General features: G+C 42.2%; 1 protein-coding gene and 1 long non-coding RNA gene across 2 annotated transcripts; one reads left to right on the top strand and one right to left on the bottom strand.

Annotated features, from left to right (window-relative positions):
• The first annotated feature begins 19,418 nt into the window (after positions 1-19,418).
• Positions 19,419-50,809, top strand: INO80C (INO80 complex subunit C). The gene is given in 6 exon segments (XM_030011943.2): positions 19,419-19,664; positions 40,409-40,519; positions 43,480-43,527; positions 43,529-43,592; positions 45,308-45,375; positions 50,073-50,809. Coding segments are annotated over 6 exon segments (558 nt in total). The 5' UTR covers positions 19,419-19,529; the 3' UTR covers positions 50,205-50,809.
• Positions 21,987-68,609, bottom strand: LOC115340386. The gene is made up of 2 exons (XR_003923036.2): positions 67,970-68,609; positions 21,987-25,577 (listed from the first exon to the last, which is right to left on the bottom strand). It is a non-coding gene; the product is annotated as an uncharacterized LOC115340386 (long non-coding RNA).
• Between the last annotated feature and the right edge of the window lie 3,480 nt (positions 68,610-72,089).

Below are 72,089 nucleotides of genomic sequence, written 5' to 3'. Positions count from 1 at the left end.
TGCTGCAATATTGTATCGCAGAAGGGCCAGGAGTTGCAGGAGACCATGAATCGTTAAGGAAAGCGACTGATAAAAGAGAATGTTGTCGGCAACTCTTGCACTGTCTTTTTTCTTCAATATTCCTAAAATTCATCTTGACTGACGCTACACTTTTCCTATTGGGCCTACTGGAGCAAACCACCGGAGGCTAACATTTTCAGAGTGTTAGTTCCTTGTCGGGAGCTACTTTCTCAAATTCCAGTCCTTATATTTTACTTCTCTTAACTCTGCTATTGAAAACAAGCTTTAGGACAATATCAGAGCATATCGGTATATTTGTCAGTTTGGTTGTCAGAGGTCCAAGATGACTTTAAGCCAAGTTTGCCAAAGAAGGAGGTTGCTTCTAGATACAAACATATCAAAGAATGTAAACACCCGTTTTCAAAATGTTGTTAAAAGGTTTTGGCAGGTATGAAAGTACTTCCATTTCCATCTACATTAAACCTGGAGCATATTCATCATTCTTACACAGCCTGTTGTTATTCCATATGTCTTAATTTGTTTTGATACTTATTTCTAAGTTCTCTTACAGGAAAAAAGAAGTGTGCTGTGTTTCCGGGATATTTCTGTCACAGCAATGACGTGTTTCAATATATTACAAAACACTTAATCCAGCGAGAATGTCCACAGCTACAAAATGTGGATGTTTAAACCACAAAATAAAAAAAAACAAACCCAACAACTATTACGCTTCTTTCAAATATACATGTGACCGAAAGGACCGAGGATTTATCACGAACAGCTCTAGCCTTTACAAAGTGAAAGTGACTGGTCCTATTCTGGAAGAAATATGAATGAGCTTTCTCCCAAGAAAAATAGAAGCAGCCTGAGGGCAACATAAAGGTGTAGTAAACCTGTAAAAGATGAAGTCTCTATTTTATTTTTACCAGAGTAGCTTTATGTTATGGATAAACAAAGACAAGATATAATTTTATGTAGCCATTTGAAAGTTCATAAGCCTGGTTAGGGCAACTTTTCTCAAGCAGTCTTAAAAACAACAGTAAAACTAGCAACTAATATGTTTGCCTGATATACTGTCTAACACCATTTGTTCTCCCTGCAGATGGGATCCCAGCGTTCCTATTTCAGCAGGATGTTTTTGTCACTGACTTAAAAACAATAAGTGATTAACGCGAGAACAGATACTAAATGTTTTCACATAAAAGCCTGTCACAGATTTCTCACCCAAATGCTTCCATCTATCCTTCACTATTTACCATCCCTGTTAACACAGTGGGTCAGCGATCTAACTTTTTTTGCCAAATGTGAAACCAGGCAATTTTGTAGGGGATGCTGGAGGCCATGTGGAAAGCAATTGCTTGAAGGAGGACGTACTTTCTGAAAAGGGACCGTAAAAGTGGCACCCGAGGGCTTCAACTTTGTACCTCGATAGCTTCTCCGATAAATAGGCTCTGTTTATCATAGACAGAAGAGCAAAGGAGTGGAAGCGGGCTTCCCACAGACAGGTCTGCAAAACGAAGGTACCGTCTGCTCCACACATCATAGATTAACCAGAATAAAAAGGCCAAATTCATCAGCGTAGAGATACGCTGCATCATTAAATTATGCCTTCAGTGACAACTGAATAGTCCATTTGCCTTCAGCAGGTTTCTAGTGGAGGCAACGAGTGGAACTTAATAAACAGTTGTGTTAGAAAAGCGCTATTTGTTATATATATGGCTTGTGAAGCACAAGCAGCAGAAGAAAGCGGGAACATTTCTTTTTAGTTACAAGTGTCAGAAGAAATTACTGGCAGGTAAAGGAAGTGGACTGATGTGATAAAAATACACTACTTAGCCCTCACTTTTCAGGTAGAACAAGTCCTTAATAAGTATTTGGTAGGTTTTCCCATTAGTCTGGTGTTTCTACCCTAAAGTGTGTGTTGATTAGCATTCCAACACATTATTTCCAGTCAAAGGACTCCACCCATAATCTAGATTACAGTTTTATTGCCCAATTAAGGTTTTTAAATGGCCAACACCCACTGCAATTCAATTTTTGAATTACATTTACATTTACCTAAATGACATTGCAAATGAGCTACGCCCGCAGGAATAGACGGTTTGGGTCAGAGCAAAGGTCTGTCTCTGTCTAGCTTTATATCCACTGACAGCCCACAAAGTGCGTACCCAGGAAAAGATTACGAGGGTGGCACCTCCCCAGCTTCCAGCTGAACTTGGGTTTAGTTTCTCTTTTCAATACAAAGGTGATTCGCAGTTCACTCATTTTCTACAACTTGCTGAAGTCTGCAGAGGCAATAATCCTGAAGATCATCCTCAGCTAGGTCTCCCCTGAAGTAAGTGCTTAATTGAAATGTACTGACAATACTTAATTGCCGCAGGTGAGCTTTGTAGACCTGTGAGCTGCTGGCAAAAGCAAAAGGCGGTATCACCTCTGTGTCTTAATTCAGTTTCTTCCTTATGATCTGGCCCACACCCTAGGAATTCACACACTTTCCCTAGGGTTTTGATTTCTGGAATCAGTGGACGACATGTGTGTGGGGTCAGATAATTTATCCAAAGTATAAAGAGGCTTTTCTGTAAAACCAGTGAATAATCCATCACTCAGACTTCTTTGTTAACAATTTTCAAGTATTAGGAAATCGTCTAACATTCTTACAGCTCTGTTCTTATTCTTAAATCCTTCTACCCCACAATCTCAAAATATATGCAAGTATAAAATGTTTTATTCAGGATACATTTGAGTAATAAGGGCATTCTAACAGGTTTTCTTTTGTCTTGCTGTGTGGCAATGATCTTTGATGCTAGGACATTCACTGCCTTCCTTCCAGGGTTGCACTGATTTTAGACAAGGTGGATAAAAATCACTCCGTATGGAGCTGTTTTAATGCTTACTGCCTGATTCCTAAATCCTGCACCAGAACCGAGCACACCGTGGCTGAGCAGGAGCCCAGCATGGAGGGATTAGGGAAAAAAAAACAATCCAGCACCTCAAGGTAGTACTTGGCAGCTGCTGTTTCAGCCCTAGAGCTACAGCAGCTGCCAGAGCCAAAGCAGCACTGCTTGGAATGGACAAAATAAGGCAGACCTGCCTGAACTGTTGATCTACTTCTCCCTCCCACCTTGGGGCTTGCCTGCATTTTTTAACTCCTCCTTTACGCAGTGCAAATAATTCTACCTGGAGAGTAATCTTGTGGATGCAGGAGAAAGACGATGTTTTCATCCCTATTACGCAATACAGCCACAGAAACCTCCCCTCCCTTTCCCCCAGCCCCACCCAAATATTATGTTTTTAAATGAAAAATAAGCCACATCATTATTTTTTGGATATATGCTCAGAAATCCTAGCACAGGTGGATAGTACGGAAAGACTACTTCATCAAACATAACAAGCACAGAGACTGTGCAAGCAGTGAGCTATACACTTAGGAGGAGATGAGAAAAAGATGGTGCATATAGTCTAGAACAAGCACAGCAGCATTAAATTAATGTATTTAATTTTATATGAATCTATTTTCATAGCTTTCACTTCCTCCAGTCTTTTCTAAAAAAAGGTTTAACTCTCCAGAGTGCCATTTCTGAGATGGTTTCCCATAATGCAAAAAGGAAAAGTCTACGAGCTTTCCAGTGTAAGTGAGCAGCAGATGTGTGTGAGTAGAGCTCAGTAAGTAGGTATTTCCAGAGAGCTTAGATAAAGTGCTTAATACAATGCCCAAATACCACAAGTCCCCGTGGGATCTTGAAGCTTGCTATGGAAAAGAGACAATGGAAGAAAGTCAAAGACAGTGCAGGAATGTGACGTTTCCTTTTCGAACCCTTCCAAAGTCTGAGAACCTTTCTGTGAACCTGTCGGTCTGATGAAGGCAACAGCAAGATGCAGCGCGTGGCAGTGGGCATGGAAGGTAACGTAGTACCTGCTCGGGGTTGTAAACGGCATTCCAGTTGCCCTGTACTAATTCTGGGGCTAATCGCTTCCATCAGCGTCAAGAGTAAGCACAATATCATCATTTCCAAAATACTGTTTTCAAGTTGCACCTTTGCATCTAAACAAAGCCTTGCTTTTTGTCTACTCATCTGAACGTACGCCAGATCTGAGTGTTATTAAATATTGGGAACACCGGCACTTCGGTTAGCGCAAGTCTTAGGCGAGTGAACGTGTTGTACATCCACCGCGTTTTTAACCCGAGGTTCTCACAGCTTTTGCTGATGCAACTGCCCGTCCCATTCTTGTCAGACAAAGAGCTACACTTACACCGAGGCCAGGAGACAGCGCGCTGAATCCTAACTAAACTTCACGTGACCCCGTAATGCAAGTCAGGTTACCGCTGCTTTTTGGGAGGCGAAGTGGGCTCTTGCCTCGGGTTGCAAAGCAAGTCGGTGACATAGTGCCAAAAGGATTCAAGGTCCCACCTCCCCTCCCATTCCTGTGCTCCGTTATTAAGTCATGCCCCTATTTGCTTACACGCATCTCACTTTTCACTACAGCATATCACGGTTTAGCGCAGTTTTAACAGTAAAATGGGCTTTATGATTTGAACTATCCTTCTTTGGATAAAGAGAAGGCTTCGGATAAGGAGAAAAGCGATTTCTTCGAAGATACACTCCTGTCTTGCAAAGTACGTGTTAAATCTCTCTAGCTGAAAGACTATTTATGGTCTGCATAGTTATTCTTTCAGGGTATGACATCATCCTTAGCACATGCATAGCCCAGAACACAGTAAATTATTCTCCCAGAAAATTCCTTTCATTACTCTCAGATTGTTAAACATCACATAATGACAAATTGGTAACTGATAGCTGTTGTCTGAAATTGATTTGCATGCTTATTTCTTTTGTTACACACTGGGGTCCCTTACCTTTTGTGTCTACAACAGAACTAAAGATGTAAATATTTTAGGATCCATGGAATAAATTATGCTAGACTATTTGCTTTTTTCTAAACCTGTATTTATTTACTTTTTAAAACCGGCTTTTTGTATTGCAAACAATACTCATTCACACAGTTACACATCCTCTGGTATTACCTCAGCTGCAAAATACAATTTTCTACCCAACCTTTGATGTGGGACTTCAGCCTTGTGTGCAGCCAACTTCTGCCCATAGCCACGCTCTCTGACTTTGCAAAGGAGTGACTTTTTGAAGCTAACACTGTTTTATTCGTTCAGTATCACTTCTCCAACTAGTTGAACAGTACTAGTACGATTTGAGGGCTCTGAAAGCAAAAGGTTTAATCAGAGCCCCTCATTTGGTCCTTGTGAGTATTCTTCAGAAAGACAATGCAGGCTTAAAATTGATTTCTTGCACGATCTCCGAGCGGCTGCTGTAAAGAATAAGGAGAGACAGCACTGATACGAGTCCCACAAGGAGAACCACTTTAACCTGAAGAATGCTGGAAGTCCCAAAAGCTGAATGGCAATGAAAGCAATTACCCGAAAACTGTTTTTGCTGTTGCCTTGTCTTCACGACTTTTGGAGTTGTTTTTCTCTTATTTCCAGCAGTAAAGCCAGCATCTGCAGTTTGCTGCTGTCTACTCAGCTAAGCAAGTGGCAAGTCTTGCACTTTTGTTATGGTGGCTCAGGCCCTTAATATGAACACTACTGTCTGTAATGAATCAAATAACCTCCAGGGCATCTCTCTTGTATACGGCACAGTCATTTACTTCCATAAAACTCATGGGTTTTAGGCACAAAGTGCTGTGCTGCTGCTAACGCCCAAACAGCGATGAACTCTTGGTCACATATTCAAACAGAGGAGGAAACGTCTCCCTTTCTAAATTTCTTCTAGCTATGCTGTCAATCAACCACAGTTTATATTTCTATTAAATAGGCAGATTTTCCTTCCCTCATGTGTCCAATGTATTTTTTTTTGTTTGGGCTCTCTTAGTTGCTCACCTTGCTACATCCCAAACAACTAACCCTGATGTTCTGAATGGCGCCTTTATTAGGATTGTTGTTCCCGAGGCACTTCCCTGGAAATTTGATTGAATTTTTAGATGAATACAGATACAGAGGTAAAGAAAAGAAATGTACTAACCTGATTATTTTTCTATTTGAAAACTAGTTTTCCTGCTGTTCTAGACAGATGGAGAGGAAAAAGATGGTACTTAATGAGGTGGGACACATTGTACTTCTTGACAGCACTGCTGAGCGAGAATACCATTTTTTAACATGAAAACCAATGCAGTAGATAATGTGCCTTTCAAACAGTTTTAAAAAGAAAACCAATACACAAGTCGACTCATCTCACCTAATTTTCTCATAGCAATGACAGACTAGTTCGGTTTTATTGCCTACATTTGTATTTATTACTGCTCCCTCTTCCTCCCACTTCCTACCCCTCTTTTCTCAAGAGAGAAAATAAACAGATGCTAGCAGAGTAACCCTCAAGATAAAAATACCTAAGAAACCATGGACAATTTCCCATGAATGCTTTCAAAGCATGCTGCTAAAGGAATACAGTCATGCAGTGTAAGCCTCATACTGAGCTCTGGTCAGTGTGGGACATTGTTTTACACCACCAGAACAGAAATGATGTTCTAACTAAATCAAAAAGCTTGCAAAGTTTATAAACTTGCAAAGTTTAGAAATTCTCTGCTGGCAAGGTTAAATTATCCTCTGCTCTGAAACTGAAGATTGAAACCATCTGGGATGGGGAAAAAAAAAAAAAAAAAAGATGTGTCAATTATCTAAAATGAGCTTGTGTTTTTCGTATAGCTTATTAATAAATATATAGTCAGACCACATCAATTCTACTGAGCAAATCCAGCCTGCAGGAAGCTTATTTTAGGCATGTGATTTGGGAAGCATGCAGAAGAGAAGGCTCATCCAGAGCCGGTGCAGACAGTTGGAAGAATGCTGTTAACTGGAATGGATTTCAGAGGACCCCAATGGGTAACAGTCGGATACCTTTGGCTGTCAGCATCGGAATTAACAAAAGCTGTGGTTTTCTACACTTACTCCCAGCTCCATAGAAGCCAGAGTTACCTTGACTATCGGCGTTCATCAGCAGGTTGGAGTGTTTACCAACCGAGGTCTACAATCCTTCCCCTCTCGAAAATCCCAATGGCTGTAAGACTCTTTTTCCAATTAAGGCCAAATCAGACGACCCCTGCAGCAGCACTCAAAAATGTAGCTTTTGAAATTTCACAAAGGCAACTCAGATTCTTCAAATGTAATTTTGGAATAATTCTAATTTAATTGTTGTCTTTCGCCTCAGAGTTTTTGTGCCTATGTGTTTGAATTAGCATTTTCAAGCCAAAACCTAAAAGCATTTTGCTGTAAGTAACAGTAGCTGTTAATGTAAAAGCTAATGGAGATTGTGCTTACCACTGAATAAGGCACAAAGGAAAATAAAAGCCCCAAAGAATTTACCATCTAAGGGCTCATTAAATTCAGTGGGACTACTGCCAAAATTAAATGAACACTTCTGGGCTAAGTATTTGTGAGATCAGTTTCATTTTGCAGACATAAGATACAAAATTGCCCCCCGAGACTGGGAGAATAATTCTGCATAACAGGAGGCATGTACTCGCTCTTACTATACTCAATGGCAAAACTTTAATGATAGTAGGAGAGCCCTCTGAAGTGCTTTTTACATGCACTCACTCACACACACACTTCTATATATGTATATAGAAGTTTTATCTTTATATATATATGTATGCCTGTCTGCCTGACTTCCAGTTACATAAATAAATATTAAAATCTCTCTGTATTTTTATATATATTAAAACCCAATCTATCACTGCTGTATAGCATATACTGTAATATGAGAATACGTAAGCTAACAAAGCAATGGGGCGGTTAGAAGACAGAAAGTCTTTCATACAGATTGCAACTTCATTCTCATGAGACATTAGATGGCCCAATTCCAATTTGAGAGTCACATAATCTTCTTGAGTATATGAAGTAACTCCTCTTTCTGGAGGAATCCTAGCTCCTGCTATGGTCAATGGAGAGTTTGACTCTGCTTCCAAGAGGAATCAGCCCAGGCCTTGCTTCATCCAAACAGAAATCAATCAGAAAAGACTATGGAGTCCCTGCCGATGCAGGAGTTGCGTCTTGTAGTTACGTATTTTAAAGCACCGTATAATTCATAATCACCAAAGGAAAAAAAAACAAACAAAGCAAAACAAAAAAACCAGCCACACCCAACCAAACCTATTTCTTATATGGATTGTTTCAGGTGTAGCAAAATTCCCTCTTTCCAACCTATGGTACAATTTTAAACAATCAGAGTTTTATGAAAGTGGGAAACCGGATATTGACCACTGCTTTGGGATTATCTGGCAAGATATAAGGAATTAAACCTAAAAATTACAAGGGATTATGATCTGCAGGAAAAACCCTACATCTCACCATGCCGTTCAAACTAGTTTCTGATACTGAGTTCCTACCAGGTTGGGCTTTTCGTTTGTTTTAACACTAAATTGGGATTTATGCAAACATTCCTGAAATAGGATGAACTTATTATATCTTTTTAAGTAGGAGACTGAAAACTGCCTACATGCCTACGGATCATCATTGCTCCATCAGTTACAATTACATCCCATATTGCTCTCATTTAATCAAAAGCCAATCTTAAGTTATTAAAAAGAACTGGCTTCTTGACATTAGCTAATACCAACATTAAACAAACAAACAAAAGAATAGCTCATCCAAAAATTAAGGCAAGTGTGAAAAGGAAAAAAATATTTTAATATAATTGGAGTAGACTCCTTTCTCCAAGAAATAAAAAGAAAATATTGGCAATTTTCAACAAGCATTGGCAGAATGCACATTAAGAAAATCACTTACAATTTCATCATGGTAAAAGTAAGATAGCATCAATATTTTAGATTTTGTAACATCTGTTTACAGTCAAGATTTTTTTTCTGAAGTACTATAAATTGGCAATTGTTTATCTACAGTAATGGACTCAATTACTGCTTCCCCAGATTATGCAATGAGCATATTCAGTAACTGAGATAATTAAGCAATAAACATATACTTTGAGATACAGCAAAGCCTTGCCAGCATTAATTCTGCCAAATCAGAAGAGATGCACACATTGCAATGTCATTTATTTGCACTTCATTTTTCAGTACTTTGTCCTTCACCGTTTACTTCTGTAATGCTAATGTACTACTGCTTTGAAAATAATTAAAATTATGGTCTGACCACATGCAGTTCGAAGAAATTAGTGCGTGACCTTCAACACTACACAGAAACACATACATGCCAGATAACAAGGTTATGCAGCATTAGAGAAACCACTACGTCCAGACTTACACACCTTATAAATGTCAATATGCTAACCAAAATTTTGAAAACCAGATTTTGATTGCACAAAGATGCATACAGTAGAGGCTTACATTACAGAAATATAATTTTTAAAAAAGTCTCCCTCAAAATCTCAATTTAACCACCATCATTTGTCCCCAGCCTTTAAATCTGTCTGGAATATTCTTTATTTCCATTAATTTTTCACGCTTTTTTTTTTGTAGGCCCAACCCTTAAGTTGCTGATGATTGTATTTGAAGGTTTAAACCTCCTTAACTTTACTAAATCCATGGGAGAACGAAAATGCTTCACACCATCAAACTTGCAGTACCTAACATCTCTTAGAACTCGCTAATTGGGAGAGACAGAATGTCACTGCAGATTAACGCACCTTCTTTCTCTTTGAGCACCTGAGTTGAATCTAATCTGCACAAAAGTGACTAAAAATCAATCTAATCTGACAGTGGTGAAATTATTAGGTATAATTATATGCATTCTCAGATCTTTAGCTGGAGAAGACAGATTCCTTGGAACCTTTCAAGAGAGGAATTTGAATGATAGTTGCAGGGTTTTTTTAAATTCAAAATCACGCAGAAAACATTTGCTTTCAATCATAAAAGATGAAAGGTGATCAAGACAATATCTTCTATTCATATCAGCCCTTAATATTTGCTACAGGAAACAACACACCCCCACGCCAGAAGCGTGTTGGAGGAAGGAAGGAATTGGGGGAAGGGAAAAACCTTGAAAAGTATTCAGATGCACCATTTTTAATTACTCGAAAACGTGCATTACATTTTTAATGATGGGCTCCTCTCCATTAAAGGAGCAGAGATCTTAGCTTGCTCATACAATGAAATAATTAGCAAAAATTCCTCATTTGCAAAGGGCTGTATATATCTGTCTAATGCAAGCAAGTAAACTCAGCCCTTTCGCCAAACTCCGAGCAACGGATGTGACCAGGAGAGCATAACCCTGACTTGAAGCTACTTTTTCTTTTTCCTCTCACTCAAGTTTGCTGAGCCATATTCAACTACAAACTAGGAAATAAAAAAGACACTACGACAGGCTGACACACCTATTTTTTGTCAATAATCCCAGCAATAACAGAACATTAAAAAGTGCTGAAAAAAAATCTAGTTTGTTTATATACTAATCATGCCTATTGAAAAGATTCAAATGGATTTGCAAATTTTTTACTGTATAACATGACAGACTCAACAGCACACAGTTAACAATGTTCTTCATCAAAATCTTTCTTCAAGCGGTAAAATGCATCCATTTATAATTTCAGTATTCCAAAAATGAAGACACAGATGATGAAATCATTGTATTCTGAGCATTAAAAAGCACAGCAAGTCTATGCATCAGAACTAGGAATGTAATAGCGTGACTTAACTAACAAATTTGTATTTGGTGAAAAGAATAGTTTCTCATGTAAAAGAGAATCACATTGTTTGCTACTACTGTTGTATTTTTATGCCCACAAGCACATGGACAGTGGAAATTCAGTTGATACAATCTCTCTGGATTTCCAGAAGGCTTAAGGAACCCAAGCACCTACCAAAAAAAAAAAAAAAAAAAAGGAAGGTTCTTGCACAGACAGAGAACTTGTCAAAAAATAGAATATAATCGCCTAAAAGAGTTAAGGAAGTAAATAGTCCTCACAGAGATCTGTCCTGGGACTTGTGTTACTCATTGTATTTATAAGCAAGCTAGAAAAGGGGTGTAGCAAGGTGGCAAAAGTTGCTGATGCTACTTCATTATTTAGGGTAGTGAAGGTGAGGGCTCATAATGAAGAGCTACATACAGACCTTATGTGACTTAGTAATTAGGCAATAAACCAGCACAGGAAATTCAATATAGATAAACATAAAAAGATACACAGGAGAATAAAGCTGTCCAAATTTCAAATATACAATGAGTCGACCAGTATTACTCCGGAAGAAAGACCTTGAGGTCAGGACAGACAGCTTATGGAAACATAAGCTTAGGGTGCAACAACAGTCAAAAAAAGAAAATCACTTATTCGAAAAGGAATTGAGAATAAAACAGGGAACACCTCTTTGCTACCTGTAGAGAACCTGCATCTTAAATACTGCATGCAGTTTTTTCCCTCCATCTGAAAGGATGTAGAGGTGAAGATGTTCCAAACAAGGCAACAAGGAGAATCCAAGCATCATCTTCCATATAAAAAATAGCTAAGCAAGCTAGAACTCTTGAGTCTAGAAACAGAAATGTTTAAGACTGAATAAGGTCAAGGTCTATAAAGTCTTTAGTGGCAATGGAGAGGGTGGGTGTTTAATGTTTCTCCAAAAAACAAGAGCCAAAAAGCACCAAACGAAGCTAGAAGAGGGTCAGGTTAAAAACCAAGAGAAAGAGGTGGGTCTTCACACACGTGATTCAGCGGCAAGTACTTCTGGTTGTGGGATACCATGAACACTAGCAGCTCAGGCTTGTTCAAGCTGCACCGGACAAATTCATAGAACTGGAATTTACCAAGAGCTACTAAATACACAGAAACCATCTACAGGACAAGTATCGTCCTGTGCGGTTGCCCCGTTTGTACAGTCTTCCCCGCACATTTGCTTTCAGCTCCCCCTGAGGATGGTGTACCGGGTTAAACAGTCTGACCCCGTATGGCCAGCCTCACATTCTCACTTCTCTGTGTGAAAGCACATGCCTTTTTGTGAATAACGATGGAATTGACAGAATCAGAGAACACAGAACTGGAAAAATTCTTGAGAGGTCATCTAATCTACTCTCCTGTCTCTTGGTAGAATCAGTTGTGCATGACTTTTTGTGGCAGATGTCTAACCTGTTTTTCAAAAACCTTCAAAAGCAAGCTATTCTAGTGCAAAGCTGGCCTTCTCTGAAAAAAAGCTCTTTGTAATATAACCTGAATCTTCCTTGCTGCAAAGTTAATCCCTTTATTTCTTCATTGTTACAGACACAGAGATGGTCCCTCCCGCCTCGCAGTGGCCTTTCATGTCCTTGGACTCATCTACCAAAACCTAGAAAGAAAACCCAAGCCCTCTCAAATTGTAGTCAACTAATCATTGAAAGAAAAAAGACAAACATCAACCCCTAAATACCAAAGTTCCTCTACATATTACCCACTTGAGCGCATCACAGAAAGTAACAAAACAGATTCTTCTAGTAGGATCATTACTAGCACACACACACACAAAAAAAATGTGTGTGGAGTATGGTTAGTGTATAAAGAATGGCCTATATTGCTTGGTAAATTGAGTCTGTCTACAATGGGCACAGAGAACAGTTCTTCCTTTTCTGCAGAAATCTCCTCCAGCCCCCTTCTCCTCCTTATGCCACACATGTAACCCAAATTCTCAATCGCTCTTCACAGATGACGCTTCCTAGACCTCAGAGCATCCTCTTCTCTTCAAGAAAGACAAGAAAGATTTGGAGAGAGTCCAGAAGTGTAATGCCCAAAGCTAGACATAGCATTCAAATTGAGCTTAACCAAACCTTTGACAAGTGAAAGGATTACAGCGTGTGCCTTGCAGGCTTCCTGCTTGCGTGTACGTTTCAAGGCACACGCTGCAATACTGCTGATTCACACCCAGCTCGTAATTCACCCAGGCTCTGCGATGCCTTCTACTGCAACTGTTATCTACGCATTTTTACCCCAGCCCGTGACTTATGTAGTTCCAATTGTTTTCAGTTTTTTTCTCTCTTGTAGAACACTTTTTATTCAACAAGAGATGATCTTTTTTAGAAATGTCACAAAAATTACACTGATGCTGAGCAGTATCGATTTGCTTCTCTTGGTCACCTCACATGGACTCTAGGGATTTCCCAGGATCAGCAGACAAGACTCTTAAAAATCACTGGCTGTAGAAATAAAGTATGAATTTGTGCTTGTCTGTGTATTTATACAAAATTTTTTTAAAAAAACACAAACAAACCAACCTTTTCTCTATATTCTAATCTTATGCTCCAACTCCAGTCTCCTCTTGGCTTGGTATCATCTGCAAATTTAGTCAGGGTTTTTTTTTTTTTGTCTATCCCATCATCTGGTTTGCACAGTAGCAACTCAGCAGAGCAGAGACCTTGGCTAAGACACTGGGTGGAGTCTGACTAGCTCAGCACCCACAGGAGTAGTTTATCTAGCACTTGAATTCCTAGTTTGCATTTGAAAAAAAAAAAAGTGTGACTGACAAATAACCACCAAAGTCAAGATGTTATCAAGCAGATGACAGGTATTGGTTGCACTCTGTATCTTCATCTTTTGGGGTTTTTTGCATCAAGAAAATAATAGTGAGCAAAGCAGATAACACTCACAGATGGCCCACTAACACTTAGAGATACTGTTGGCAGTATTAACTTACTCAAATTTATATCCTAATTGCAATAAAAATATCACAGCCTTAATCTACAGGCAAATGCGAAATTACTATAGAACTAAAAGTGCTATAGCACTAGAAGACTTGTTCTAACAAGCAGAGATGCATGAGCTAATAATCCCTGTGAGCAATTTATTCAGTGACTTCAACCCCTGTTCTGTTAATGAATTCAATGGGACATTTTTATTTCTGTGAATTTATTCTTTATTTAGAATTATTAATAAATTAATTATATGACCATGCTCAGTCTCCAGATTGCTTGCAAACTATTTCCCAGCCCACCAAGATCTTATCTTCATAAATCAGATTACTTACTCAGCTAATCCACATTTTTTTCAGTCTACAAATCTACAGCATTTTCAAGGTGGTTACTGCATTAAAGATTATGCAAATGAGTACCATGACATTTTTATCTTTCTCAGCTGAGCATTTCAGAAATCAAGAACTTGTTCACATGAATAACTGCAGAAAACATTCATCAGAATCTGAATGCAAACTAAATAAGGAAATTCTTAACCCATTTTCATTTTCAAAAAGATAAGATTAAATCTAATATGATAAATTAATTCATACATCTTTTGAGACAGTGGGTAAATATGTTAAGTATTGCATAATAAATAATTATCCAGGATATAGAGAATACAGGGTTCCATTAACTGCACAGTGGCCAGTTTCTTTCACAGTGTACGCAGACAGAATAATGTTTAAAATCGAAGTCAAATACTACATGTCAATTTTTTTTCCAGTGTAGAACTCTATTTTACCGTAGCGAAATCTGCATTTAACATAACCTTTTGGGTTAGATTTCTCTTGCCTACACAGTATTTTGGTTAAACCTTCCAGACACAGCATACATACAATTTTTGGTCAGAAGTCCACACTTCAGGTAACAACACTGATAAATGGCAAGTGTGCTGTCAACATAACTTTACTGAGTTAGTAGCAAAAAATTCAAGTAAAGTACAACTAAACTGCAAACAGAACAGCACTTTGACTCTTCTCCTACTGCTCATTTCTGATGTGTCAAATTCATCACATTTTAAAATAAACTTCGAGAAGGAGAGGCTACTAGGAAAATGGCACAAAAGGCATTTCTAAAGACCCTGCTTCTCTTTTTGTGTTACTAAGAACATAGAAATGGCTTTTTTCAAAACTTCTAACAGGAAGATTGCATTGCAAGTTAGATATTTGATGTGTGGAGTAAAAAGGCCTTTAATATTACAAAAGTAGTCTCCTTAATCCAAAGTTCAAATACCTATTTTAAAGGCATTCGGCATTATATTTAAACAAAGCTAGTGCAGTGCCTGCAGCTGCAAATTGCAGGGAACAAATGCAAATCACAAGAGTTCACACTGCAGGCTCTGAAAAGTCATCAAAGCCTCCAAGTACTTTTAAAGAATAATGTACAAAATGCCACCAGACCTCACAAGCTACCCTGCAGGAAACCACTGCTTTTTACCTGATAGAGCGGTGAAGCTAAGAACTTCAATCCTTTCTTTTTCCAGAGCCTCTATAAAAATGCAAATGACACCCAGTAGACACATACACAACTAAAAAGAAAAAAAAAAAAAAGCTGCTTTTTTTTTTTTTTTTAAGTAAAACTTAAGTCTTTTTAAAGAGTTACAAACTTACAAATTATAGCACAAATTGCATCTGTGCAATGCTGCTAAAGATGGATAAATTAACAGGAAAGTTGTCTGTATTGCCAGGAAATTGTAATGGTACAAATTACTATGTAACCATTGCTAGGAGATACTTCTCAACTGCCACAACTTCCTACATTGAGTTCAACCTACCATCTAGTAAAAAGTTATCCCCGCTTTGTACATACGAAAAAATGCAGAAAGAAGTTATGTAAGAATTTTAAAACCTTCATTTTAATTCCGTGGTATACAGAGGGATTATGCATATTCTCGCGCACCATTTTAGACACCTAATAATCCTATAAAGTGCAATATGGCCAATGACTGTAGCCACAGAAAATTTCATTTTTAACCCACCCATTTTTCTGGTAGTACAGAAGTAAGAATAGTAGGAATATTAAAAGCTAAACAGCCAGGTGGGATGTAAATTAGATACTGAGAGAGATTTAAGGACAAAGCTTGGAACAGAATAAATTCACAGTCGCAGAGACTGGCCTTTTCCTTCTGATGGAGCAGAAGAGTACCAGTGCATTTGGTCTGAAAGTATCCAAGGCGTTTGCTCCCACACAGCCTGGACGTGGCAGTCGGAGGCTGTCCCACCACAGCCAGCCACTCCGCTCGACCAGTTCACCAGTACCGGTAGGAAGGGAGCTGGCACAACTCTCTACTCGCCAGGAAGCCACTCCTGGGGCTGGGGCAGGGAGCAGATCTGACAAAGCGTATGCTGCCCCAACTGTTTCTGCCTATGGATCTTCTCCATCAGCTGTCCCTGCACCTCCACATACACGTTACTGACGTTCATGACGGTAGGCCACCCTCCTCCATTTCAGGTCGGTCCTTGCTGTCCCGGCGGCTGATGTCACACCTCGCAGCCCACAGCAGAGCCACCTGCATGGCAGAGCCCTCCTATGACCCCCGCAGCTCACGGACGCAGCCTGTGCAGGGGCAGAGCGTGGCTGCCGGGGGCCTCGCTCTCTCTACTCTGCTTTATCCTAACTCATGTTAAAGATCCTTCTGGTGGTTTTCCAAACATTTTCTTCTCTCATCGCTTTCTGCCTTCATTAAGGAGAAAAAAAAAAAAAAATCTTAAATTATCCTAATCATGAGGCACCCACCACCCTTCATATCCCTCAACAGCTTCACACTGGAGTAATCCCCTCTGCATGATGAGAAAACTATCGTTAGTGTTCAATTTTCATCCAGTCAAAGGGTGGGGAAAAACCCCAAACAACAAAACCAAAATCCCACCTCATAAGCCTGGGATAGGAGCCTGAGATCTTCCTCCCTAATTCAGGAGGGAGAAAAGTACTAGGAGCCTTTACAGTTCACTAACAGGCAGGTGGGTGACTGCTCACACCAAAGAGCATGCAGGGTTCTTGCTGAGCTGTATTTAATTTTCTTATTAGCAAGGCAGCATATAAAAAATAGACCTTGCAGTACTAGCGAGGGAAACTGTGTTCACCTCGAGCCAGGTTCAAAATGAACAGCAGGAAGAGCCATGTCACACCAAGCCAGACTAGCAACTGCAATTTGCACTTCAGGCGAGCCCTTGTCCGTATCACAAAGCAACCGCCCGTTTAAGTGTGTAACAGGAACCTAGCAAGACAGATATTGCACTTATTCACCAGAACACCACCTCTTAATTTGCAGCAGGGCTGGGTGTGGACAGCCACTCAAGGAGTGGGGAGAAGGCAGCCTTGCAACTCCACAGCCCTTCCCACATCCTTAATTCTATTAGTCATCCCCTGCAGACACTCTTGCCGTTTACATTGCCATTGTTGCTATTTTCCAAGGAGTTGTAGGCCTTCTGGGATTGGAAAGCATTTGGTACCGTGTAAAATTGCACTGTACTTAATATTGCTGCAATACACATGGGCCTTGTGATTTTGTTTTTAGTAAACTGATTGATAAAAATGGGTACCGATAAGAAAATGCCTGGCTAAGTGCTATTTAAAAACTTTCATTGATGCAGCACGTTAATGCTCTGCATGATTCACATGCAACATCTACTCTGCAGCAGCATTAAAGATGCTCCTCTCAGTAAAAGTGTTCCTGTGATAAGGTATGCTTTCTCTTTAATTGGGCATGCCTGGGAGCTGAGCACACAGCATGGGCGTGGGAAAGAGATGGGACCCAGCCCTGGGAATGAAAAAAGGCTGACTAAGACAAGATCAACGCTTCGAGCATACAGCAAAGCAGATTTGGCTTTGTCAGGGGGCACGACTCCCCTGCAATTCCCAGTGCCCCTGCTAATTTCAAACTCAGGTCACCATCTTGAGCGTGCAACGGGACGCTGTCATCTGCAGTGAGAAGAAACACATACTGCACAGCACACATCAGCCTAAAACAATCACTAAGGGCAAACGCGATCCTGTTTACCAGCCTGCTCTGCAGTGCTGCTGGCAGCCTGCATGCTCAGACAGAACAACAGCAACTACAGTTGGGAAGGAGAAGATGGGGCTTGGATGTTTGTGCAAGGCCTCGCTTATGCCCCTGGAAAGCAAATCTCGTCCTGCTTTTCTGCTACATACACAGGTGCCTGGAACGAAGCCTGGAAGTCCAGGCTTTTGTCTTCAACTCTCTTTCAGGCCACCTTCAAAGCTTTTGTTTTACATAGCACTGCCTGGCACCCCTACTGTGACCAAGCTCAGTCCTCATTACAGCACCGTCTATAAACGTGACCCAATTTTTATGCCTGAATATCAACTTCTTGGACCTCTGACTCTCCCCAAGGCATGCACTGGGTCAGGATCTCATACAGCTGCACCTAGAAACCTAGTAGTCAGGCATTGCATAGAGTCAGCTCAAACAAATATGGTAGTAAGTTGACCAGTATGTTGAATGCAGCTGCATATGCAAGCATAAAGAAGCTAAAAAAAGTTTTATCAGCCATCAAGCAGCTTGAGAACTGTCTGCAACCCCATATTATCACCAGCCAGTTCTCTGGGACAGGGTATGAAACAGCACAGACAGCAAGAGGACTGTGAAAAGACTTTGGAGCACAGTCCGAATCACTGGAAATCTATTCTGGTACGTTGCTCCGGTGCAAAATTACTCCAGATTCCAACAAGAGGAAAAAATTGCTGGACTGGCTCACTAACCACGTCAAAACAGGGTGGAAGCAACCAAATCTGTAACTGTATGAACTACCCAGAAAGACATTCACTATCAGCTATCTGTAGTCATATTTTGAAATATTTAATGACAACCGTAATTACTTGCAACTTACATATAAAAAGATTATACAGTTTAAGTGTGGACAATAACACAGAACACTTATTGGTAGGCTTCTCGGAGCTCATGATCTTAGAGCTGAAGGGAACAATTAAAACCCGCTGCATGTTTTATCAAGGCAACTGGAAAAAGCTGATGCATTTAGAGACTCACAGCCCCTTCTCCGGTCTGAAAGGATTTTGCATAAACTTTACCTCACTTTGGGCAGGTTTAAGACAGCAATTGCCTGCATACCCAGCACTGTACTCCAGTGCTCACGCCGTGCAACGGGCTAGGCCCCCCATCTCCCAAACTACAGCTTGTATTCAGCTGAGTCTTACACAGCTTTTTATGTTACACTTTGCAAATGACTGCACGCTGCAGGCCTCTGTGATATACGGGACTGTGCGGCAGCGAGCACCCTTTCCACCCTTGCACACTTACAACCTCCTACGGTTAGCAAACCCCAAACTTGCCACATTTTGTCACCTCCCACGCACATCAGGCGCCACGCCGAGCCCGGGCCCGCGCAGCCAGGCGAAATGAGGTGAGCTCCCCCGGGGGGGGGGGGGGGGGGCGGCGGCGGCGGCTCTACCGCCACAGCCAGGCTTCCGCGAAGGGGCCCGGGCTACCGCAGGCCCGGGAGGTGGAGGTGGGGAAGCCATAAGGAAGCAGGCTGCTTCCTACAAGGTTCACCCCAGCTGCTAAAGCACCGGGGGCTGGCACGCCAGCTGTGGAAACCCTCACAAGCGGAGATCAAACCGCCATGACCTCCCCCTCACAGAGCCCGGCGAGGGGGGGGGGGGAACGAGACGACGGGGAAGGCGGGAAGCCGCGCCGCTGCTACTGCGCATGCCCCGCCGCGCCACAACGACGCCGGCCGGCCGGCCCGCGCCGCCACTGCGCGTGCGCGGCGCTGCCTCGCGCCCGGGTGCGCGCGCGGCGGGGGGAGGGGGGGAGTAGCGCTCTCTCCCGGTTCCGCCCCACCGACGTGCTCAGCCCGGGCACGAAGGGGAGGGGGGGGGGTGTGCGTGTGTGTGTGAAGAAATGGCGAGTCTGATCCCCGCGGCGGCCTCTTCTCCCGCCGGCGCTCCATCCCGTAGCAAGAAGCGCCCGGCGAGCCCCGGTACCGGCAGCGGCCCCGCCAAGAAAAAGAAAACGACGGCGCCGGGCGGCTCGCAGGTAATGGAGGGGGCCGGGGGGGCGGGCAGCGCGCATGCGCGGTGGCGGTTCTTCCCCTCCTCCCCTCCCTTCCGCGCATGCTCACGGTGAGGCGGGCGGGGCGTGGCCCCCGTTACCTCAGGCGGGCTCGGCGGGAGTCTCGTCTCCCCCGGCGGGGACCGTCGTCTCTCTCTGTGTTCCCCGGGGCCGGCTCCTGCCTCCCCTCGCCTGGTTTTCCTCAGCCCCCCTTCCTCTTCGCCACTCCCGCCCGTGGAAGCCGCCGAGCCCCGGGGAAGGACTGGCCGCCGGGTGCCTGCTGCCGCTGGGCCGGGGAGGTTCGGTGCCCCCCCCCCCCCCCCCCCCGGGCTGGCGGTTTCTTTCCAGGCGTTGGAACCCCGAGTTTCAGGCCTTTAGTTATCACTTTGCTGTCGGCGTTGTGTGTGGTGACGCTTTCTGATCAAACCGTCTTGCAGGCGTTCGTTTCTTTCCGTGCTTGCCTTCGGTAGCTTTGTACCTGACGTTATGCCATACCTGAGCTCTCTAGGTACACCTACATAAACAAACCTCTGATCGCACATGATGATGATGATTTTAATTTGAGGTAGTTGGTCTGTCACGGAGGAGGGACTAGCGCTCGAACGAGCTCAGTTTAACACCTGCTAGTTCTGGTGGGTGCAGCTCAAATACAATATGGCCTTCTCGGTTGAGCTAAGTGGACCTAAGAGTTAAATGTGAGATGAAGGTGTAACCTCAGAGCCTGAGTTTTGGGGAACAGGGTCAGGGGAGGGAGAAGGGCTGCTGATGCGAGTTCCTCCTAACCTCCTACCCCCAGTCACAGCGGGGAGGGCGGCCTCTATTTCTGCGTCATGCAGCTCCACAGAACCATCCCCAGCTGATGACATCTGCCCCCTCACCATGAGGTAGCGTCTCGTGCTCCAAAACTAACTCCCAGAAGAGGTTCAGAGTCAGTCTGTATATGACATCTGTATAGAGACCGCAGATGCGGTATGTCTTGGATTACTTCTTTTAGAAAGATCTCAGTAGCTAAGGTGGTCAAAAAAGGCTTGGAAAAAATGGTTGTCTTCCCTCCCCTCCCCAAAATGATTCTTCTCCCTAGTATTTAATGAACTGTAACAGTAGCATAGCTACAAAGTATGCCCTACTGCCAGTTAGGTTGCTTATTTTCACATGAGCCATCAGATCAAGGGAACGTTTCTGCATTTTTCAGCAGATCTTCTCTCCAGACAATTAAAAGCCATCGTGCACACCAGAGCACAGACACAAACCCTTCCTCATTCTGAGCGGTGCTCTTGTAATGCTTGTTTTCACCTTATGGCAGTTACATAGTTTCTTTTCCTTTTCTGATGGGATTATCCCTAGGAGAGGGAGTAGGAACCATAGTGCTTAATGTAGCTAACAAACTGCACTGCAACTGTGAAAAATTACTGCCTGGCATGATAATGTTTGACAACTTTTTCAAGGTCTGCTAGAGATAACAGTCTGGATTTTCCAGCATGGAGAGGACTGCTCTGTGCATGTGTGCACATGCGTGTGTATGCAGATATAAAACATTATATACTTACATATAATTTAAATTCGTATAAAATCTTTTCTATTAAAAAACTTCCCCCAACCCTTCAGCCTCTAAAACTGTTTTCTGAAGTTCACACCAAACTTAAGCCTGTGGACATCTTCCACTATTATGAGACAATCCATGATTTCTTACTCAAACTGTGTTTCGATAGTGTGTGATAAACAGTTTTTGCAATTCTTCTCACAAGTGATTTCAGTGGAGAAAGGAGTAATTTCTCAACATTATGTCCAAGTCGGCGTATGCGTTCACTGACTTCAGCAGTGCAGATCAATCCCATAAGGAAAAGAAAAAAATGAGTCTCAGAAAATGTGTAACCTCAGGAATGGGACAAGAAACAGCTCGTTGATCTTCTAGCAATCACATTAAATGTTGCTGACTAGCTCTGGAGCAAGCCAGTTCAAACAGAAATGAAATGGGGGCTTTGCATTTTTTGACTTAGAAACGTTGATCATTGGACACTTTCTTCTGCAGTACCTTATTTAATCTTAATCTCCAGAAGTCCTTATAAAGTCCTTAGTTAATTGTTGAGTAATGTATGTTTTCTGGATAAGGAAACCTGTGACACAATGAAACAATAATTCTAGTCTGCTGAGCTATTCAGAATACAGCCAGTCAACAAGCACTGAACGCTCTATTTTACAACTTATCCAATCTTTAAGTGGCTCAGCCAATCAGGGACTAGGTCATACATGAATTTTAAATACTTTTTCTGAATATATTCTATACCAAGTACCCAATCATTGTGGGATTTTTATTTTAATTTTTTAACTCCAAACAAGTAACATTCATCTGGCAGTCTTGATAGGTACACACCTTTAATAAACATCACTTTGAGCACGGGTTTGGAGGAAGCGCTTGTTACTCCTCTGACTGTTCACTTTCCTAATTAACCCCTTTGATATTTTCTAACAGCCTTTTCAGCCTTTCAGAAGCCAAATACATCGTGCCATAGCTCAGCACGAAACGGTTTCTATTTTAAGTAAACTGACATTGTGAAACAGATAGAGAAACAGTGAATTATTTCCTTGGTTAACTAGCAAACTATAGGTAAGAGGATCCCAACTGAGAGGTTTGTAACTACTTGCAGGGGTCAACTTAGGATCTGGGGACTCCCCATGATATTAACTGGTAACTTCTGCTGAGAACCTCGTGCCTGGCGTACATGAAAATTCACTTCACACTGTGCCAACTGTGAACTTTCCCACATCTGTGATTCCATCACTGTGAAATTAAACAAAAAATGGGTTTCTGCAAGTTCCCCAAATCACATAGTTTGTTTTTCTTTCGTGTGCTTTATGTCACAAGTAGCTATCACAGTGCTCGCGCTGAAAGACACGCTGGTCTGGTAAAACCGTAGATTTCAAAAATGTGTTTATTTTTTTATATAACAAAATTCCTTAAGTACAGCAATGTAATCAACTAGTTTGAGTAACTGTGTGTATCCTACAAGAAGGGATAATTATCACACAGCATACAGATTTTTATAAACCCAATTTTCATTATGTTTTTCCAACATATGAATTGCTAGTTTTGCTAAGATAGACTTTAGGAACATTACCAAAAAACATTCTTCATCGTTTGTATGAGTTACCGACCCAAAGGTATTGAGTCATGTTTGTTTTGGAAGCACATTGCACGTAGGGCTTGTCAGTCATGTCTACAGAAGGAGACGCATGCTTTTTGGATATAGTGCCTGTATTTACCAAATGTGAAATTAAAAGCGAGTTTACAGGAAAGCATGACTGCAAATTGATTACATCACTTTCATTAGCATTACACAATTATTCCTCCTATGCAGTTGTGCCACTGAAAAGTACCTCGGTCTTCACTGCAGCAGGAGATTTTAAATGTTGAGGATTATTATGCATATTAAATGGTAACATGCATGTGTCAAAACCAATGCTGTTTAGTGGTTTACATAGCACCGTTCGGTTAGATGTCCTTGCCCAATGATTCCCAATAGCTGCTGTGCTGGTTCAGCTCCATCGCTGGCTTTTGTGCAGACTTGTGTCCAGGTCTCCCGTCTTTTTAATTACTATCACTTAACCTGGGATAGAATCTTTGACACTGATCTTAAAATGCCATCAGCTCCTCTATCTTAATGTTCACACCATTATTTTTATAGATTATACAGCAACAGGAAGCTTTTAAAAGAGTATATTTTACATCAAGATGTTATTGATGAAACAAAACTCGTGCCCATGACAGCTAGCAAGCTTTAAAGATAAAATTTGCAGTGAGATAGGAGAATGATTTGGAAGAAAAAAGTCTCTGATTTTGTCAGAGGACAATTAAAGAGAGAAAATATGGTAAATATTATGGTAAATGTATATTTGTGACGTTATTTGTGAAACAACTTCAGACTTATGTGATGAAGTATAGTAAATGCCTTACTTCGAGAATGACATGTTTCATCTTACATTTTGAATTGATGTAAACTGCCCTGTAAACTACAGAAATACACAAAGAATGCTTTTTGCTTCCTTCCTCTCCATTGCTGTAGCAACAGTAGGTCTTGGTACCATTTAGAAAATAAAGACTGAACTTCCTTTTCTGCAATGGTATTTAAGAGTTAAATTATTAAATATATTGATTTTATCTCTAACTGTGAATATTGCAGCAGTACTACTGGCAACCTTCCTTTTATGTAACTAGCTCTCATATGTATACTTAACACTTCCTGTATTTCTTGTTCTATGCTTAAAACCAGAAGCTATACAACAATATTAGAAAACAAAGTCAAAACAGTTTAAAGTTATCATCCTCTTAAATAAGCTCCTCTCATGCACAACATGAAAATAAAAGGAGCAACTCTAACATACGCTTAGGACTCCATTTTTATTTTAAATGTGACTGAACAATGATGTTTTATATTGTAAACTGAAGATCATCAGATTAGAGTTCTGGTAGACAGCTCTAAGTTCAACAAGGAGACTTACATATTAACATGGTTACTGTTACGTACTCAGAAGCTGTCCACTAGACAGAGAGCTTACCCTAGTACATAAATAGCATGGAACTGGACTCTAAACCATCAGTAAATTTAGTCAGTTCTCCTGTTATGCTATTTTACCAAGGCTATCACTGTAAGTAGGGAACCATCAAATCCATTTTAAAATAACTTTGTTTTAAAGAGCCCGTTTGATCTGGCTGTAATTTCCTGAAAAATGAGGTTCAGGAAAATGAGTTTAACCACAGAATTGGTGAGTACCACTGCAACTAGTGAGCTGAACTGCTGCTCTCACCATGTTCTGGGACAAGTACCTCCTCTAGCGTGTCACAGTATCATAACTTCTGATCTGAAGTTAAAAATTACCTACTTAAGAATTCAGACCTTGTTTACTCCAATCAGTAAAACACTAAACTTATTCTAATTATTATAACAGTATTCCATATAAGACTTTCTGTAACAGAAAAGGATGGCTTTCCTTTGTAGATGAAAATTTAATAAACAAGTTCCATTTCTCACCAATCCACCTGCCCTGAAAGAGACAGCAGGACCCTGATACAGCATGATAGTAGGGCGATGTTAGTACGTATGTATTTGCCAGTTTATTAAAAAGCTATCACGTCATTATGCTCTAGACTACACTTTTTTTTTAACCATCTCTCAGCCCTTAAGGTTATGACAGTAACTGAAAATACATGAATTTAACCAATGAAGCAGTGCCAGTCTAAAGCTACTGCTTGCCTGGAACGATATCTTTAAAAGATGTAATGTGCTCCCAGGAGACGTTAACTCAAACCTAATTAAATTGACTTAAATGACACTTTCATTGGATAAAGTATAGATATCACGATAACGGTGCAGTCGATTGTTAGTTACTGATAGGAACTGCTGAGGTGAGCTCTTCAAGTTCAGCCACTTGCACACTTATTCACAACCCTACCCAAGAGTCTTGGCTCTTACAAAACTAGCAGCCAGTTTAAAACAAATTGCCATGTCTTAACAAGAGTTTTAGCAGGTAGTTTTTAAATTGGGATAGCTATCCCACAGAGAGGTAACATACTCTGGCATCACACTGCATGTCACCAGACCACAGAGCACTGAAAATCCCCCAAATTTGCAGTTCTCTGTCTGAAGCACTCGGGGGGTCACTGCTTACACCTCCTGATCCTTTCAAACATGTGACCATAAAGATACTTTCTGCAACAAAGCAGACAGTGAACAGCTGAAATATTACGCATCTCTTCTCCCATGGGGTTTTTGTACTCTTCCCCAAAACCAGCTGATTTTCAGGCAGTCCACTAATGAGAGGCAGGATTATCCTGAGGTACCAGTTTTTGTCACTTGCACATTTGAAGTCAAATCTGTCAAAGAATCAGAATCCCTCCAGTCCCTGATGGGGAAAAATGATAATTAAAAGACAATTAGCAGATTTTCTAGGGAAATCTGGCAAAAGTTATGTGTGTTTTAAGTTTAGCTTTATTAAAAAACAGGGAATTGCTTTTATAGAGGAATCTAGATTAAAAGGGAAACTGTCAAAACTGAGAGCTAAGAATTGACTTTGCTTGACATTTATCACATATTGAAGGCTTTAGATGATCTGTAATCATAAAAGTATGTGAATTTCCAGACCAGACTGTGCCAGTCTCAGAGAATTACCAACCCCCCAACCAAATGTGATTAGATTTTAGATTTAGAGTAAACACAGATGTGTTATGTTGTAGAAAAGCAAAAGCATATGCGTATTGACTTTTACTATGGGCGTCAGTATGCTGGTGTCATGGGTTTTTTTACCCTTCTCCCCTTATCCTAGTAGAGAATTTTCATTTTTCCTTTAGCTAACAGAAAATGGAGAGTCTTACTATGATCACACTTAACTTCAGGATTCATAATAAACATGCAAGAAACTGAGGAGAGATAATAAAGATGGTTCACTGCTTCTATCATAAGGAGATGAAATAGGATGGGTTATTTTTTGAAGGAGAAAGAGCAATCTAAAACACTGCATGCATGCACTTCAGCGTGACATTTTGTCTGAGAGGTAGTGCTCCTAAAAAGCGATCTCAGAATCCAGATAGTGCATTAAAAGGTTCAGATTAACAAAAGGAAACTTGGAATAACTTAACTGCCTAGATATGGCAGATCTGAAGAGGTGTCAGACTGTTTTTCACATTTTTGTAAAGTGCAATGCTTTTGTTAGGTAATAACTTCGGTTCTTGCTTTAGCAAGGCGTTAGTAGTTGTATTTAGAAAGGCTAATAGAAATATTAATTTGGTAGCCTGGGAGGGTTTTGAACACATTTTTTAAGCATTCCAAGAAAACAGAATGGAGACATTGGCTATTTATTTAGACCTGCAGAAAGCCATAAAAAGTTGTGACGCTCCATGTTGTGAAATATACCTGGCCCTCACAGCAGAGTTCATATCCATGAACAGCATGTCTTACTGCAAAGCACACCTGCAATTCAAGAGGCTCCTTTAGGCTATCTCTTAGCTTCTCGTGATCAAAAAGGAAGGAGTCCCAGTCTCCTCCTATCTTCTTCACTCTTACCTACCTCCACACGTCCCAGCTGCATGCTCCTGCCGCCTGCATCACGCCACCTTTGGTACCCACCAGACCTGCTCGCCCACGGACAGAGGTCAGCAGTCAGAAGACAAACCGACCGAACCTTCCCCCTCTCCCAGGAAGCTGCGTTGTCTCCTGCTGCATTGGTGAACGGGACTGATTCACAGGGAGGTTTGATTCGGGAGTAGATCCGGTGTCCCTGCCTGGGGGAAGACCTGGAGGGTAACAGCTTCATCTGTCATACTGCTTGTCTGTCAGGCTCTGAAGTTCCTTAACTGATTCTACAAACTCTAGCAAGCTCTGTGAGATGCCACCAAAATAAGCTAGTAGGAAATACTGTGGACTAGCCCTAATTCTACTTCTCCCTGAAGATTTAGGCAACTCTTTCTACTTGGGATTCAGAACCATGAACAACTGCCTTTGTGAAAGCAGATATTAAATCCTTTCTTTCAAAAGTAGAACAGAAGTCACACTTACAGCACCGATACTTGCTTTTTATATCATGTGTCCTTACAAGTGCTTGCTGTGTCCTCCACTTGTAGTTAGTCCTGTTCCTGCAACTGCTGGAGGGGACTCAAACCCTCCTTTTCCCCACGCACCCCCTAACCACCAGGCTGGAAAGCCAGTCTGGTGTGGTGGGAGGGGAGCATGGAAATGTTTTCTCCCCTACAGCCGAGGATAGAGGTTCTGTCTGTTCCAAAGAGAACGACTCCGTAGTCTGGTATTGAACACAGTTGTCAGAATAGGTCTGCTTATGCATCTCAGGTGTTTGTTTCTGTTACGTGTTTTGTCTAATGATAATTTTAATGCAAAATACACAGTTGTGCAAACAGGGATCAGAAATCTTTTCCTTCCAAAACTCTAGCCAAAAAGCTACACAGTCATGCCGTCTAATAACAGGCGTTTATGTTGTAATAAAAATGCATCACTGTTAATTCAAGAAACAAATTTGAAATGGGTAGAAGGAAACTATTTTGTGAGTAATATGTAATTAAACCGTAGCAGAGTCCATCATTCTGGGAGGGGTGAATATCGGTAGTTACATGGTTTGTAATCATCCTGCCCCAGGATGTAAGTGCTGGCTGACTCAGGAAGAAAAATTGTCCTTGCTGATTATAAGACCCTGCTGTGGATAAGGAATGTTTTGGGGAATTAAAAGAAAAATCCTCTGTAAAGCATTGCAGGCCATTGCTAGGATTTACCACATGAAGAGAGACTTCCGGTATCGTATCTGTCCTTTTATCATTTATTAAACAGAGAAAAATGATTTGTTGTATATCATATGTCCTTAATTTTCATAAACGGACAAAATATCGCACTTCCATGTGCTTCTGTGCACAACCTGCCTAATATGTGAATTACATAAAATCTGACATAGTTTAAAAAGATAGATACCTCATTTTGCAAACTTCCACAGGCCTAGAGGTGAAACCTTCTACGTAGTTTTAAGCAAGTTAACTTTTTTACTTTTCTGCCCTTACAGTGTTGGCATGCTTGTAGCACTACTTACCCCTGTGTTCATAAGGATGCAATGTGCTTATCACGACAGCCTTATTTACTGCTTCCTCAGATTTATGCTTTTCTGAGTTAGCGAAAGAATGAGAAGAAGGGCAGAAAAGGCTGAGACACCTATGATAGTTTCTGCATAAATTAGACAAGGTATGGATAGTGTCACTTAAGTGGTACAGCTGGAAAAAGCAAATAAGCTTTCAAGCATACAAGTCTTTTTTCAAATCTGAAAATGGAACAGCAACTTCCCAAGCTAAATACAGAACAACTGCTTAGAGTTTGTTTAGGTATGTATCAAGCAGGCCATCTTTGAAGAAAAGGTTAGTGGCATCCCAGGAGTACAGGGGATGTTAATCAGGGAAGGGAGAGAGTATTTATGAAAATAAAATACTCATCATCCAGGAGAGAGGAGGAGGGAGTTAAAACCCTGTAGGAAACAGCGTGAAAGTTATGTGCCATAAAAACAGTCTTTCTATTGAGTCAGTGGTGTATTGGTATGCAGTCCATCCAGAAGCTTGTCTTAATTTTCCAGATAAACAGGTACATTTAATAAAAGATGACCACTCTGCCTAGAAACTTTGTTACATTTATGCCCTGAAACCATCAGGACTACAGCAAAATACTGCTGAAATGGAACATGTAGAAATTAGGGCAGTAATTAACGTGAGTTATGTGACTGCTCGTGACCAAAAGAGCTTTTTGTTAATAAAACCAGTATTTTCTATTTTATAGGATATTGATTTCTTACTAGGGAGATGGAGAGTTGCCCAGAGAGCTGTGGAATCTCTGTCCTTGGAGGTGTTCAAGACCTGCTGGGACAGAGCCCAAAGCAGCCTGGTCCAAGGTCAGTTTTGACCCTGCCTTGAGCAGGAGGTGGGCCAGTGGCCTCCCGAGACCCCTTCCAGCCTCAGGGATTCGGTGTTACCATGTCTCATTTCAGATGTCTGATTTATGCGATTAAGATGGGTGCGTCCTGACGAGCAGTCATACACTCCTTCCATAGGCAGGACGGGGTACCTCAGCTGGGTACTTTTCCCCATAGTGTATTAATGAAGCCCAAAACTCAGTGACTACATTTAGACAGTATTAATTATCCCCACACTGTAACAACGGTTATGTTATAGTAGAACTGCTTTTCCCTGGGAGGAACAGCACAGTGTTCTTACAGCAAAATTAACTCTTAAAATCAACAAACTGGAACAGAAGGCCATTTTTCCTTGACATATGCACAGTGTGTTCAGGCTTCTCAAACCAAAGTAGTTAGCTGGAAAGTCCTTATTCCTTAAGTTGATTATCTCTTTTTACATCGTCTAGAACCAGCAATGCTAGTTGGCTCACATTAACAACCTTAAATTTTCTCAAGTAAAAAATTCCATTTTCTCCTTAATTTTTGTTAAACCTATTTGTTGCAGCCAGAATTGCCTTTTGTTGCAGCCACAGAATTGCCCTTTTTATCCTCCTCCTTTCCGTCTGTCCAAAAGGTATTTTTTTATTTGCTAAATCATTCATTGTGGGAAACTTCTTAAAATATCCTGTTAAACCCATCACAAAATATTAAACACTATGTTTCCCTCTCACATACGATCGTGGATGTGATACCAAAACTTCACTAATTCTAATGCAGTGGAAAAGTCAAGTCTTTTAATAGTTCTGTTCTGTTTCAAGTCCAGCAGAAAAGGCAGTCGGGATACAAGTTTATACGCAAAACACTGAACTGTCTGGCACTTTTCAGATGTGCTGCAGTTCCTCAATTTCAATATATAGTATCAGGGTGAAGTGTATGGCCACAGAACTTACATAGTTGAGTAAACAACCGCCTACGTGTACAAATGTTTCTGCAGAAATATTTCAGAAATTTGCCTTGAAAATAGCATCACTATACAACTCTCTCCTCCCTTTTCCTCCTGAGCAGCCTAAAAATAGTCGACAATAGATACTTCTATTACCTTATTTTCATCTAAATTAGAATTTGCCGTATGTTTATTTTGGTTCAGTCATCAGGTTCTTTTCATTATCCAGTTAAATGTAGGTATCCATAGGATAATGCACCTACAATTTTGCTGAGTACAGAAGACCTGGTGTGCTATTCAAAGCAGGAATGATTGGTGTTGAGTTTGCTAGATGAAGGAAAGTGGATGTAGTATTCAGGGCATGTACAGCCAGGTATTTTTTTGTCCCGTAGTATGAGACAGACAATAAAGATGACATTTGTAGTCTGAAGATTTTTAAAAACTAAGGTATAGTTTCTTTTCTTGTCATCTTTTAAAGACCTTTGGAGCATCTGATACAGTTACTGCTCTCTGATACGTTATGCCTTTGATAACTTTTTTGAAGGTTTGAAGAAAGATATTTTTATTCTCAGTTGCTGTAGAAGTGGAATGTTCCATACGTAGGTGTACCTAACGTTTGTCTTTCTGACATTGTGTTTGGGTATGGCAGTCTTAAGTACCTGTACACAAATGGAAAAACCTTCTTCTGTGTAACTTTAGACTGCAGTGCTAAGCCTTTGCAGTACAACTGCTAGTATTTACTAATGCATCATGGCAGCAGTAGGTGTAGTTAGCAGAAACGTAATAGAAATAGAATTTTTATCTACTTAAAGTGACAATTAAGACAGACAGAAGGAAATGCTAAAATGTGCAAAAAATAGGGAAGATGCAAAAGTAAAGTTTTGTTTTCTGTATCGGTTTACCAGTTAGTCCATAACATCTGAATGTAAAATTTGGCTATTCTAATTCAGGTCTATTTTTCCTAAGAAAAAGAGGTAGAATAGGAGCTCTGGAGGAAAAATACACCCTGTCTTTACCCAAAACTAATTAATTGCCTTTCCTTGAAGAAATGTTGTCTTGTTTTTGTTTGTTACTCAAACATTGTTTCCTGTCAAAATGGGTAATGTTTTACAGAATAAACTAGAATCAGGAAAGTGAGTATTTTTTGCAGAATGGAATTGCTTTCCCATCAGCCATAGGAGCTGCTATCTTTTCGCTTTCCTTGCTCCTGGTTCAGTCACATGCAGATGAATGGACTTGGATCCTTCTACCTTGGCTGAAGCCTGTTATTTGACAGAGGGATTTTGATATGCTCCCTGAGCAGCCTTACAGTGTTAACAGCACATGAGCATATTGTAATCCTCCAGTCTTTTCTCCAGAAATACTTTGACCTTAACTGTTCTATATCAAATGATGTATTTTAAAATTTAAGAAGCCGTTTAGCCACAGTCCTTGAGTGAACTGAATTTTTCTGACAGAGAAAGGAACGTACTGGCAGTTTTTATAAAAATTCAATTGTGATTTACTCTAGTCTTTTTTGCTAGTATGCTTCCATCCATTTTCAGTCTTAAGGCCCATCAGTTTAGAAGACTTTTTGTCTCCTGGGGAATCAAAATATTCTGTTAGCTGGGCTCACTTTCACCCTTGGTGGAAGTAGGAACTAACACGTGCTTTTTCATTCCATATATACTGAAATTTTTAGCTCTAGAGCTGCTTCAGCATGCCATTCAGCTCATGAATTTGTCCAAGTTAAAATTTTCTTAATAAAGAAAACTGTCAAAATTTATAAACAAGGAATAGTCCCAATCCACCAAACGAAATCTAAAAGTGAGAGATCCTTTGCAATTATTTAAGCCGAAGGGAGCTTTGTGGCAAATGCAAATTAAACCAAGCTTTTCTGGGATAGTGTGAAGCTATTCACAGTTGCGTCCCAATTACATTTTATTTGAGGCTTTTCCCCATAGAAAATAGTAATTTTTTTTCCTTGAAATATCTGTAAGTTATAAAACTTTGTCTATCATAGTGCTTGAAAGTTTTTAAATGGAAAAACATGTTTGGCATCTGAAATCTCTTGAGAAGAAATCAAAGCTTTTTATTGAAGCTTGTTAGTCTCTTTCTGTGTTTGAAAGTTTAGTAATTTTGAAGAGAACAAAGTAAACTTGAATTTTTCTGGATTTTTTTTTTTTCCTTAAGTGAGCAGTACCAGTAAGAATGGAGTTCTTGTGTCATAAAATTGCTAGGTCTTTTTCCCCTACGTTTTCAAGAAATGTTTTGAGAGGTGGGGAATGTAATTAAAATCTTATTCTCCCTTTGGCTGCATTTTTAATTTGGAATTCAAACCCTCACACAGCGTAATAGAGCTTTGCTTTAGGGTGTTTTATACCTCTATCAAAGTGACTAAAGTAATTAGTATTTTATACATTTTGGTAAGTATTTTGTCACTGGAAGCACCAGTGCAGGTGAATGATAATGGTTTGAAGCTCAGGCAGTGACGGGATCCTAAATGAGAATGTCGCCCTTTAATCAAGAGCACTTGGAGTCTATGGTATTGAAATGCCCTACAGAGAACATAGAAAAGCCATCCATCACTTTGTGACAGTCCAATCTTTTAGCGCATGAGTAAAATTTTATTCAGGCCTTCTAAGGCAGTTGGAATGTAAGATGTTTTAACTCACCTCAGAACAGCAGTGTAAAAGTTTGAAAGCATCATGTACAGATTGCTTTCTGGACAGCATATGCGTCTTTATGTATTGTCTTTATTTATTTAGATTGCAATTGAAACATTTTCCATGTCCTGCTTCAAACACCTTCCCCTCACCCCCATACACCCAACAGGCGAGCTTATTTCTAAATTTCAGTCATATGTTTGGAGTTAATTTGCATAGTTGATTAACTCTGCATGCTCAGCAGAAATACTCAGCAAGTTAAAGAGCTGCTGCTTTAGGAAGGGCAGATTTTGTAAGTCTCACACAGAAAAGTAGTTTGACACGTGACCCAGAAGTCCTCTGGGGGATGCTTAGAAGGAGCTGAAGTACATTTAGTGACACGTACTTCGAATTATAAACTATTATTATAATAATTCAACAATCTAATTTCAAGCTTTGTGTTATGTTTTTTTTTAACAACCCTCCCTCAGCTTTCTCTGTAAGTGAAAGCAGCAGCAGCATCTGAGGACAATGTTGTAATTTAAACAAAAATATTTTTGTTGTCGGGCATTTGAGAGATTTACTTTTGGTGTCAATGGAAGCAGAAACCTGTACCAGGAACCTTGTCTTTTAAGACGAGTTGGCAATGATGAAACCCATCGACTTAAATGGATTTACTCCCAATTTACACTGTATGCACGACTGTCTTGCCCAACCTACTTGCTGCTTGAAAATCAAGGACATTGATCAGCACTGTACTTAATACCTGTTTTCAGCTGGCTACTACTCGGGTTTTTTGTTTACTAAATTGAATTTTTCAGTACCCTGTGGAACAAAATTTGCTGTGAATATGCAAGATTAGGTTTTTTTCCTTCCTGGCATTTGAACATTTTCAAGCTGAAATATTTTTTGTCCTACCCCAAAATAAGGTAGGACCTTCTGTAAAGGGAGAACGTTCCTAAAATGCTACCATGTACCAGAGTGCTGAGAGACAAAAGGCTGGGGAAATTGTAGTGGGCTTCATTTTAGTGAGTGGAAAGGAAGAGGGAAAGTTTTTCCTGCTGAATCCAAGAAGCAGTAAAATGCAACCAGATGGGGAAGACATGTTTATACACGTTACTGAATAAGTCTTCCCTTGCTGTTCCCTGACAGCAAACTTTTCTGTCACAGACATGGAGGGAGTTAATCTTGTTCAAGAGAGTGCTATTTCTTCGATCTTACATTCTTATTGAATCTTCAGTGAGTTTGCTTTCAGAAATACACTATGCTAATAAAGTTGGTGATGAGAAATTTTTTAGCCATCATTTTAACTTGAGCTTAAGCATGTCTAATTCTGACACCTTTCTCTGTGAATTGTTCCCAGCAATGTAGAGCTGTATTTTTGTCTGCCAGAGTGTACGTGTTCAAGTTTTAATGGCTCCTGTCATGTCATCGTGCAAAGTTAAATGAATTAAATATTCAGAATGTGCAAGAGCCTGTGCCAGGCTTGTTATACAGTAAGAGCTAATATATTAATCAAACAGCTTAAGATATGTTCCAGTATGAGCAGTACTACCAGGGACTCTGTTAAATAGCTGACATTCAAAGTCTACTCCCAATTTTGAAAAGTCTGCTTCTATCATTGCTGCTGTCATCTAGTGACATTCGTGCTCTGTTTCCACCTGGCATTCTCACTCACTGTAATTGGCTGCTAGTGAAAATACAGGTATTATCCATCTATTTTATAAATTACCGTTTTCTTCCCTGGCTGCATGCCACAGCTTCGTCAGGATGTCACAGAACTTAGACGCAGCTAAAAGCTGAGTAAGTTGCTACAAGTTGGATATTGCTGCTTTAGAAGTAACCTGCTACAGAAATAATTAGACACATACCATTGTAGAGGTTGAGTTAAAACAACCGTGTCAATGGAATTAAGAATGTCATTGTAGTATTATCGTGATTATGAAAATCAACTGCCAAAAGTAAGTAAAAATAATTTAGACTATTTATTGAACTTCACATACAAAGGTTGGAGACAAGTGGGTTCCTCATCATGCCAAACTGGGTGCTTGGGGCAAAATTATCACCAAGTGTGAGGGCTTGATTTAGAACCAGACCCCTCTTATTCCTTATTTTTCAGTAGTGACATACAATCCCCTAGTCATCACTGTAAGACAAAGCCAGAGTATCAGAAATACTGAACGCAGAAGCAAAACCAACCCAAAAACCTACATATGCAATCACCTTCATCTACAATTGCTGTACTCAATATAGTGTTAAGACTAACAAATGAATGATTTGCAGAAAACAAAACTGAGAAAAATCAGTGTTTACAGTATTGTTTTTGCTCCCTTAAACTAGAAACTCCCTCTCCTGTTCTTACGGAATTTATTTATGCATTTAGTTTCGCTTTACCAACACACCGTTCAGTTTACCTTCTATTTTTAAATTCTGTTTTACCATGTAAAATTGGAACATCTAGCAAAAATGGCCACTGACGACTGTAGTGTACCTTCAGTGATGTGCCAGTCCATTTTTTTTCTAAGCCATGACACGCATGGTATGCAGTGCTAGGATGCCAGAAATGCACAAATTTATGTCTTTGACTTTTATGCTTCATAATTTTTAATATTTTTTATACTTTGTAAAATCATGTTAGTCTAAAATAATGAAAAAATATTATAGAATATAATCCAAGAATAAATAGGTAAGAAATGATACTTCAGCATTTATCAGTTATTCTGTTATGCAGTTTTAATTCTTGCTGGGGAAAAAAAAAAAAAAAAAAAGAAAAGGAATGATGATTCAGACAAGCACTTTCATAATAAGCTAATTCCACCTGGTATTTAGTCCCATCACAGACACCCATCCCAAACCCCACAATGCTGATTCCACCTGGAAATAGCCAAAATAAAGAATTCAGCTTCCACAGTCTACAAGTTTTGCTTGTCTTCTCCCTAAATAAAACCAGACAGATGGAGCAATCTTTGGAAATCATGTGAAAACCAATACATCTGCGGTAGGGAATTTGGAACAGAATATATTGAAAAAATTAATAGATCTACCAAAACCTAAGATTGAGGGTAGTATGTGAATAGGCAGCCTCCCAGCGTGTGTTTTCTCCCAGTACAGACAGCACATACAGTAGGGTCCAAACTAGGCTCATTCCTGGGGTTTGGCTTTATTCAAAAGAAACCAGTGTTAAGGTAGCAAAGCTTAGCTCAGGTCTCTTCCCCAGACTTGGCTGCTCTTACAAACAAACCTCTTAGGACTCCCAAGTGTTTGCTGCAGGTCTTCGCTCGCTCTCGAATTTGTGCCGTCTCCTGACCAAGTGTAGTCCTCAGCCAGCCTCCTCCCTTGGCGACTGTCCCCCAGTCCTAGTCCGTAACAGGGAGGACAGCGTCCCACCCAGCTGGGATGCACTGAATGCTCGATAGATGGTCTCGTGGAAAGAAATGCAAAAAAGCAGCAGCACCCCTCGCTCTTGCTCCCGGCTATCCCGGGGGGATAGAGGTTGCCAACCTGTCACGCTGTGGTTGTAGTTAAAGTTCAGCTAAAGCACATAAGCACGACTTTATAGAGGGAATGAAATTGCACAAGTGGTCCTATATGAAGCCTTTGACCCCCGTCTACAACTTTTAAAACATGCAGTTCCAGTCGAGGTTGCTGTACTGTGGCTGGATACTGGGAGGAGGAGGAGGAGAAGAGAGGGAGGTAACAAGAGAAGCGGTGGCAGCATGGACTTCTGTGGAGGTTAAGTGCCAGAGGAAGAGCTGATGGGAAAGGATGAACAGAGTTACTGATGGCTTAGCTGCAGTCTTTACTGTAGTGTTTTTATTGTTATTTGCGATAAAACTAGCGTAAGCGAGTTCAGCTGTACTGAAATCACACCTTCATTTGCCAGTGCAGATGTACCCTGTAAACGTAAAGCCACCCCAAAGTCTTTGTGGTTATAATCTTCAACAGCCTATGGAGAAAAACATACGCTGCGTCGTGACTATTGTAGCACAAATTCCCTGTCGCCCGAGTTACGTAAACCACCATTTAAAAGGCACAATTTAGTTATAAAGTGCACATTAAAAGCTGCTTCGCTGTCGCTCTCCTTGAAGCGTATACTGAGCTCCCCATAAAGGATGTTTACATTACAAGATCGGTTAGAAAGAAGCTTTAAAGAAGCTGATCGAGAGTTTCAGCCCATGGTTACGCTTTCTTTCTAGCCCTACAGCAAAGCATCTGGGATTATCCGAGGATGCTGGGGGCGAGGGAGTTATCTAAGAGACTGGCTGGGCAAAAAAACGTGCTGGGCACTGGTGGTGACTTGGGCAGGAAGGTGAAGTTTCCCCACGCGTCACGGGGGGTCACAGCACACGCGGAGCAGTACCCCTTCCCTGGGGACAGGCACTGCCTCGCTCTGCTCCCGAGACCGCCATCGCTTCGCGGGGCTACAAAGGGGATTTGAAGTCATTCCTGTGCGTTTGAGCCAACGCGTGACAGTGAGGAATGAACTGTCTTCCAAAGTAAGCGACCAAGCAAACAAGCGCGTTTGGGGGAGATTAGTTTAACTAATGTTAAAAGTAAAAGATTACCTTTCCTGTACATGAATTGTTCACCGAGGAATCTTTCGGGCTGTAAATATTATTTTGCATTACCACCGTATTATTCACTTTCAGGAAACACAGGTTTTGCAGTACAAAGGTAGGTCTGTATTGGTTAAAATTCATCTGGCATCTCCCCCCCGCCTTTAAGAAACCTCTCAAAAAACAAACGTGAAACATTAAATGATGTTTCTTACGCTTTAAATCCTGGCATTTTAAAACATAGGCTGGATAGATTTGTAGATTGTTGAGACACTTTCAGTTTGTGGCTATAAAACTGCAGAGGATATCAGCTGAGACTTCTGCAGGCTGCACGGAAAGAGCATTTCAAAGCGCTGTACTTGCTGGAGTTCACTCCTCTGTGCAGTAGCACATTATCCTGGAAGCAGTGCTTCTACTCAAGTCTTTAATGTTTTTCCAGGAAGAAAAGCACATTAGCTGAGTATCTCTCTTCCATAGTGCTACTGCTACTGCTAAAAAAATCAGTTTTCATACAAGCAACGCTGAGTGAGGGAACTGGCATGCCTCTATAGTATGTCTTTATCTCAGTTCCCGGCATTTAACTGGGATCATAGTACTCAGTCTTATTTGCTTCCCAGTCTTATCACAGGTCTCTGAAATCATGCTATCAATTGCATACCACTCTGGTACGCACGCTGCTTTACAGTCCTGCACGCCAGCCTGCACCCCTTGCCTCGGAGAGGAAACCACTGCTCTCAAATTGTCCCTGACAGACCCAGAAGCTGCTGCTGGCGCTGTGTCTCCGCGGGACTTGGAGGATGACTTGGGTGTCCACGTGGCCCAGAAAAGCAGCAGCTGCTGCTCCTCCGGATCCTGCTGCCTCTGCCACCGTGCAAGGGATACCGGCACAACCAAAATTAACATCTGGCCTGTAACACGAGTTATCCTGACTCTCAGCAGCGGTTATACCTGAAATCCCTTAAGGCTTGGTCCGGAAAAGAAAGGATGTGTAGAATTTACACTCAGGAATTGTCCCGCCAGGAACAGTTCCTTACTTTCCTTCCCAATGTGCCAGCAAGATGAGCACTGAATCCACACAGAAAAACCCACGGAAGAGAGTGAGTGTAATATGTAAGTGTACCCAGCTGCAGAAATTAAGGAGTATATGTATAAGGAAGCTTCTTCCCCTTTACTGTTTAACCATTTTTATTTGCTCCGCCTCAAAATACTAGATACTGTTTTGAGATATTGTTGAAATGCTACTCAAAACCTGTTTCATAAACAACAGAATACTTAGGAGAAGATCACTGAAGGGGCAAAAGTGATAAAGTAATTAATAAAAAACTGTAGGACTAGATTTAAAACCGACCAAATGGTACCAAATAAAAGGCAAGAACGCTTTGAAGAATAACCGTGAATGCTGATCCCTCCACTTAGAGAATTTACACTCATAATGGGCAGTATCAGAGATAATTTATTCATCAAAAATAATCTTGTATGTCAAGCCTTGTCTTTCTCAAGATGGACTTTAATGTTTGCTGCTGAAATTCGAACTGCTGGAAGCGTGCATGTGCAAGAATATAGTCTGAAACCTAGCAAATCATTGTATAAAGCCACTTTACTCGGGATTGCTGAAGATGTTTTCTCTGCTCGCTGTCACATAATGCACATGTTTCTAAACATCCATCTGCATTTCTTCTGTTTCTCTGACAGTCACTGCCTTTTAATGCTGTCCTCAGCAAGGGGAGAATTAAGTTTAAGCTACAGAATTCAATGTTGCTTTCACTGATGTTACTATGGCAGTATCCCCTCTACTAGGAGCTTGCAGAGGACAGACTGTTGTTTCGAAAATAGATCATCTATATTCATATATTTTATTTTAATAAGACACTAGAAACATGCCTATTTTACTTGAATGCTCCTTTATACCATACTTTGAATATTTAAGACCTCTCTTTGCTATGTTAAGAACAGGCACTGTTGAATAACTGATGTATTTCCCCAAAGAAGAGTTCAACTTGCCTAGTTCCTAATCCTGTAATTACTTATGCATGTAGTTAAGAATACAAACACTTCCCTTGTAATCACATGGAGAAGGATATGCTGAATCATGGCCTTTGCCATATAGTCTCAGGTTCTAGAGGTACTCTCATAATTCACTAATAATAATGATCCTTTTTTCTCCTACTTAAAAGAGTATTGTATCAACACAGAAGGTTTTGCCATGCAGGTTTTCACAGGAAACTATTTTTTTGTTCTAAGTATTATCTGTCTGAAGGTAAAGAAACATTTTAACCACCCATTCAGTAAATATTGATTTAGCTTTTAACCAAGCTTTTTGTTCTTCAGGAAAAAAAGCATCAAGGTATGAAATCCTATTGACTGACCTGCCAAACTCAATGGCAAAATTCTCATTGGCTTCAGTATAGATCAGGATCTCACGAGGAACATTTATGTATGTAGCATAGGCTAGTTCTGGTAGTGTGGAGACTTACAGGGTGCTCACAAAATAAAAAACAACATAAACTCAGCCATGCAGAACTATCAGAAATTGGTTGGACTGCCACACAACTTTTTTAGCTTTCCAATCACACACACCTTCTCCAACTGCTCTTCCTGCTAAATAAATAAACCATAAAGAAAAGCCTAGAAAACACCAACTGGTACCCATGTAGATTTTGTGAGGCTTGCATATAAAGATAGTATAGATAATAAAATACTTTTTTCTCTCAGTCCTCACTCAGGCATGGATGAAGCCAAGGGTGGAGAATAAACTGATTAATCAATTTTTCTTTAGAACCTCGAAAAACACCCCTTTTTATAAATTTTATATATTCCTGTTAATGCTCTAATATGGAACATTCTGAAATAGATCCAATGTACATTTCTGCTGTTTTGGGTTTCACATGCTGTCTTGCACTTTATAGAGATGGCTTTCATTAATACTGAAATAAACCTGATGCTGTGTTTACTCGGTAGGCTTTGGCCACTCTATTCCCCTCCTCCCCTTTATGTGTCAGTTGTAAATTGCTTGACAAATATTCTGTTTCATGCTTCCCCACTGCTGGCATGCAACATCATTAAAGATTCAAAAGAGATAGGAAGGCTAAAAAGGCAACAGGTAGGTAATACGGCAGACGGCTCTGTCTCTGGTTAAACTTGCTCAGAGTAACAAGCAGTAAAATTGTATTTTTTCTTCAGGGTGCAGGTGGAGAGGCCATGAATGAAAACAAATTTCTGAACACAGACTCCAGCACAGGATCAGCGGAAACAACCGTCAAGCCGTTACCGTTTAAAGATCCAAACTTCATCGTAAGTGTATTATTTTAACAATCTGAAATTCTAAACTCTTCAAATAAAACATTAACTAGGATTCTTTTTAACCATACTGCTAAGGTAAATATTAAGAAAGTCAGCTTAACAGCCAAATAAAAGGTCGACAATTTTTAAGAAATTCACCTCAGGTCCATGCCACACTATGGTCCAAAGTGCACACTATATTATAGCATGAAAATGGCACTGGTCCAGAGGCAGAACTATTATATTAAATTCTGGAACAGAGTCAGAAAACCTGCTTGATCAAGGTAAGTGCAGAAGTTTTATGGTGTGCTATCTCACAAACTACTACAGCTAGAGAGGAACAATTAATACCACTGTGAATGTAGGAACCCCATCTCCCACTTCCTAGCCAAGGCAGGCTGCAAAGCAATTGAAATAGAAATCAGCCAGAGAGTCATTAGCAAGTGGCATTTTGCTCCTCTCCCGGTCCCTGAAACTCTTCACAGACCTGTGGTGTCTGTTCTTCCAGTAATTGCTAGATGTAGAAGCAAACACGCCGTGCTCCCCAGAAGGCTGGCCTGCCAGCTTTCAGAAGTCGCGTAAACTCTGACAGCTGACGAAATACAGGCTGCTAAAATACTCTGAGGTTTATACGGGGCGAGAAGGTGAAGGAAGACTACAGCTAGTAATGTTGTCACGGCTGGGTTTGGTTTTAATATCTTTTTATCTTGCTGTGCCAGGGCCAACTCATTGGCACACTGTACAAATGCTTTCTAGACAAGCAAACTTCTCAGACTGCTGGTGCTAAGCCAGTACTTAGAAAGAAGGATTTCATCCCAGATTTCATTCTGTATGAATAAGATACAATATCCCACAGCATAAAACCTGAGTAATCGGGCATCGCACAGCTCTCTAAGTGTAGGTTTAGGTTTGGCAGGGGGCGTAAAATTAATCTCTGACTTGCGAGTTGCTCTATGTCTGCTTTGCAGGCGACTTCTGTCACGAGAGGGGCATTCAAACGACGGTATATGTTGCTCACGCTAATCCTCCAGTGACCACCAGCCTGTTTGAGAAATGGGGCTTATTGGAAAAGCTCCACTTGTGCCCAGAGGCATGCCGTGTAGCTTCCATATAGGATTTAAGTAGCCATGAGGCCTTGTGCTGATCCTTCAGTTCTTAGAGGGACATCACCGTTTCCAAAGAGGCAATACTAATGTCTGCATGCTTGAAATGGTAATGAACGTACAGGGCCTTTGGCAACTGCTGCAGAAATAATAGGCAGTTACACTAAAAAGACGAAATTGTCCTCCCCAATACAGTAACTAATTTGAGAAGAAATGTATTGAGTTTTAACTAGCTTTTTGTCGGTATGAACTGGTAGTAACAATTTGGATACTTTTTACATCCTTTCAGCCTAATTTGCCGTAAAAGGAAGAAAATAAGTCTATCTCTCATAAATATGCCCAAGTTTGAACCATTAGCTCACTGCAGAGGATAGACTTAAAAGCAGAGAAGAAGGAAGATATTACCTTTTTCTAAACTTCCTGAAAGGAATTTGCATTCCTTGGCAATGGCGAAGGGGAAGAAGACCTTCTGACAGTTGTGTAAAGCAATGAATAGTTCCACCTGTCCCAGCTCCAGCTTTCCCTGAACTTCACTAGCGCAGAGGCAGCTTGGTTCATTTGCACTTGGCAGTCATTGCCTTTTGATTGTAGGTATGTGAGGTGATACTCAGCCCCATTCCTAGGAGGCATAAGTTCATATAAACCCAATAGTTGCTTTTGAGAAACCAGATTACTGAAAAAAATATCATTATGCAATGATTTGGGGGAAAATTCGTGTAATGAATTTGAATTAGTAATGTGGTAGTACATCTAATTTCATCTCATATTCCAGCAGTCTCTATTTTACAATGATCTCTAGATTCCTAAGGCGTCATCCTCAGAGCAAACATTTGCATGTACTTTCTGTATCGGATATCCATTGCCAAAACCCAATACATCATCAGTTCATGAGCATCCTTTCTGAATATATCTTATGTCTACAGAAAAAAAGCTTTCTCACTGAATCCTTCCTCCTATCATTCTCAGCAATTTAACAGGCTAATTTATAAACCAATCACAACAGAAGTATGTTTGCAGAACTTTGCTGAGTTTTGATGAGACTGATGTGGCAGGTAGTAATTATTAACAGAAATAACAACACCTCCCCAATTGTAAGAACATTTTCTTTTCTGAAGTAAAGCTGTAAATCTGTGTCCTTTGATCATTTAGAAGTAGTATTGTATGTTGTGCAGCTTCTGTCTCTGGAGGGACATAAATAAATTACTCTGCAGCAATCACGTTTGATAACTGAAACTACCATTATAGTACCTGTGGCAAGCCTTCCATTAGTGTACCTTTCAAAATGCAAAATTTTCTTGGCAGCCAACATTCTATTTATTACTCTTTTTCTATTCTTCTGTCTTCTATCCTTTGAAAGAAAAATAAAATTTCCAGAAAGTTTCTCATAGCATTCATTACATTTTGCAGGATCAGTTGTGTTTTCTACAGTCATGGATAATTTGTAGAAGAGCTAGAGCTGCACCTGTAATATGCCATATAAAGGAGAGAGAAAATTTAGCCGTGTAATCACAATTTTAGACACAACTTCATAGTAATAAGTTCTAATACGATGGGAAATACATACAGAATCCTGTAATCGCAGGCTAAACCTAACCACACTGATTTTCTATTTCCATGTAAAAAGCAGATTTTCATTTCCTTCAGTTAATCGTAAACATAGTAGCTTTGACAGTGTTCAAAAAGCTTTGTTTTTCTTGCAGCCAAGATTAAAGCGTGCAGTATATTAGTCTGCTGATGAAATAAGTGAGGATAATGAATGGTTCATGGCAAGATGAGACGTATCAGAAAGACTATGAAATAGAAGTGTCACGCTCTGAAATAGTATTCTTTCTTTATTTTTTTCTCTAAACACCATGTTTTTAATTCTAGCACTCCGGCATTGGTGGAGCAGCAGCTGGCAAGAAGAACAGAACTTGGGAAGAACCTAAAACAAATTCTTGCTTCTGAAAGGGCATTGCCATGGCAACTAAATGATCCTAGCTGTAAGCTGCTTAGACGCTTTGCATGTATTTATAAATAATAATATCCATACAAATAACTTTCTTTAAAACAAACCTAAATTATTTCATCAGTGCATGCAGTATCCTGCTTGAACAGGGTCCAGTAGGCCATTTAAGACTAGTCCAATCACACTCGCCAGCCCTAAGTGGAAAGTAAGGGGAAGCAAATAATTTGGAGTATCGTGACGAAGTTCAAATACATTTGGGGAGAGAGTTTAGTAAAGGAAATGTATTTATCCAAACCAGGTCAGAGACTCCTTACTCCCACCAGGTTTTTGTCACCTCTGCACTGCTGAGGAGCCTTCTCCTCCGCATACAGCCCAAATGTCTTCTGACGGGTGGCTGCTGCTTGATTAGCTACATTTGAACTATTTTCAGATAGATTCTGCTAAGCCACATACCTGCAGTAGCTTAGACCTCAGCCCAAGCTTCCTATCCAGCTCCTTATCCTAGATTCTTGGGAGACTTAAATCCTACATCCTCTATTTAGATCAGCACAGCTGAAACTACACTCACTATTAGCAGTCCTGATTAGCAGTCCTAGTGGTGTACATCTACAAGAGCAGAGTTACAGCCGTGGTCTTAATCTAGATAGACTTCAAGTCTACTCGTAAAGTAGGATACTATTGAGCGTAGCTGGAGGCAGAATGTGATCCTCAGATTTTACTTAAGCAAGTGGAGGCATTGCAGAATTGAGCATATGCATATACTTTTTGTCAGACTTGGTGCTTTATCCAAAAATAGCTTGCCATTTTTTGAAGTGTTTTAGACGCAACTGTTAGAGAAAAATGCAGACTACTGTGTGTTCCTGGCTATTGTAACTGACAATCTGCTGATGTTGCTATTTCTATTACGTTCTGTTTGCAACCGTAAATTTACAGGATTATTTTAAGAAGGTGGGAAAAGAAATTCAGTTGCATATTTAAAACCAGCTGTCTGTGGCATTAGGGTCTTTTGAATTAAGAGGTGGTGGGTTAGAAATTTGATATGGATGGAGCATTTGAATTGATCATAGCATCTGAATGAGGTGCAAGGGAGATCAGGAAGGAGGAAAGAAATGAGTCAGGTACAAGATATTTTTGTAAACATCCAAAATTGGGGATTTAACTACTTAAACATACCAACCATATCTTAAAAATGTTTATGAATCAGAGTTGCTATCCAAAGGGCACCAAAGAACAGCAATTTCCGTCATTTAATTTAAACATTCAGACAATTTTCTAGGTCATTGACTGGGCTTAAAGTGGTACATGCTTAAAGATTTAGCTGATTTAAAAGATTACTTTGCTTTTCTGGATTACAGTATTTCAGAGCTGCAATCTTGAGCAACGTTTTGTGGTCTTAACATACAGCATGCGTATGATAACGGCTATTCTTTGCAAATAACTGACTGCAAGGGAATTCATTAAGACTTGGAAGAAATCAACACATTTCAAATAGCTCTAACATTTTTCCTTTTGGGGAGGGCAGTTCTGCTTACTGAACTCGTATGAGAGAGGTGAGCAGAATCAGGCTGTTGTTTACAGTGCTAACAGGCTAAATGTTTTCAGAGGTAATTCTGCTTCTTATTTCTTTGCATTAGTGTTGCTAGTTAATAGAGACCTCAGAAACTCAAGGCAGTGCTTTAAAGAAGTATTGTTACCTATTTACATTTTGGGTGTATAGCACACTGAATTTATCCCTTTGTTTATCTCTAGATTTTAGTATTGATGCTCCTCCTTCTTTTAAGCCTGCCAAGAAATATTCAGACATTTCAGGACTTCCGGTAAGTATTTTATTTTTCCTCTTCAGAATTGGCATCTCACTTTCCACAATGAAATAAAGCTGGTGCGTGCTTTGTAAAAGATGTACTTGCTGAGGTTCCTATTCAGCCTTGTGCTTAATAGTTGTCCAGTGATTTAGGGCCAAACCCCAAATACTGTCGCTACCCCACAAAATCCTTAGGTTGTTAATACATGTCAGGACAGATTAAATACCTGGTTCTGCCAGGTGGCTCCTGTCACACCACTTTCCCAGCTGTGGAGTCGGCATTGGTCCCCATCATTTCTGATTCTTTAGATTGTTACAGCGGGAGCTGGTAGCCCACAGTCTCCATGACTGCTAACTTTGCCAAGCTTTAACCACACAGACTGAAACTTTCCATGCTGAGTGTTTGCCTGAGGCTGATTTATTTCATTATATCTTTTAGAGAAATTTTTAAAAAGATGGCTCAGCAATTTCCGAGAATGAGATTAGGCAAAATTATATTGATTGGCCCAGGTTAAAAAACCCAACTTGTTATCATTGCTCTCAAACTTTCCCTCCAACAAATCAGCCTGAGACAGACACTTGGCATGGACTTTTGAGAATTTCAAATACCCCCATGCTTCAGAGCTGGAACTTGGAGTTTGGCAGATGTATAGCCTGTGTGTCACAGATGGGCTCTTTTACATGGTTTTGTTAAAGAAAAAAGAAAAAGAAAAGGGAAAAAAACCTCCCACATTTGACTTAGATACAGTTTGCACATGCTCCAAAAAGTCTCGGTAGTTACAATTTGGCACCTGAATTCCCCAAAGATTCTGTAGGCACAAACCAGGAGTAAAGTCATTGAATTCTGCCCAACAAAACCTTTGTATCTGCTGCTGACACTGTTCTTATGTGACATGAATAATTTTACTTAAAACAAAACAGGTGTTAGTAACAGCATATCTTTTCACCCGTGATTTATTTTGCAGAAGCCTATGCATTTATTACAGTTGAAATGAATGGGAATGTTGTATTTCGGATTAATAAAAAGGGTTAAGTAATGGTTACACTAAATAACTACAATAATGAAAACTTTGTAACATCAAACAGCCTTAGACAGAATTTCTGGGTCCCTTCCCCCAGTTTAACCTGTTTCTCATCGATAGGACACTAGCCCACCTCACAGACTCGGTATCACCTCACAGAGATGCCTGTAAATATACACATTTGTTATCTTGATGCAGGTTAACACAGCACCTTGGATTCTGTACACTGAATTAGGTGAAAGTCCCCATTGGGAAAAAAAAATGGGTGAGCACTTAATTAAGGACTGCCTTATAGCGGATACACAGTGCAAGGCATCAAAGAATAGCTGTAGCGCCAACTGTAATCCTGCACATCCTAACGTCTGAGTTCTTGATTTGGTAGCGTATGTTTTCGTTGACTTTTTTATTTTTTAAGAAGTAACACGTTTAAATAAGGCACCTAGGAGGTGGCATGTTTCCAGCCTGTGCCTTTGAGCATGATTTGGAAATGGAGTGGGTTGCTCGGATCGAGGCTGGTAACCCTTGGTGTTCAAGAGGGAATGGGAAAGCAACATCTCCCTCGCAGATGAACTGGCAGACAGCAAATGGAAGAGACTGCTCACAAACCCAGGGAAAATAATTCCCTCCAGCCAGGCAGACTTACAGTCTTGTACTCGATATAATAGCAGCTTGTTTTCAGACAAGGAGCAGGGGCCCGTCGAATAAGGAACTTCGCATAAGTGCCTCTAGTCTATATAAAGCAGCAGTGGATGGAGGGAGGGGGGATAGGTGGACACGTGATATAATAATGCGTAGGTTTCACCAAAATAGCAAAAATTCCCTACTGGCTCGCTTAATGGTGTTCATCCGTTTCCTTTCCTCTCCCCTTAGAGTTACTTTGCAAGTATTAGTAGCATTCACACCAGGTGTTATTAGCATTGCTGCCACATCTCTGACCTGTGAGGGGCTTATGTGGGGCAGAAGGCATAAGGGCGTAAGTCCCTTTCACTGCCCCGTCTCCAAGGAAGCAAATAATGCTTTCCAGCACTGGCCTCTGATGCATTTCAAAACTGGTCAGTTGTTGCACCTGTAGCGAGACGATGATGCAGGTTATAGACGTGAGTGAAGACCGTGTCCCTACCAGCTAAGGGTCAGTTTAGCCATAGCAAGTAAGAGTCTTCCTCTCGGTTCCTCAGTTTTTCTTTACCAGCTCCTCCTTTCCATCAGTGATTTATGTACTTTAACTATTCTAGCTCAGTATAAATACTCTCCTTTCTGTACGAATCCATTCAGTGCTGCTTTCGTTTCCTTTTTGTCTCTTTCTACTTTTTTTCTTTTTCTTAATTTTCCATCCTCTAATTGCATCGTGAGTCAGGTTTCCTATTTTACCTGGCCTGGAAGGTTTCTCCAGACTATGATAAAAATACCATGTTTAAAAAAATCTTTTTTATTAAGGTAACTGAGACAGTGTGTCCTTTAAATTGCTAAGCTAGAAATGTTTCATAAGAAGCACTAAATATGTTTTCAAGATCATTTTCTAGTAGGAAGGTATGTGGGGTAATAGAAAATTTTAGAAATCTAGTATAAGAAAAATGTCCCTGTATTTTCTGTGTAAAATCTGAAAGCATTTGTGTAAGAGTATATTTTCTATGGGAATACTGGATTCCCCATGGGGGGAAAAAAAAAAAAAAGTAAAATAAAATCCTTAGCATTACCCATTTAGGGACGAATTAAATGGTCTAGCAGGTACAAAAAGAGAGAAGTACATTAAACTACTCTCATCAGTATACCTGCAATTATATTAAAAGCCACAATTAAATTCTACTGATCCTGTTCTTTTTCACACAAATGGAATTAAATTTACCAATGGTCTAAGCAGAGCAGCCTATTTATATTTGTAAGGCAGCCTAGAATTCAAAAGGTATTATCTACTATACTGACACTGCAAAATGAAACTATTATTTCCAAACTTGCAAGATAAGTATTTAGATATTTTAACATGCAAAACAGAGTAATTTATTGTAAAGCAGATTAAAAAAACCCCCAAACCTTCAAATGTTTTTATTTCTCTTCCTTTTCTGAAAATGGATCAGCCTTGCTACTATAGTAGTTTTATAAAAACAGATTGAGGTAGCTAATTTATTGTATTTGAAGAGCATGTATCCGTGGCCTTTGGTTTAGTTTCTAAACATGACAGAACTTTTCCTTTGCAAAATCACCTGACTTCACTTTTCTAATCTGTTTAAATTATTGCTGAAGTAGTGGTTAAGTTTGTTTTCAGACTGAAGTCATGGCATAAATGACTAGTTACCATACATTAGTGTGTGCAAAGAGTACAGCCCAATACGGAGTATCAGAAGGGTGAAGAACTGCCATAACATTTTCAACCTGGGTTGGTGCGCAATACAAATTGCAGATATTGCTTGGCTAGTTTATTACAGAATCATGCGTATTTGGAAAGCAGTCTACTTGGTTAGCTTTTTCTTACATGAGGCCAGATTTAAAGTGTGAAATAAAAATAAATGCATACCTGCTCTAACCGCAAAGTTACTGCCACGGATAAATTTACACCTAACGTCATAACTTTGCCATTTGTTTGAAAATGAATTGATGGCTTGACTGTTAGCTGACTACATTTAATTAACCTCGTGGCATTTCTTTGTAAAGAAACAAGCTACAGATAACACTTAATTTTCTGCTAAGTCTTATCAGGCCAGACGATTAACTGCATTGTTACCATGGCCAACAGATCCTTCCCAACACAAAAATGGTAGAGGGCTCTGCGCTTTGACAGTGTGGATGGGGGGAATGCTCCAGCTCTTCCTGGCCTTTCCTTTTTTAGCAGCAATGTCTTAAGGGACCTCAGCTGCCTGTGCCTCGCAGCCTGCCACCATCTCCTGTTAAAGAAAGGTAGAGAAGACGCTTTCAGAGCCTTGGCAGGCAGTTGGTAGTTCAGCGCTGAACAGGCACTGACTGTCCTGGAGGCTGAAGGTGGAGAGGCGATCCCCCGAGCTCATCTGAGCTCAAGGTTTCTGTAGCAACAGGGAAGGGGAGAGGATGGAAGGAAACTGGCACCGCTCCCAGGCACCCAGGGTCCAAATATAGCAGAGGATACAAGCGTAGCCCAGGGTTAGCTGGCCAGGCTGCTATCCCGAAAGCAGGCATCTGTAGCAGAGCACAACGCCGAGTTCGAATTTCTTATCAGTTCAGTCACAGAACCATAAGCTGAGACTCCCTTGCTTTAACAACCACTTTAAAGTAAATTAAAAGCTAAGTTGTATGCAGGAAGAGAAAAATCAGTCCAAAGCTATCAGAGCACCCATAATTCAGCCTCTTTGTGGGTAATTTATTGGCAGCAGCCTGACTCTTTGGAGAGCTGCCTTGAGAGAGACTGCACAAGGCACAGAGTTGCTAGGGTGAGTTTAGAGTGTTGAGGAATTTCTTTTGCACTGTGTTTTGTACGAAACTATTTCAGCCCTCTGTTATGTTTAATGCATTTCTAATGTGATTTTATAGGGGTCTGTTAACTTCTCATAAGTTCTGACTCAAGGAGAAGGAAAAAAGTATAAACTTTTGGTCACATGGTAGCACAGCAGTGCTGTTGCTGGGAAAAGAATCTCACTATTTTGTGGTCTTGTAATTAGACGCTTTTTTTAACATTCTCTTTCGAGATTTTATGTGAATAGTGTCTCTGCCATTGTTTCTTTTTCAGGCAAATTACACAGATCCTCAGAGCAAGCTAAGATTTAGTACTATTGAAGAATTTGCCTATATTCGGATGCTCCCTTCAGATGTGGTTACAGGATACCTAGCTCTAAGGAAAGCAACAAGTATTGTTTCTTGAAGAGACCAAATATTGTTGTACACCGCTTGTGAACAGTGCTAATTTTGAGAATCATGATGGAAACTGACTGCGGGACTGAGGTTCCTTAAGACTATCCATGGGTTTTTACATCTGGAAGTAGTTGATGATACATGGATTTGAAGAACATACGGATTTAATTTTGATAAATGCTGATATTTGTTAGTTTGCCAATTTGTAAGCAATTTGATTTGGTGAACAGAATAACTTAGACCTTAAGGATATGTATCTGTACCATAATGTCTGAGTTATATTAATTTCTCTAGAGACAGGATTTCATCTCCACCCTGTATATTTTATGTACTGCTCTGGCTCAGCAGAAACAGTCATTTGAATTAAGGAAAAGGTACCAAGATATCCCAGCTTCTAAACCTGCCTTGCCAGATGTGCTTGCCACTTGGCTATGAAGAAGTTTGTCCCATCTATAAAATGAAGCTAAAATACCTAGCAAGTGCTGCTGTTGTGATGACTCTTTATGGTACTGAGCACTGTGGAAATGAACAGCTTCACACAAATATTTGCAACAGCTTCACACAAATATTTGCAACGAAGAACTGTCAGCATAAATAAAGTTGGACTCAAACTTGTTTTTAAAATATCCCAATGAATATACATACCAGGATCCAATCAAATCACCAGGTAACTCTTAATCGTGACACTTGGTAGTTTTTGAGTGTTTCATTTCACAACCTGACTATTCTTCTACCTTTCCTAGTTAGTACAATATTAGTACCAATTAGTACAAAAAAGTAGTAATTTCCTAGATGTTTTATAAACGATGCTAAAAAAAGCAGGAATTCCACTGTCCAGTGGCGTTCTGACACCCAGATGGTGTCACTTCAGCAAGGTGAGGCCTCCTGTGTCAGGACACTGAGCTTTGCACCATGAGGTACCAGAAGAATAACCCATAGCAACTGAACGTTGTCACCCTTTAGAGGAAGGAGACAGAAGGAGAGTTTGGACTCTTGCTGCGGGGGGGGGTGCTGACGAGTACATGCCAATGGTCAGAATGACCACGATTTCCTGAAATTTAAGTCTAGGGGCAAGGGGGCAGGGGGTTTTCTGCCTATTCTTTCTTTTTGTCCTCTTCCTTCTGACACGCTGCTGATTTGTGGTCTTCCCACTTCTGCATGTTTATCGCAGCCTTAGACTCTTGTCAGGTTTTAATCTGGACTCCAAGTTCAGGCACAGCCATTGTAGCTGTGGCACTTCTCTCCTTATCTCTCTGAACCGGTGGGTGTTAGCCAGAAAGGTGGCTAGGCGACTTACCACTTGCTGTGGGAATGCTCTCTTCCCGTGGGCAAAACTGCCAACTGGAAGACTTGTCCCATAGCTTTTTAGTCCTGGACTGCCCAGGACTCACTAAGGAGGTGAGACACGGATCACGGGACGGCAGTCCTGTCTCACCCAAGCTCCATCGTGGACACTGGGATCTTGTGCAAGGCACCTCTTCTCTCTGACTGCACAAGCAGCACACAAGGGTGATTAGTTAGTGTCTAAGCTGCACCTCGAATGCACATTTCTATAGACGTGGTAATTATTAGACCAGATTTTTTTTTTTTTTCCTCATTGAAGGAATAAATATACAGAGTGTTACTAATGCTCATTTAATTTCAACTCCAAAACAGGAAAAACGGTAATGGTTCACATTGTTTAATGAAAGTCTGTGGGACTCATTCCTCAGTTTTTGTGATCTAATATTTACAAAACCAAAGTAATTTAAAAAGTCTTTGACATGCTTACAATAGATCCTTCAAAGCCCTGGATACCAGATAATGCTACAACTGTATCACAGAACAAAAAAGAATAAGACAGGATATCTCTCTTCATGCCAGTAAGCATCCAAGCCGCATTCTCTTTGCATCCAAGTTTTAGAATGGATGTTTTTAACTTACTTTATGTACTGAAGATGTGTTTATAAGATCAGCTTAACATTGATGTGAAAAGAAAACACATAGAACTGCTGTAAGACCATTTATGCTTTAAATAAGCAGACAGCAGCTCAGAAAATTGTATTTCACCAGCTTGTTCTCTCCCACAAATATTTCTGACGTTCTTTGGGAATGACTGTTTAGGAACCCAGGCTCCCTCACCATCAGAAGTGCTCCACGCACTCCTGCGCTGTGTATTAAGGTGTTGCTTCTCAGCTCATTTCTCCTGCGCAGCGTTTATGCATTCTGTTTTCAAAACCTAAGTGTCTTACTGAATAAACCGGCATCAGAAAAGTAAGTCCAGCTTAGATTTGGCAAAAATGTTAGTGACCCTTCTCTCAATGCTCTCTATCCATATGATGGCTGCTAGGTTCCCTTTTCTTTCCTTCCTTGTTTCTTCCTTTGTTAGCTGCTGGCCCTTTTTCCTTAGTCGGTAGTACCTCACTTCTACTCATTAGGCTGTGCAGTAGTCAAGCCAAGAGTGATGAGTCAGCCACCAGCACCATTCAGCCTTACACTGATCAACAACAGTTTACTATGTGGAACAATCAAAACGAATTTGTTTTAGCAGGAAGCTGAGGACAGGAAAGATCTAGCGGCCAACATGTACGACATTGTTCAGTCTGGCTAGGTTCTTTTTGGGAACAGCATGTGGACCTGCTGCTCTCATCAGCTCCTTCTATGAGAGAACTGAGCAATACCTCCCTTGCTGTATATAAGAGAAAATGCGGGTAAGTGAAGAGCTCATCTGTGCCACAGAGTAGTTTTAAAGTATGTTTTACTGACAGCTTTAGAAAAAGTGAAAATTGACAAGTACATTTGTATTTAAAAGCACTGATGGGACGTTATCTAGATAAACTAGTTGAATTTAAATTGAAAAGAGGACAAAAGAAAGGCATTTGAAAAAAAGAAGCAGCGACGAATACCGTTTCAGACTTGGGGAGAATGTATTTTGACAAACAGACATCTGTAAAGCAGAAAGCCATCAGTCAGGGAGAGGACTAATTTGTTCAAGTACAACTGTTGCTATCAGTGAGGTATCACCTGAATGCGTTAATTAATACAGACCACAGATGGCTTCAGCTTCCCATGCGTTTGCATTAATATGTTCCCCCGTCATCCCCCTCCGTCACCCCTGTAACGGCTTACAGCACACCAGTTGCTAAGCTCCCACAGAAATCCCACTGACGTGAATGGGGAGTGAGCTCGTCCAGCAACTCGCAAGGTACAGTCCAACTGGCAAAGCTTTACCCTTGGTCTTTTTGACGGGTGGAAAGCGTATTTTCCTTGCCTCATTTGTCCTATCCTTCAGAAAGAACGAGGATGCGCACCAGAGGCCGAGCTCCTGTTTTCCCGTGCAGCGACCTGCCTCGCACACTGGTCCAGCAAGCGCTGGAGGTGGGGGGGTCACCTCCAGCTTCTTGGGGGGGGGGTTCTGGTTGTTTTTTGTTTTGTTTTGTTTTTAAGACTGCAGTAGCTTGTATTTATCCCTTGCTTTGGGTGGATCTGCTTGCTCTGGAAGGCCTGGGCCTCTTACAATCTCTAACAACGTACGTGCTTTACATACTCGAGACAAAATAGCACATAGTTTTTCCTTCTGAATCGCTACAGGGAAGAAGAATTCCACAGACCTGATGTCAGGTTCTGGGAAAAACAACCTGACTTGGTGCTCTTTTAAACAAGAGGGGTCAAGCGGTATCTGTATTGTTACTGAACACTTAAGTCACACTAAGATGATGATACCACTAATATTAGAACTCACAGAAATCCCTTCATATTTTTCTTGGTTTTGTATACGTCCCCAGTGAAAAACCACTTTGCCTGTTGGAGAGTGGATGGGTGGGACACAATAAAATAATACATCTTCAGGTAAGAAAAACATGTTGTTTAAGTCCATTTGGTATCTCGAAGTATTGCTTGACTTGGTTTCGTATTATCTGAGAAGCTTAACAAATCCCATCTTTTCAGATGGTTACACTGGTGTATATCACAACCTACAGAGAGCAATAGCAGTAATCTCTTGGGAGAGGTAATAACAACGACTAACAAACACTGTTTAAACTGCTGGTAAGTAGTGCTTGTGTAATTGCACACAGTTATGACCTAGGAGATCACACGTGTTAAGTACAGAACATCGCTTTCTCTGACGCCATAGCCTAAAATCAATAATCTCTACACAAAATCCGTAGTACTAGCGGACTAGACAGTAAGTTGGTTTGGGGACTGGCTGTGGTTACCGTTTGCCAGAGTGTTCTTCTCTGGGCAAGAGCTCCCGTCAGCTGCTTGCATGCTGACTGCTGTGGCTCTGTTACTTGGCTCCCGTTCGCCCAGCACAGCACCCCAGAAAACCACATCTGGTTCATGGACCGTCTCAAGTCTTCTCCAATGTCCCAAACTTGGGATGCAAAAATTTCCCTTCTCTCAAGTGAAGAAATCGTTTACAAGCCGCTAACCACACACAGCACATGTGACCAGCGTCCCTTTTCTCTGCGAGTCTCGAATCCAAAGCACAGTTTGTGTTAAAGGAGAATAAATAGGTGCCCCTCGAGTGCGTACTTCTGTTTCAACACAGGTCACACACAAGCAAGTTCTCAGCATCAGGTTTTGGAATTTCTGAAGGCAGCTGCCTACCCATGCATGGGAAGAAAATGTTTCCTGCCTCATCCTATCAAAATAAATTGGTATCCGTGCACATTCAGTGCCTCTGTATAGATCTGATAAATCTACTTAAATAAACCCTTATGAGCAAAGATGCAGGCCTGGTCTGCTTGGTCAATACTTGGTGGGTGTTGGGCACTGGGTAAGCAAGGGTAATAGGGAATGTTTGAATTTTGGCTGTGATCCCGTTTATATCCCGAGGGACAGCAGATTTACGAGACAGCTTCTCTTGGTTCTCTTCTCCTAGAAGGAGGAGATACCTCTAAAAGGACACCACGAACACGCACACACATTGCCCACATACTCTGTCAGGTCATTAGTTTCATGCCACATGCATCAAGGTGACATAGAGGGGACAGAATTAAGGATCATTTCATACAACTGACGGCGGAGGGCTGGCTGTACAGTGTGTGCCTCCCCTCTCCTGGGTCTCCAGCTGCATCCGTCACCAGCTGGCCAGGCGAACACGGGGGGGGACGAATACGTGCAGGCAATCTCATGGTGGGAGTGTGCCCTCCAGCTCAGGACCAAAATGCAGGCACCCGCTTTCGAACAACTGGAAAAAGCCAGCAGCCTCTAAGAGTGTGCCTGCATAGCAGTTCTTGCATGGGGGACAGCAGAGGCAGTGCGGGCTCTGATAATAACCTTAATATAAGAGGCAATCTCAGGAATTTCAACAAGAGCTGGGCTTAGACTAAGGTGAGAGGACTGGAAGTGGGACCGCAGAAGGGATTGCCCTGACAATATAAGGCGATGCTGAAGAGAGGTCATTTAAAAAACACTCCGTGGGTGATTCTTAATCCTCTGAAATAACACATATGGCATTACGGTGGTTTTATATTTGGAATAAAGAACATAAATAGAGCATAACTCACTACTTCAAATTGTGCCTTTCTGGAAGGTATGTCATAGCGGGTGATGTGGAGTCAATAGCTGCCATCAGTCTCGTGTGTACCAGTGACAGCAGCTAATAGGCACAAGCCTTGTTCTCCTCACATTAAACGGGCTTTTGTTACTGAAGCTGATGGCGAAGCACAATCAACCAAATATTTTTGGCCTCTAACAACCAAGAATTTGTTTGTCACGCTTCATGTCTTGTACCAGGCTGTACAAAATCAGAGCGCTAAGAAATAAGTACCAGCAACTCCTCCCCACTGTTATGTGAGCCCTTCCCACGAGCTTTGTAAATTGAGAATTATTACCACCATTTTAGCGAAGTACGAGATGTTCCGTGTCAGTACCCTGGGTTGGCCCCCTGTTTCCTGAACCCTTGGGAAACGGCACGTCGAACCCCACCGTGAACCCCCCCCCCGTGCAAATGGTTTGTTTCAGCAGCTGTCACCACGTTCTTATAATTTCCCCAATAATGAACTGGAAGCCAAATTCTCCGTGGACCTTGAGGTGTCCTTCTGAAGGATCACACTGGTCCAGAGAGCGCAAAAGCCATTCTTCCCCTACATTTCGTGTATACAGTGCCACTGGGACACGCAGACCTCTCCAGAGCCTTTGGGCAGTGACTCTCGCCCCAAGATCTGTTTATATCTTTCATAAAAAAATACGCATAAGCCACACGGATGATTTTTCGCAAAAAGCAGCGGAATCCTGCTCTTCCACCTTTCACGCACACGCGCTCTGCTCGCTGCGCTTAGCAGTCTCTCGATTCATCCCTCCAACTCTACGAACCATGGGATCGCACGCACTGCAGAACAGTTACACAGCCCTGATAGCTCAGACAGTCTCCAGAGGACGGGAGAGGTGCTTTATTTAAATCTGTTTAGGTGAAGGAGGAGACCGAGCCTGTATCAAAGAGCCGGGGGGAAGCATCTTCACCCCGGGCGCCTGGATAAGGAGAGCAGGAACCGCAGCAGCATCCCCGTACTGGCTGTATTTCAGAAAAATAGCCTTTACAATAGCCTTTTTGCAGAGTGAGATCTGGAAGAGCGCTGCGTCTGCTGCTGCAGGACGGAACGTGGGCAGGAGGCTGGCACTGAGCTGCTCGGCTTTGTTGAGGCTGACATGGCTCTGAGCACGCTCGGAGGCAGAGCTTCAGACGTCTGCGTAACCATCCACGATCCAGTCAGCAGCTGTGCCGAGGATACAGAGGACTGCGGGTTTTGGGCATAGACGGTCTAAACTCAGTCCAGATCCCTTTTGGGGGTCTGCTCCTCTCTGGAGACTTGGGAATGAGTCTTACCAACTCGGTGGATTTTGACTCAACACCCGTATTTTCTGGCCGGCTCACATAGCGCGCGCTTCTTGTCACCAGAAGTACCTGCTGTTGCTCCCAGTACTGGATCTGAAGTGGTGAAAGCATGAGCACTTAGAGGAGGAAAAAAAAAAAAAGATCAAGGGCAGACAGGGGCCCTCTTGTCGTTCTCCCAAAACTTCTCTGCCTTTCAGGCCACTTCTCTACAACCTTCGTGACCTATTTAGCACTACCAGCTTTACCAAACTTGGAAAAGACACCGGACAAGGTTAAAAAATCCTGTCCTACAACATACATTTCTAAGCAGTTCCCAAAAGACATAACCAGAATCCAGCGCTAATAGGTGTCTTAAAAGTCCTCCTTTGCACCTCTGTATCGCGATACGTGGCAACGTTTCGGTAGGAGGGGGGGCTGCGGGGGTGGCCTCTGTGGGAGGAGGTTCGGGGGCTGATGCAGTTTTCTGACCCCCTAAAAATGAATATTTGAAGTAACGGCTTAGGTTTTGGGTCATACAGAAAGAGAGGCTTTATTTTGGCCTAAAGAGCACATACAAGTTTGATCAAGTAGTAATTATATCTGAGCCACTAAGAAATAATCTCCAAGGTATAAATAGTAACAGCACCTTCCCCGGGAGATGTGATTCCCTCCACCTCCCACTTCCCTTCCCTGCTCCAAAAAACCCAAGAGCCAAACCAACTCAAACGCCTCAAACCACCAGAGCCCGGTGACATTCATCTCAAAAATGAGGACTGAAAAATAAACGACCAAGTTAATAAAAGGAAGGTGTTTCTATAAAATCAGTAGAATTCACCTGCAGATCTGCAGAAGCCGCTTACTAACAACAGAAAAGAAGCACTAGAAGAAGAAAAATCCCAAGTGGAAAAGCAAGACGAAAAGCTGAAACCACAAGAGGAAAGCTAACGGCCCATGGTGCCAAAAAGGCAGCCTTCTGCGAAGGATAATCAAAATGCCAGGGTGGGCCAAAGCCAGAAGCATCCTCTACAGCAGTCCTTCTGTCAAAAGGGCCGTTGAAGCAAAGCTTAAAATGGAACGAGTTCAGCAGAAAATCAAAAATGGCTTGCCACGGAGCCAGCCAGCTATCGTAATATAGAAAGCGTTTTTCATCAGCGAGCGTATTTCTGTTTCTCGAACTGTATGGCTACCCGAGGCTCGCAGCTACCGCTTAAGAAACTTGAAGCAACTTAAGTAAATGAAAAAGACACACGCACACACTGAGACCTTCCAGATTTCACTCAAGCAGGCATGTGGGCACTTCTGTTCTTAATACTGTCTCTTTCCTGCCAACTTGTCTAGATTAGGGCTATTTGTCACACTGGAGCTCTAGCTACAAACCCTGAGTGTAAATAGATGTACGAACCCTTAAAATAAATATGTGCATTGCAAAGATTTTGCCAGGAACTTAGAGCGCGTGAGAACTTCAGGCTTATCTCTGGGTAATGGCTTCCATTTGATTCAGACAACACAAATTCGCATCTAGACGAGGCCACGTCCAGGGCCGCGCAGCCGGCAGGTACCGACCTCAGCCTCGGGCTCCCGTGGGAAGCAGCGCTGGGGATGGCACGGTGATCACCGACACAGGAGTGCCACGGTTCACCGGGACGTTTCTTTATTTCTCTTGGCTCAGACTTTATATACATCTCTATACAGAACACCCCCACCCCCCGCCATGCCCGTTTTGAATGGTACTCTGTTATGAAAACAGCACGACTGGAAAAACTATTGCACCTGCATACACACGGGGGTACACCTTATAAATCTTTTATCGTAGTTAAGCAAAAGCTAAGGGATAACTTTGATTTTGTTTGCTAAAATAAAAAACCTAAAAATGTTAATAAGCCACTAAGAGCTATTCAACAGATTGTCTATTACAGGAAATCTTGCCACGACGCTCAAGCGGTTTATGGCCATCTCGGGTATCTGGGGAAGAGTGAAGTGGGTCTAATGTTTTTGAAGTTTTCGTGGGGTTTTGAGAAATCCAGACATCTGCATTTTAATCTTTGGAAAATCCTGAGATCAGCAAGACTATCGTCTGCAGGATTTAACCACAAGTTGGACCCACCTCTTAGCAAGTCTAAAAGTCTTATGATCGCTGTAAAAAAAACCCCAAACAACCCCCCCCCACACGCACTTTTTTTTTTTTTTAATATGTACACATAATGATGGGGTTTGTGCTGTAAAACATTTGTCTTTAAATGACGGGGTAAGAATACGACAATTCATGCTCTCTGCAAGTTAACTGGATGTGTCTCAGCAACTGATTTAAGTAACTGCAGCTTTTCACCTGCTGCTTTGTCTGCGATCTGTTTATTGCAGCTGTGCGTGTCGCCAACACAAAAAGGGGTAAGAGCAGCTCTGAGGCAAGACTCAAAGGCTTGCAGAGCGCTCCTCCTGCCTTTCAGATGGCCCCGTTACCCAGCCACCGTCACCTCTACCTTTCACGTGGAGGGATTTTTTTTTAAACCGCGTACGCACGCCAGCGCTTTTTGCCGACAGGCACGCTTTTTAAAGTTTCATTTTTCCCCTCTCGTTACTTGTTCTTCCGCATTTGAGAGTCAGGAAAGATCTGAATGCAGGCCCAACTCCTCACCGTATTTGAGATGTTGAGTCGAGTGGGACATTGAAACAGCTCCGCTGCCGTCAGCAGCGACCGCCAACTAAAAACATAGTAACACAATGCCTTCCCTTTCGATGTAAAATCAATCATGTCAAGCGCTCGGATTTACACATCCCTGCATATGTACTAATGTACACCACCTTAACTGCTTTACACATTTCTAGTATTTACTTTGGCTTCCTACACCCTCTGTTAATCAAGTCTTATTTTTCCATGACCCAGGCAGCTATCCTGAACTTTTCTAGAAGCTGATATGACACACTCCCCTCCGGACAATGCAATAAAGCATGGGTGCGCACCCAACGCAATATCTACAGTAATTAGAGTCACTGCTCCTTAAAAAGTGAAAATAGGTGGATTGTGCTGTACAGCGCACCAGTGCTGTGGCAGCAGTACTGCATTGCTCCATAAACAAGAGGGAAAAAAAAAAATAAATTAAAGCCATTTACGGCACTTGTCTCCAACAAGGACGCTAATTCCAGGTATTTGGAACAAAGAACACAGTGTATTTTACTCTTTTTTCATCTTTCTGCTTCTAGGCTGGGCAAATTAACATTATTCTCTTACCACAAACCTCCAGAGACACCACGGTTTAAGAATGTTTTTCCGAACACTCGCGCTAAAAAAAACCAATCAGCCAGCTACTGAGCCGTGGAGGAAGGAGGTGGCATCTCTGTTCACACACCTTGAAAACAAGTTATCCTGCAGGGAGCCAGGCTGGGTGAAGAGAGGGTAGGCAGAAGTACTGCAAAACCTTCTCCCTTGCACCCAGAGCCAGCGTAGCTCCTTAAAGCCAGTATTTCGCACACGCCGTAGCGGTGATCTTGGATGAAAAGGCTTACACGCTTCTTCCGCGTGCCTCACCATTATCTATCACCACCTTTATGCTGATTTAAAGTAGAAAGGCACGTCGTCCCTCTTCCCTCCCTCTCCATGCAGGGGGAATGCAAAGGCCAGCTCCTGTCCCAGAGAGCTCATCCGCTGCCGGCTGTCCCAGAAGAAGCCCCCCCAGAAGAAATGTGTGTGCGCTGCTAAGAAGGAGAAATATAAAAAAAGGAAAGAAGCGTGACTGCCATCCAATCCGCAACATATTTCTATAGAGAAAATGCATTTCATTGTATCAACCGTTATATTTTTGTACCTTTTTTCCCCGTGGCGGCCAAGTTTTAGTGGAGCAAAGCTTTAGTTAGTTTCTGAGAAAGGAACCAGAGGTTTGGTGCCTCGGCAGGGGGGTGGGGAAGGGGGAAGAGCTGAGAAAATAACTTTTAAACTTTTGCAACAGGCTCACGCAGAACTGTCCGCCAAACCCACCCCAAGCCAAGCAGCTGGGGAGCCCAGGGGCCGAATCAGCGGTGTAACACATCTTCCCAGGACGCACAGATGCTGCGCTTGATATCTGCCAGACAGATAGGTTTCCGGGAAAAAAACAAAACAAAACAAAACAAAAACTGTGTTGTCGTCGTGTCCCGTCCCCCCCCCACGCTTCCGTGCCTCTCTCCGCTCCCGTCAAGTCGAGGAACGAGCCATCTGCTGCCATTAGGAGCAATGCCTACATCCGAGCCGGTCGCAGCGTGCGCTCTCCGCAGCGTTCTCCGCTTTCCGCTCCAAGCCGTGACGCACCGCGACGTTCCCCTCCGGCCGGGACTCCAGGAAACGAGCTGTTTGATTTGGACGGGGCCACGGGGACACGGACGCAGGTGGCTCCATCTTTTGCGACACGGGGGTCAAGCCTGCTGCCAAGGGTCCTGCTTTCCCCTCGGGACCAGGAAACGGGATGAAAAGCAGGCCCCTGGCTGGAATTCAATTATATTAAAGTTCACTCCGTAAGTACCTGCGCAGCACCCTGGCATTTCTCGATAAATCAGCCCAGGCCCCAACAACAGGGAGAGTTGCGAAAATCTCACTTCTGTACCCTATTTGGGGAAAAATTACGACCCAGACTCGGAAGCCCCTTTGCGGCTGACGTGCGTTTCCACCGCAGGCTTGGCCAAAATCCCACTCCCGGCCAAGTCTAGTTGCAGGACCTTTGGGTTTGGCGCAGAGCTGGACGGGTACCTGTCCTCTGCCGTAGGAAGTCGCTTCCGAAGTAGCTGGCCGAAAGATGCACTCGCTAGGATAAGGGACATCTCGGGATGTGCGCAGTTTTGATTTTTAAACTCCTCTTCCTCCGCTGTTTTTTTTCACCTCTTGTTGATTTTTGCTGTAACAGCCATTTTAATGTGTTTGCTGCCGTCTTTTACCTGGGAGTGTTTTGCTCCAGGGGGGGAAAGGGTCAATATTTCAAATATACTTGAAGGAAAAAGAAAGACCAAGAGTCAAGCTCTCTCTCTCAATGATAGGGGCTCCTTTTCTGGACAGCCTACACACGCTTCATTGCCGTTAATCGTTTTATCCTGAATAAAATTAGACGTAGACCTCTACCCGCCAGGCCCGAGGCAAGCAATCCGCTGGCCGACTCGGCCAGCACGTCGCTCTTAACACTGACTCCGCCGTGACAGCACCGTTTGATTAGGATGCGGGAGGGAGATGCTCCAACTAACGATGGCGAATGCCGTAGGAGAAGGCGTATCTCAGAGAGGGCAACAAAAAAGCGCGGTTCTTCCTAGCAGGGAGCAGGGGAGGTGAGGCTGCAGAGCTCAGCTTCAGCGGTCGCTTCCCTCCCCTCTTCGTCTGCGGAATCCTTGGCCAACACGAGTGGTGATTCACAACTTGGAGCTCGCGTCCTCCTCACCCCCTCTCTTTTTCATCACTGGTCTGGCGGTGGAAAGGCTTCCCACACGATCCCCGAGCCAAATCCTGCTGGAACTGCAGTCGTCTCGTGGTGCTTTCATCCCAAATAGCTCAGCTGCTATGCTGGCTTCTGCAGTTGGGAGCTGCTTACATTTTCTGCTGCCTCAATAGAATATATTTCTTGGTTAGCACAGTGAATCTGGGACTGGGAGCAGGACTACGGCGTGAGGAACAGAAAGCCCAGTATTGCGCAATTGGTTCGCATCTCTGCTAAAGATTTCATCTGCAGTGCTCTTTTGGAGTTAAAGCAAATTCACTGCCAAGTACAGTTACTGAAGTATTCAGTAAGAGTAATTTGCTGTACTTGATACTTCTTCTGAGCACAAATGGATAACATTTTTTTTACAGTCTTTTCTTATAACCATGTAGTGAAGAGGTTCAATAAAAGCAATTTTTGCCTATGGGTTGTTGAACGGTACCACTATCTCCAAGCATTTTTGTTCAAGATTCAAATATGCTGTGTGACTGGTCGCCCACGTTAAACAATACAGTTTCTATTCCCTAACCAGATTCTTACAGAGGCCAGGACTATCTGGAAAAAATCAAGGCGGCATTGAAAGGGGATATAGGGAGAGAGGCAAATTTAGAAAATTCAGCCATATTTTCCCTCTTCCAAAAGAAAGTGCCTACTATTAGGCTGTACATGTGCAGTTCAGACTTTAAAATACCCGCGCTCTTTCTCTACTTGCAGATACACCTGTCTAGATCGTGTTTTACTCAGCACGTCTACTCCAAGCCCTGCCTTGCGCATGTATGCTTTGATTTTTTTATTGCAAAAGGTGCAGACAGGTCTCGGTTTGGCTCAGTTTACCGCTTTCAAATCTGAATGCCAACTTGAAGGTTCACAGAGATGCTTACTTTCATATGGCATGTACCTCGTATTATTTCACATACGTACTGGTTCTACGAATGGGTCATGTCTGCTTTATATCGTGGTTCAGTACGGCACTCCAGGTGTGTAAAGGGCACAAGGTGGTCCAGGAGCCCGTGGATCTTCTAGGTTCCCGGGAACTTCAGGCCTCACCTCCCTAGAAGTCCTCCTCCATCACCCACTCTTTGCCACCAGAAAGAGCCACGACGAGATGGAAGCGATCGAGGGCCTTTGATGTTGTGCCCAGGGAGAAGTCTCCAAACTGGTGAGAAAGCCAAACAGGGGACCTGTGCCAGGCACGCTGTTTTCTCCTGGGGTTTCTGTCCTTGGTGTTTTGCTACTGAAGAACGTGTGTTTAATGCTCGAGGGAGAGGAGACATATCACGTGCTTTTAGGCAGAGGACCTCTCTTTTTCTCCTCTACGGCCACAACCCCTTGTCCTGCTTTTGTACACCCTGGTACTCAGGCTAACAAATTTTAAACCGCGTTTTAAGCTGTATCCACTAGATAGCAAGATTAATGCCCAAATTCAAGCAATAGCAATGTCAATGAACTAAACTGTCAGCCCGCCCCCAAAACCTTATCAAAACAAACTGCTTGCTGTCTGTGGCTTGAGGCAACTTTATATTTCATTTTGTAATCTAGGCTCTGTGACTTCTCATGCTAGAGACTGCCTAGGATATTTAAACGCACAGCTTCCATTAGCATAAGTGTTATGACTAAATCCCCCAGTCAACTTAAAAAAAAAAAAAAAAAAAAGAAAAAAAAAGAAAAAAAGAAGAAAAAAAAGCACCTGACTTTTGAATGTTAAGGCCTGCCCTCTGCATTTATGACTGGTGAATGCGTTGTTTCTTAACCTTGATGTAATATAACTATTTGGCTTTCACAGAGATATTCACAGGTTTCAAAATACTTGAAAAGTTCTGCAGCATGTACATAAACAGCGAGCACTGCTATAGCGGGTAAAGTTTTCGTTAACTTCACGGAACACATAAGGAGCGGTTCATTTTAATATAACCCCTAGAAACACAGTACTGTTGTTACTGGTCTTGAAATGGTAGTTGGCTCTGAGTGCTGACTATCTACAGGAATACTGTGTCAAGCTCAGTGAGTACAGATAATGTTTAAAAGTCTATGTTTCATTTCTTTAAACTTGCATAAGCATGCTTAAGAAATGTATATTGGGGTCTTATTTTAGCCACTCTTAGCTTTATATTTTTTATAGTGAAAACACATTTACACTTCTAATGTATATTTCCCTCAAAACGTACGTGCTGCTGCAGCACTTCAGCAATAAGGATGATACATGCAACCCCTCGGAAAGCGAGGCAAATGAAAAACAAATGAGAAAATACGCAGCGCAGAGTCAAGTACTGAAAAACATAACCTCGCCAAACCTCGACTTACGTAACCAGCTGTTTGAGAGCACTTCATATGTTGAAAAGAGATTGAATAACAAAAGCTGAATCCTAGCTGCCTCTGCTACTTATACAGGTAATCTTCTGCTGGGGGGGGCTCAGATGACTTAAACACTGTGTTACATAAACGCAACTGGAAGGTTAAACAACCTACGTGGGTTTCAAACCCTCCATCACAACCTCTGCAACGTTCTAAATGGTTTCTCAGATAAATCATATGGTCATCCTAGAATATTGCATCATGAAAAATTACATATTTTAAATGAGGATTTGGTTAAAAACCCAAACAAAATCGCTTCTGCATAGCGGGTAATAGATTACATAAATTAAACTCTTTAAAAGTTGTGAAAGAAGAATCTAGTGAGACTGCACATTATCTGTGCAACAAATTCAATGACAATACAGAGTGTAATATGAATGGAAACTATTATCAAAACATGTTTACTGGGCACCAAAGCAGAAAATATGTTATCATTTACTGGAACCAGCCCAAATAAATATCTGCCAAAGAATAAAACAATTTACAAGGAGACCTAATGGGGCTATGTGTTTAACACTTTTTCTCTTTATATTGGTGTTTGAACTGGGTCACATACATTCCTCTTAAGATGACATTTTAGAACCTATTTATAGAAACCCATCCTGTCTGCCACATCTTGTTTCAATTAAAATTTGATCTTGAAAAAAGACAGAAGGATGGAAGTTGGGGGGGGGGGGGACACACCCTGTGGTACCAGCTACTGATGATCTATTAAAAGTTTATGCTGCACTTTGAACGGAAGGGAAGGCTTGCAGGAAAACACCAGCACAGAAACACTGCCCCAAAAACCTGCAAAGCCTCCTTCTGCAGCAGCAGCAGAACAGTCCCAGACCCCCCCTCCCATGCCACTGGCACGCTGTGCTCCCCCAAGCCTTTTTGGAGCTGCTTCCAGCTCTGCCGGCCCTGCTGTTCACACACCTTTTGTCTTTTTATGCAATGCTTCTTGCTCCGTTTCTCGGCTTTTTCGGAGCGCGAGACCACTGCCTAGTTTAGAACAAGCTTTCGCGTTTCAGGCTTTTATTTAAGCAAAGGTCTTTGTGGAGTTCTGTTTCAAACATGCTTCTGGGACACGGGTAGGTTCTTCTAAGCGTCGCTGATCTTGGGAATCCTGGCTGGTTTGGGATACTTAATCGACTTCTGCGTCCCTCCCTGCCACCCCAGTGACTCCAGTTCATCTCTCCCATTCCCTGTGATCTCAGCCTTCACAGTATTCACTGCCACTTCTCCTTTCCATGGGTCTCCTGCCTGCAACATTACCTCTGGCTGCCTCCCAAGTCCCCAGGTCCCCCCGCCCAAGAGGACCGAGCTCTCTTCCACATTTCTGGCCGGCTGAGGGCGATGCGTGTGGACGTGAGCAGGGTAAGAGAAAAATCAGGGAGGAAAGACAGATAGAAAGGTCGAAAGGCCTAAAGAGATAATCTGTAAATTTATAGCTGTTGCACCCCCCTTGCAAAACAAAGTGCCTTACTTTAGGCTGCATACGGTGCAGTTCAGACTTTAAAGTAGCTGTGCTCTTTCGAGAAAGGCAGAGCGATCTGCCTCGGGGCGGCTGGAAACTCCCTCTGGTCGACCTCCATTTCCACACAACTAGACAGTACCTTAATATCTAGCGACCCTCTGCCCTCTCTAGCGAGACTGCAATCAGCCAGCTGGTTCAAAACCCACTGGAGAAACGGCGGGGAAAACTTGCACCGTACCTATGTAAAATAAAACCGCCAACGCCGTAGCAGCTGCCGGTGCCCTCGCCCGGCATTGACGGTGGGAAGCGAGACGATTCGGGAGCATTGCCCCGGGCTCCCAGAGCACAAGCCTGGTCTCGAAACCAAAGCTGCACCTCATCACGACGGGCACTCAGAGCCACCAAAACACATAACGCAAATTTCATCCCTGGCCTGAAGAACGGAGAGACGCTTGGGCATCTCCACCGTCGCTCCTGGGACTCCCGCTGCCCTGGACCCACCACCTCTCCTTGGCTCGTCCTACCCTCCAAGGTGACAGCATTCCCCAGTTGTCCTCCCTGCTCCCGCATCCCCCACGGACGTGGTCTCCCCAACCCGACCCTCCTCGGCAATCGCGCCGACCCGAGCCCCCCGCTTTCCCCCTTCTGCCTCTGGCGATACCCCAGACCGCTGTATTCCCTCCTGCGTGCGCGCACACACACTCTCCCATTTCCTTCCTCCGTTCTTCTGCCTCTGAAGTTAGACCGTTTTAATGTTTTTATGTTAATTGCTTTTGAGCAACAGCCTTTCTGGAAAACAAAAGGTTTCCCAGACTACTGGTTTCTTTGGAAACGTTCCCATGGCCAACTACAAGCTGAAATAATAACAATAATAGGAAAATTTCCACATAAGCATATAAGGCTTTTTTTTCAACAACCGGTGAAAAAGTTGTGGGGTTCTCTTCGGCGGTTTGGGTTTTGACATTTTTCCGGCCAGTTTTCCCCTCTAGTCTCCCAATCCCCCATTCCCGCCAGGAGAAAGGCAAAAAGCGGAGCCTCGCTGCCGTCTGCTGCAAGACAGGGAGAGGCAGTGACCCCGTTTACCGAGAGCACCCTCGGCGCGTACGAGCGAGGAGCTGTGCGGAAAGGCTGCCTGCCTTGGCTGGCATTCCTCTGTTGATAAAGAGCGCAGGAAACGATGGACTTTTCCAAACCGGAAAAATTTGCGAGCCAGCTTCGGCTAACCACAAGAAACTAAAGCACGCGGCAGGAATCACAAGGTTCATGGCAGAAGGGGAAAAGCTGACAACTTTTGATTCATGGGCTGTTAAAGGTTACGATGCTGCCATATAATGTTATGGAAATGAAACCACAGTTTTAAACACTAAGCAGGTAGCTGCTTCAGCAAATAAACCCAGGGTTCGCTCTTTTTCATGTGTTTGTGTGTGAGGCGGTGGTGAAATTGGGCTGGTCTCGAAGAGGCAGCGACACTTTGGGCTGGGGGAAAGGGGTTGTGAGGGCCAACTCGCATGCAGAGCAGTACAACCCTCGAGCCAAGCCATTTGGAATACAAGCCTGCTAAAATCTGCTTTAATCTGGCTCCCATCTCCCCGATCCGGAGCTTTCTAATGTCCCTTTCCACCTTTAGAAAGCGAGGGTCCAACGACAGTATACGGGCAGCGGCAAAAACTGAGCCGGCAGCTACCTTACAGCCAGTGCAAGCGGGTGAAAGATTAACAACCGCACAGATGCAGTCCTACCTTTTTGCTCTGATGGCCACAAACTCAAAGATTTTCCTCTCTGTTGTTTCTTCTCAGCTTGTCCCGTCTTCCTCTGTTATGCTCCAGCCCCACAGGCTTCTTAGAAAAAGAAAAATCATTTAAAAGGTACTGTAAAGGCAGGCGTACATTACACGCTATCTCACGGCAGCGTAGGATTTTTCTCACAGCACGCACACAATGTTTGTTAACTACGAAAATATCACAAAAAGTACCACCATCTCGTACGCTGAGTTGGCAGAAAGCGAGGAAAAGCAAATCAAAACCTCGCTTCCACCGGTGACTGGCACGCTTAGGGGCTTGGCAAGGAAAGCCGCTGCTGAAGCATCTTCTGCCAGCGCAGAGATTTCCCCTGCGGTGGCACTGGCACAGCCGTGCCCGGGGATGTCTGCGCGGGGGGCTGCCGGCAAAGAGCTGGGAAGGGGAAGGAGGTTTTGCTCGCGGGCCAACCTTCGTACCAATGGCCCCGTGGCAGGCGTAGGGCGGAGGGAGATAAAGCAGAGGAGCACGGTAGGATTTGGTGCTTTACAAATCTTTACCTCCTGACAGGGCTAAAGGGCTTCACAAAGGTTTCCCAGGATGCTGCCACACAAAGAGGCGCTGGGAAGAAAGTTGCTGGAGTCTTCCACCCAACTTTTCTCATGACCAATTCTTTTAAATTGCAGAGGGCATAAAAAGAGAGGAAGAAAGGAGTTCAAACTCACCTCATGAGGGGGAAAAGGAAAGGAGCACTTGCAAGTTGGAAGAGCAAGAGCCCCAGTAAACAGCAGCTGTTACAAATAAGCCCCAAAAGGCTGCAGGTGCTCGTTTCCTCCAGGTTTAAAGCAACAACTTGCAGCAAGGCTGCAGGAGTCATTAGCTAGTCTTAGCCTAGACTATCATCTTGAGCACAAAAACCAGAAGATACGTTTTTACTCCTTTCAGAAAAATATTTTCTGCGTTCAGTGATAGCCTTGGTCTGCCTGCTAAGTAAAATTTCGTGATGTTTGTGAAGCTGCCTGTCTTGATTCCACCTGCAGTGGTAGAGCAGCCTTCCCTGCGAGCCAGGTGAAAATATGGTTCCTAAAATGGGGATCTGTACAAACAGCATTTTTAGACTGAGACAGTTACTGGAAAGGAGTTTCTATTTCCTTAGACATACAGTGCTTGCACTATGTCGAAAAGGAGACAGCTCGCCATGAGCCCGCAACGCTTGTTTGATACCCACTGCCTGCGCGTGCGGAGTTGAGCCGCCGAAAGGATGGTAAGACGCAGAAGGATCACAGCCCCTGCTGCTTGAAATTGTGTTATGTCAGTTCAGGCCCCGTTCTCTTCTAATATGTGGAGCTCAGCATCCAAAAGCTGCCTCCAAAAGCCCTCAGTGAAAAATTCCTTGCCCAGATCCACTGACCTGTGCAGCCTCTGCTTATTCCAGTAGAAACTGGGCACGGATGGACAGGCAGAGATGCCATAGACCCTGGTACTGGTATTGCGGCAGACCATTTACACAGACACCAGGTTCATATTCCCAAAGGTACTCGGGCATTTTGTCCATGCTGCGGTCACAGGGGTCAGCTTCCTCGCCGCTGTGGGCCCCTATTCCTGTAGTAGCTTTCCCCTTTCAGACCCCAGCAAACAGAGGGCTGGTAGCAACGTATTTCTTAATTTTATGTCTCTGAGTACCGTGTAAAGGTAGATCTCCAAGGTGTGCAACAGGTAAGTGGAAGCTGGAGGGGAGAGTCAACTGAAAGAACAAATATCGGTGAGCCTGCAGCTGCTGAGAGAAAAATATTTGTTCATTCAGAGATGGGAAAATAAACAGAAAAATCGATACGCTGTCCCTCTATGCTGCGCATATCCAGGTGAAAATAACTGAAATGCATCTCACCACCTGTCATGCAGACCTAACAAAGCATAAATGCGCTGTGCTCCTCTACTACTCTGGAGGCACGGAGCGGGGATGAATTGATGTCAGACACTGAAACGGGTGAAGTAGCCGCTTTGGCTTTGCAATCTAGCGTGAAGCGGCGTGAGACACCCACCAGCCCCGTGCAAGCACCGCTGCGGAGCACACGCTGGCTCTTGGCAGAGCCGAGGTCCAACGTCAGGAGAGCAGAGAGGGACAGGCTGCTCCTGCAAATGGATCTGCACAGCGGCAACGTACGCTCACCGCGAGGCAGGGAAACGTGGAAAGTGGCGATCGTGCCTGAAGATGTGTGGAGATCGACAGCGGAGAGAGACTTCAGCGTAACGATCTTCATCACCGTAGGATTTTGCTCTTAATCTCCCCCACTTGCCAAGAGAAGCTATAACCATCTCACGTTATTTCAGTTGGGGCTGTCTAGATGCTGTCAGCAAACTGTTTGAAGTTCTTGCAATTGAGGGATAAGCAGCTTTTATGCAGAAAAAGCTGGCACTTCAAAATTTTTAAAACTAAATTCGAACAGCAAGCAGGGAAGTCTTTAAAAACTGCCACTGATGTAGATTTTGTATAAAGAATGACTGCTTTTCCCTCAAATGGCAGAAAGGTAAAGAAATGGCACTCTCCCCTCCCAGCGTGCTGAAAGCAGCTATGGGCTAAACCTGCCAATTCATACTCAGTTTGAAAAAGAAACGGAATGTAAATGCAAAAATACAAAAATGTGCTGGATGACATACATGAAAAAAAAAGGTTGGCAATACTTTCTACTAATTACTATTATATATGGCAAATAAGGAACGCACAGCTCTCTGAGACTGCATTGCTGAATTGTCTTCGTGGTAGCACCACCTTCTTTCCTTTATGTTTCTTTTCTTTATCTTTCCTTTCTATTTGTTGCCCCTCGTCATTGCACTGTACACGCAGCAGCGACAACACCTGGCAGTGCACGAGGTCTAGCCCGCCTGAGGGCCTGTGTAAACCCAAAAAAAGATTGCGTTAATCCTTCACGCGGGTTATTTTGTTGGGGACAGCGCTGGACATCCGCACAACAGTGTTTTATTAACTGTTTGTTGCAGACAGCTTGAAGAGTGCCACAGTGCCTACAACCCTGAGCAGCTCGCCTGCACGCTCTCAAATGCAGCAAGCGTCGAGTGTTGTAAATGGTGTCCACTGTACGCGGTTACGTTGCCGTAGCTAAACTAGAAATCAATCCTTTATTGACCCAGGGAAAAACCAAACCCTTTCAAGGACACACGTGAATCATGCTCCACCCGTGTGCTACGTATGTACACTGGTGTTTAATTTACTGCACTTTCACTTAGTATCACCAGCATTCACATATTGCAAACGGGAAAACTGAGGCAGGAAGCTTGGGAACTTCTTTTATCTCACAGATTTTAAAAACCCCACTTAAACAGCATATCAGTTACCGTATTGAACAATAGACTAATAAATTCTAGTATTGCATATGCTATGTAATAAAAGTTAACAATCCCTTCTCCTTTAGATTAAGTGTGTTCTCTCACAAAGCACTCCCTGAAGGCCTCAGTGACAATATTTTTATCATCTATCTAGGTACTTACACGGCTCCCATCACTGCTGTACCTGCTTTTATGGTAGCTGTGAAATACAGAGCCACAGAATCTAATACAGAATCAGAACCAGGAAACGTTGTTTGTCCAACTACTATATAAGCCAACAAAGGAAACGAAACAAGAATCCCAATGAGCTCCAAGCTTTTTTTATGGTGCCGAATCACTCGACTTCTAATTTATCGATCACAAATTGCTATTGTTAAGATTAAGCATGAGCATCACCTGGGAGACAGCCACCACTTCTCGAGAGGCTGTGATGTGAGCTACAGAGAGGAAGGAAAGAGTGCGATTCCCATTTCTTTTCTTATGAAACCCTCAAAACAGAGAATATTTGTCTTGCCAACAACAATCAATTGGTGTGAGTGACTCTTAACTTCGCTTCTGTAAGAAAACAGGAAAGAAGAAATGAGAAGCACACAAAAGAAAGTAAGTGCACATACATCCCATCTGTTATGACCTGCCTCTCAGAACAAACTGGTATTATCTCCTCAGGGAAGACCCACTTCATTTTGGTCCCACAGTCATTAGCATCTTCACAAAGCAAACACAAGAGACAGCACTGGGCATTGTTTTGCACTCTCTACAGGGATGTGATTGATGGTACGAG

The sequence above is a fragment of the Aquila chrysaetos genome, chromosome 4 (genome assembly GCF_900496995.4).
Source record: "Aquila chrysaetos chrysaetos chromosome 4, bAquChr1.4, whole genome shotgun sequence".
NCBI lineage: Eukaryota > Metazoa > Chordata > Aves > Accipitriformes > Accipitridae > Aquila > Aquila chrysaetos.
This window is presented reverse-complemented; position numbering and strand designations above follow the sequence as displayed.